We start from the raw sequence: 72089 nt of genomic DNA on the forward strand, positions 1-72089 counted from the left end.
AAAGCATTATTAAAGAAAAGCATTAAAAGATAATGTAAAAACAAATCAATTTACAGTATACCTGGCTACCAATGTTGATCAGACTGGACTGGAGTTGGTGTGGGTGGGGAGAGAGCACGCTTCTTTACCAACTGTATATTCCAGGTTACAGAAATAGTTAAATAACATCAATATTAAAAGAATTTTCTACATAATCTGGTCTTTCTGATGTCTTAAGTAAAGATCAGTTCTGTTTTCTGTGCCTTGCTGTCTCCCAGTGACAGAGAAAGAAAAAGTACTCAACTGCAAGTAACTACTGTTTCAGAATAACTTATTTACTTAATTTCCCCTCTTCCCACATCTTTCCCCCTTTTCTCTTCCCCTATCTTTGAACCTCTAGATCTGTTGAACTTGGCACCTCTCATTATTCTTCAATAAATACAGGTCATGCTGGCTGGGAATTGTTGGAGTTGTAGTCCTAACATATTTGGGAGGCTCAGGATTGAAGACATTGTAGGCAGAGGCATCTGCAGAAGGAATTAAAAAAATTAAACTAGTGACCATGATCACATCCTTGTGCTCAAGACACAGATGTGAAAAAAGAGACAAGACTTTGATCTCACATTTGTGCCTAACATCTTGAGTTTTTGAACTTCTTTGTGGACATCTTTACGTGCTACTTTTTAATGACTCAGATTCTTTGGCAGAATGACAATATAAAAACTTAGCTTATCCAGTACAATTTTTTATAATGATTATAGGTTCAAAATATTATTGCAAAATCCAAGAAATGTGATGAAGGAGTTATGTTATTTCTGCTGATAGTTTTAACTAGAGGTAGGTTAAATTCAATCTTTCTATGACATGCCCAATGAAATATGTGATTCTATGCCTCCATTTTTAATATGATTGTAGTCTTTTGACTGATATACATTTCTTTAACAACAGCAATTTTTCAGGATTAATAATTTTTAACATGCCCAATACAGCTATTTCAGACACTGATAGGGACAACTCAAAAGCTAATAAATGTATTCTCCAAAATCCCCCTTGTTCTTCCTTTCTCGCTCTCATCCACCTGATTGGAATGTCACATCAAAATGTCAGACTTTTGTATCTTGAAGTCTTTAGATGGGATCAGTTCTCTCACCCTCCATTAATCTTGGGTGTATGTATGCATGTTTGAAATATCAGAAAGGATGCCTAGAATGCAGTTGGAGAGCACATGTAATACCCGACACTAGGGATAAGGTGGTAAAACATTATTTATCCAGTTTTATCACCCTTAATCAAACGTGGGCATTTTTTGGGGTGACCACTCTCTATTGGACAGGGATGAGTCTTAGGACCATCTATCGGGCAGCTATGCGAAGTGCCTCAGGACTTGATGCAGTCATCTTTCCTGTTTAACATGTGCATGAGATTTTGGGGGGAAGTCATCTGCCAGTGTGTGGAGTCAGGTCTCATCAGTGTGTTGATGTTACTTGGTTGTACATCTTGACAACTGACTGGTCAAACAAAGCATTGGGGATCTTATCCTAGTGCCTGGAGGCTGATGAGGTCTGGATGGGGACAAATAAGGTCAGGTTCGTACAGCAAGATCAAGTGACTATCGGTATTTGGTTCTTCTGGTGTTGGAGATATTGCATGTTTGCCCTGTGGTTGCATATGTCACTTATGGGTACATAATCTGTATATTATGTAGTAGGAATTGGGTATACCTAGTGACCACAAAACCTAGTTTAATGAAAAGAAGGACTAAGGGGTTGTGTTAATGATAGCTGTGTTCCAATATCTAAGGGGCTGCCTCAAAGAGGGATCAGCTTATGATCCAAAGCATCTGAAGGCAGACCAAAAAGCAATGGATGGAAACTAATCAAGGAGAGAAGCAACCTAGAACTAAGGAGAAACTTCCTGACAGTTAGAACAATTAATCATTGGAATGACTTGCCTCCAGAAGTTGTGGATGCCCCAACACTGGTGGTTTCTAAGAAGAGATTGGACAACCGTTTGTCTGAAATGGTATAAGGTCTCCTGATTGAACAAATGTTTGGATTAGAAAAACTCTAAGGTGCCTTCCAACTCTGTTATTTTATTATTCTGTTGTTTAAATAGCAGGTGTCAGCTGTGGCCAGGAAGGTCTTTGCAAAGGTTCAATTGGTGTGCCATTCATGCTTGTTCCTGATTCAAGAGGTCATCCATACCATAACTCTGGTCTGTTCCGATCACTCCACAGTTGCTCATAGATGCTTTACTTGGGCTGTCCTTTTAAACCACTCAGAAATCACAGCTAATCTAGAATGCAGCAGCCTGAGAAGCAAAGGCTAAACTGATGATTCGCCTGGTGCACCAGTTGCGGCCCTACCTGAACCGGGAGGCTCTCACAACAGTCACTCGTGCCCTTGTGACCTCTAGGCTGGAATACTGCAATGTGCTCTACATGGGGCAGCCCTTGAAGAGTATTCGGCGACTTCAGCTGGTCCAGAATGCGGCTGTGCGAGCGATCGTGGGTGCACCCCATTTCACCCACGTAACACCTATCCTCCGCGAGCTGCACTGGCTGCCTGTTGATCTCCGAGTGCGCTTCAAGGTGCTACTTGTCACCTACAAAGCCCTGCATGGTATTGGATCTGGGTACTTAAGAGACCGCCTACTGCCAATTACCTCCACTAGGCCGATACGATCCCATACATTAGGCCTCCTCCGAATTCCATCAGCCGGCCAATGTCGGCTGGCAACTACCCGGAGGAGAGCCTTCTCAGTGGCTGCTCCGACCCTCTGGAACGAACTCCCCATGGAGATTCGTACCCTCACCACCCTCCAGACCTTCTGCGTAGCCCTTAAGTCCTGGCTGTCCCAACAGGCCTGGGGCTAAAGATTTCAACCCCACTCGAATTGTATGACTGTTGTGTTTTTAATGATGTATCGTTTTTATGTCTGTGACTTGTTTGTCTCCTTCCCCTTGAGTTGTGAGCCGCCCTGAGTCCCCCCAGGGAAAAGGGTGGCATACAAATAAAGCATCTCAATCTCAATCTCAATCTCAATGATGTAACACCCTTGCTACATGAACTTACCAGTTGGCATCTGGGTACAATTCAAGATGATGGTTATTACCTATAAATAGCATTGGGCTTGGCTAATTAAAGTACTACCTGTTTCATAGTTTCACACTCTGCTGACCTGCTTCTGATCCTGTCGATTAAGCAATACCATTTAGTATGACTGAAGAAGTGGGCCTTTTCTGTAACAACAACATGTTCCTCAACTCATTTGCCATTAGGTTACCTTTAAAAAGCTCTCCCATTATCCCAGGCCTTAAATTGGTATGTTGGGCTGTTCCCCTTTGAGATTATCTTGTCCTTTGGACATAGTTTGTGTTTTGTATAATGTTATTTATGTTAACTTTTGAAGCCATTCAGAGTCACTCTGGAGCTGGCTGACCTAGAAATTCAACAAATACATCCCAGAATTTGGGAGCTGATTCTTGTAACAATAGCTGGCATATTTTTATTTATTTATAAGAAAAGTAAATATTAATTATCTCACCTCTAAGTATTATAATACCAAACACATTTTTCACTCTCCTGATTTTGTTCATTAACACAGTTTGCCCACCTGAAAACAATTGTTATAAATGATGCTGAAGAAAATAAGATTATTGTATTTTCATAAGTCTTCTTTAGCTTGTAAGTATTGGTGCCTGAATATGGACAATTTCTTCACCATGATGAAGGTGGATTAATTTAAATATGTACCCTTCATGTTTCCTAAGGAATTCTGTACATTTATCGTGAACACCTTTCAGAAGAGTCCACTTGGGAAAGATTGACTCCAAGCAATGCATTAACAAATCTCACACCCACATATAAATATACCAACTGTTGATTTCTTGCATTATAATAGAGCAAGGTGACTTATTTTATTAATTGCAAATTCATGTACTGAGAACAGCCACCGAAGTTGCTATAAATGCCGTCTCTATTATAATAGCTTCTCCATTCCATTTAGCTCTCCATGTCTTTGTTCAGCAATTAGACTAATGCACCTAATATCTCTCATCTAATTTGTCTTGGGAGTTCCTTTGGTGTTTGTGTTGCTTTACAAATGGTAAGACCACACAGTCTGGGCTCTGCTAACACATTATGTTGTATTATGTATAATGTACGATTAGACAAATGTAAATTTTAACATTACATCACATACATGTGGCTGTTGTAATTACAACATGCCATCCAAAAATCTTTATTGGACAAAACAATTTTGCTTAAATAAAAAAATTGTTATTTATTTTTAAAGTTTCTCATAATTTATTCTCTTAAATTATATCTGATAAAAGCTTTAATACTTTATAAATACCTGTAAAGAAAATATAATGTTCATTTTCTTTGACATAAAACATTTTTGTCTTTCATTTTACATTTTCACAAACACATATTGGCACCAAGAAAAGACTTAACCAAAATAACTTAGCATTCTTAGGATTCAGTATAGGTTGGAAACATTCACATTAATAGAATTTGCACAAGATTAATTTAGATTTCATTTAAATTACAATATGGATACTGACTGTAAACAAAGAATAAAGTATAATTTGTGTCTATAAAGGAGCAGGACAACAATATACTACACTAACAACTGCTCTTATTGAATGACAATTTACACTATAATAATGCTACGGCTGTTCCCTCTGGACAGAAATTTGTAAAATTCACAGTTTAAGTTAGAAATGAGAATTCAAATCCTGACTGGGTCCAAACATTGCATTAAGCTATGGAGTATTTTAACAACTTTTAGAACCACATAGCATAAAACCAAAAGAAAAAAAGACATGTATGACTCCAGCCAAAGTGACATGTGCAATATATATTTCCTTTTTGACTATTTAATAAAGGAAGTACCCTATAATTTGTTGTGTGTTTCTCATAAAATCATAGGCTGGAAGGTATCAAGTCTTCTGGTCCAACCTCTGCTTACGGGAGGAAGTCTTATATTACACAAGACAAATGCATAAGCATAATGCACCAGGCATAAGCACACCAGCGTGCCTACTGTCCCTGTCCTATTGTCCCCATTTCCTGTGTTCACGTCCATGTTCATACTTATAACTGTTATCTCGTACATGTTTGACAAACTAAATAAAAATAAATAAAATGATTGTTTGACCTTGTTTGAAGACTTCCGGGATCAGAGGCAAGTTAACTATTCTCACAATCAGGATATTCCTCCTAATGTTAAGTTTAAATCTCTTTCTCTATAAAACTTCCATCCATTGCTTCTTGTCCTACCCTTTGTCATTGTGGAGAATAAAAGCACATCTTCTTCCTTCTGCTAGCCTTGTATGAGCACATCTTGAATTCTATTCCTGCTTTCTCTTTAGATGATTCTCTCTCTGAACTTTCTGCTACTCTTATTGCAAATACAGAATATTGGTGAAAAATACTAATGAAATTTATTCAGCGTAAAAACAATACCATGTTCACGTTAAGGGGGAAAAGGATAATTATGATTCTTATTATAATTCTGTTCCTTTAATAGAATTTATGAAATTCATAAAAAACCTCTTCCCAAAATATCAAAATGTTAAAAAAACCACCAAGATTGCCTTCCCTGCAAGAAATGGTCAGCAGCAGGTAAGAAGTGTGTCTGATTTAACCTGTTCTTGGCTGCTATCCTTTCCATGCTGATCATGCTGGACCATTTAGACCATGATCAGAATGGAAACTGATGTCTTTCCATGCAAGTGATGAAGAGATGATGTCCCCATTGCTCCATTTTTGTACTTGGAAGCTCATGACTAGTAAACTAAATGGAAAATAAGCTTTTCCCAAACGAGATGTTTTGCTCTGAGATCTTAAGCCACGTGTTGGCAAACTATGGACTGCATGAATCCTCCAGCCCATTTTTTGGAGCATCCAGAACCAATAAGACCAACTTGCTAAAATTCAAGAAGACTTGATTAATCTAAGGCATGGTGGCAACCTGTGTTCCGAGTCTAATGTTTGTGGGCCTAAATGTAATTCTGAGGCAAAACCAGAGCATTTTGGTAATATGATTGTTTTGATATTAGTAACTGACTACATGTACTAAAAACATGCACTTTGGGAAAAAGGTATGATTTATATGTTGTTTTGAATCTTACTGATTTTTTATCATACCTTTAGTTAAATGAGAAAGTAATTTTTCAGACATAGCTTTCAGCCCGTAATTTGCTTTCCACCCCTTTTTTTTCTTTCTCTATCTTGTAGCCTTTTTATGCCTATTTTTTCTTCATGATTTCTTTTCCATGTTTTTATCTATTTCAGTCTCTGACAGGCTTCACCCTAATCCTTATTCTCTATAAATGCTGCCACGTGTAATGTAACAGCCAAACCATTTTTTAAAAAAAAGAATATTTTATTACTTTAAAAGGCCTCTCTGGTCTTTAATTATTGACTTATCATATCAGTTTTGAACAGACATCAGTCTCTTAACTGGATGCTGGGAAAAGTGACATCAATGGGTGAAAAAAAATAGAATACCAATTATAATGCTAGTCAGTGTTTTGACATTTATATTTAGAATGTTCTTTCTTTTTAAAAAAAAAATCCTTTCTCTCTTCTGAGAATTCTCTCTTGAACTGTATGAACCTGACAGCCCAACAAAGGCTGATATTCATACAATTGAAGGAGAAAATCTGATGCTTTCCCATTAGGACTCAACTCTAGTTACCGCAGACTGCTTTTACTAGCAAACTCTTCTTGTGAGATAAACAAGAACAAACGTTCCTGTGAAATAAAGAAACTTTGATTTTTCCCAAATCTGTGCCTGGCTTGTCTAATGTAATAAGTTCTCCTGATGAAAAGAACAGAATGAAGAGGTGCCACGTTTGTTGAGATTTACCAAACAAAGGGAGCGGCAGGTATTTTTTTTAAAGGAAGCTATGAGGGAAAATAAAATAAAAACTGGATCTAAAGTAAATACATTTTAATGTTTGGGCTGAAAGAAATTGGCAGGGTATTATGAGGATACTGCCTTGTTTCTTTTGCAAGTCTTCCCCATGAATTCAATAGAGTTATAATCCTATGTATATTTTATCTGAGAGTAAGACCCATTGAAATCAATGGGATTTATTTAGTTGCAAGCATGATCAGAATAGTGTTCACTAAATCAGTAGGAAGACATATTTTGCCTTCCCCTTGAAATACTATTAATTGCACATTTAGCTTCGCCCCCTTTCAATCTCATCTGAGCTATATTTTAAATGTATTATATACCTAAAGCACTGATGTAGCCTTCTAGCACTATGCTTTTTTGTGCCCAGGGACCCTAATAGAAAAACAGACAAGTCTCCTAGTATCTCCAAACAACTTTACATTTTGAGATAAATAAAAATGGAAATAAAATCTAAAATATTTGCAGTTTGTACAGAGGGATAATAAACAAAATTGTTGCAGTGAATTTATGCTATTTCCTAGAGATGTTGGTTTTACTCATTCCTGAAGGAGGCAAGTTTGAAATTAGGAGTGCATTGCAAATGTGAATATTTCCAACCTAGTGTTTCTGTGAAGGACTTTTTTTTTTAATTTTCCTCATTTAGAATATCAATCAAAGCTTGAAGTAGTCTGTCATCCCTGTGTTTATACGATTTTGAATTGTAAAAAAGGTCAACATAGTCACTATATAGAGACTCTTCTGAGTCTCTCAGCTGCGGGCCTTGGTTTAGTTTCTCGAGAGCTTGATAGAAATGTTCATATGGAATATCTGTGTTTTCATTTAGCATCTTCTTCGGTAAATGATTCCCAACCAGCTGACTACGGAATGCATTTTGGAGTAAACGGAGCATTGCATCAGAGGGAACCACATCTTGGTTCTGCTGTTTGCTTCCTCTCACTTTGTATTTGTCACTCAGGTTTTCTTGGGTGGTATGGTCCTGAAAGATAGATATGAGGGTACCAAACATCAGGAGCCATTGATTATTGTCAAAAGTAGATCATAATTGTTCTGCAAATGTTGTTTAGAGCTGGATGTCCTAAGAACAAAATTACAGAATTCTATTTCTGTGGTGCTAGACATGTGTAGTTAGTTATTCATGTTTGAGGCTCAGCTCACTTAAAATGCTCTAGAGACCTGTAGAGAAATATTGCAATGGCTTGGGGAATTAGCATACTTAGGAGGCTTATGTATTAATTCTACATGAATTAGAACATGTAGAATTAATACATAAACACGCATTAATATAATGCAGAACATGCATTACTAACTAGTGACTAGACAAACAGCTAATAGGCAGGAGACTGAGGTAATAACAAATTTTCCAGTGTTGCTTCTCCAATTTTTTTCCAACTAGTGCTTATGCACAGTATATTGGCACCACGCAAGGGATTTCTTGAACTATGATGCCTAGCTATTGTTTTTATGCTGATCTTTCATGAATTTGTCTTTAAAATCCATCTAATCAAGTAGTCATCATCTCATCTAATGTTGGGAAATATCAAACTTCTAGTAAGGAAAAGCAATGTTGATTTAGATGGATTTTAAAGACAAATTCATGAAAGGCTAGTTTATATTAATTTAGAAAAAAAATATTCTCACTTATTTCACATCTTATAAAGAAATTATAGATAGGAAAAGGCTAGATGGGTACCTCCAAAGAATCTATCATCTTTTCTACCCCTCTTCTGTCATTTTGGACAGTGTTGTATGATGTATAGATGCGAGGTTGCTTCATATGTTCAGGTCGTGTAGAAGTGCCATGCAGAATCAATTTCCAGTTCACAATCCTGCCTTCATTTTGTATTCTTGTAGACTGAGGAAAAATGTAATTGTCAATCTTTTTGTAGTCCATAGGTTTAAGAGATAAAAATACAAGAGTATTACAGGTGCATATTTAATTTTAAACTATTTAAATTAGATGATGTCTATATACTTATATTGACTGCTCCTTTACATTCCTCTCTCCAAAATTAATAGAATATGTAAATGTTTCTTAAAATAGCTACAGATGTAGTTACTTCTACTGAATGTACAGAGATCAAACATAAATGTTTAATTTAAAAGAGTAACAACAATTTGTAATAAAGGATGACTGGCAAACTTATTCATTTTGTACTATCACATTCACTTTCTGAATATATATGTAAATCAGAACACATTAATGCCTCCAAACATGCTATATTACCTAATGTGCAATATAGCTTACAGTTCAAAAATGCATATATTGAAAAAACACCTACTATATATTCTACTGTAAAGTATGTACAAAATGGAGTATTTTCAAAGAACATATTAAAAATTGGATATAAAGTACATTTTGAGAACCATACAAATATTTATGAACAAATGAGCTAAATACGGGTTAGGTTTTTAAAAAATATGGAGCAAAATGAAATGAATAAATCATCTCATTGCTATATTGGAAACATCTCTATTCATTTCCATCTAAATTGAGTTATAGGTGATGAGCCATTGAGTAACATTCCTAAAGTATTTTAATTGTTATGCAACTCTCTATCTGAAGTTCACAATTCGCCCACTTGGCATTTCAGGAGACGAATGTGATTTAAAATAAAAATAAAAATCATAGCCATTGTATGTCTTAAATAGGCCCCAAAAGTACCAGTTCACCTAAAAACTGTGCTAAAAATTTAAGGATAAATTCTATTCATTATAAGCAGAGAGTCTTAGCAAAAATTCTATTGGTTGGCAGTGATTAGTTAAGGCTCATTGGAGCAGGAATTGCTTTTTAGAGCAGCAAGATGTATGCATTCACAAATGTCACTTTCTCTATTTGCCAGTTTGCATTGAAATGCTATCCCTTTTTGCCTTTTAAGTCATCAGGTATTCTGTTTTTAAATAAGTGAATAAATATTTTTTCCTAATGATAATTTATTTATTCCATTATTCTAGATAATCACTAATACAAATGCTCCCATCTACCGGTGATAAACTAATTAGGTATTTTTCATTGTTGAGTTTTTGTTATCAATACATTCATTGGGACTCTTTTAAAATAATCAGTTTCTAACCTATTAAACCAAATTAAACACATGCTCAATAAAATAATAAAGCTAACCTCATAAGGAAAACATTTTGACTTTGTGTTTAATTTCTCAACAAAATATTTAAACTTATCTAAAATCATTAGCTACAAGAAATATATTTGCTAATTGACAAAAACTGATCTTTTCAGTATAAATTACCATTCAAAGAAACTCACTCCCCCCTAGTATAAATGCCAGAATTGCTGAAAAATATAGTTGCAGTTTGCCTTATTCTAACTAATAGAATACTAATCCACAACTGCAGTTCTGTCCTCTTGAAGATCTCAGGCAGTATTAAAATAGTTGGGATTTTCAAAGCTCTAGTCCCTACCGTGGTATCAAGGAAAAGGTAAAAAAAGAATTATGTTTAATCAGAAGAGGGAGCTGTCACATAATTTCAGTGTCTATAGTTGTAAAACATATGATCATTTATTCATTATTTTATGCCTATTTCATCTTATTTTATGCCTATTCATCCACAGTTCTATATGTTGTTTTTTCCCCTTTTTGTGGGAAACTAGTCTTATAATTTAATGCCAAGAGAGTAGGAGAAATAGTTCCATTCTGAAGTCAGTAGAAACTTTTCACCTTGAAATAGAAGACTATATTTCAAAATAAAAGGAAGGATGTTTTTTCAACAAAAGCACCAATATTATTTGAGGGAAAAAAATACAAAAGTAGGAACATGATACATTTAACTTTCAGTAGTTGCACCCAGATGCACCTATCGACTGAAGCTGCAGAAAAAAAATAGTTTTCATTAACTTACTTCCTAACTATATTTAGTTGAGCAAATCATGATTAGTAGTATTGTTTTGCTATATCTTACTTTAAGTTTGCATCCATACATTCAATTTTTCATACTCACCGTATCAATTATTTTTAAAATCCATGTTCCTGTTGGATCCTCACCCCAGGTGTGAACTGACATAAAATCCCAGTCCTTAAAACCATAGGGTGATTTATCTCTTTGTCGTTCAGCCAGTAAGACTGTTTTTGTCCCTGTATAAAAGGAAAAAGTGACATTCCAGTATGGGATAATATAAAATTCAACTTCAGGCAAAAGATACACAACCAGAATTTCATCCTCTGTTCCTCAGAATCATCTTTGTGTCCTCACTGCTACCATCTTCATAATGCTCAGCACTCACCATGAACTAGACAGAAATATTTCTAGCTGACCAATAATACAACGCTGTCCAACAACAGCTACCTCTCTGTTCAGTTTAGGAAGCCTGAGAAAAAGGTGGCAAAGTATTGATTCTTGAGCTTAAGATGAGCCAGAAGTCAATCAACTCAGCTGCAGAAAAAGTACTAAAAACATAAGCACACAACAGCATGGGCTTGAACAGGGACTGAAAAGGGCCATAGATAAATCCCAGATAGATAATCTTGTGTACTTAATAATAAGGACATTTATATATCCCTTTATATTAAAGAAATTATGGGTGGGATCAGTTTCAAATTAATAGGAGTATCAAAACGTGAGTAGTGAGACTACTGTGTATAGGATTTTATGCATGTAGGTTTCCAAGGAAGTTGTATTATAAAATATATATTATATCTCTGAAAATCTATGAGCATAGAGGATTAAGATAAAGCTTCTTCTTCAGATATCTATGCTTAATAAATATATTTTGAAAAAGCAGAGAAGTTGGCTTGATAACATATCTCATTGCTTCTTTCAACATATGGAATAAAGTTCATAAAACATAAAATGAGCTAGTATTTGTAGGTGTGGGATATGACATATCAAGCTGCCAAGATGTTCACTGTATGCCCAGACCAGGGGTGGGTTACAGCAGGCACTACTGCCAGTCTGCTCATGGGCACGCTGCGCATGCGTGCACGTGCAGCACAATTAAAATTTTCTGCGCATGCGCAGAACTGAAAAACAAGATGGCGGCACCTTAAGTGCTGCCTGGAGAACCAGGTTGAGGGCGTGGCAGGCCTGGGCAGGCCAGTTCCAGCAATCCAAGCCGCCAAACTACTACCAGTTCGGCTGAACCAGTCCAAACCGGTAGGAACCCACCACTGGCCCAGACAGAGGGAAATAAGAAGAGATTGCCAGGGGCACAATATATGTGAATGTTGGATCTTAACATTTGAATCAACTTTTAAGAAGTTATTTAGAATATGTATCTGGGAAATAAGTAGTGCCATATTTAGAAAAGATGAATGTCAGGAATATACTGAACTGCCACAATTTTCAGGCAGGAGACAGTACCAACTTTCTCCTACTTGAAGACATCACAAACAGAAACTTCTTTTAGTGTGCAAAATATTAATTCCTCTCTAATCATCAGCCTTCGTAATTTTGCTTCCTCAACTTGTCTGCAACTAGCAACCTATTTTCTTCAAAGCACTTTTGTTCAAAATTGTAAGATGTTAACCTAAATGAATACAGAAGAAAGATGGCTTCACCAAAAATTAATCCTCTTTTTCTCCTGACACAAATAGAATTTCAGAAAGCTGTGAAGTTTGAGCAGAGGAGAAAAATTGCTCTGTTGATCATACGCCATTCTAACTTTAACAGAGAACAAAGCAAAAAAGCCATAATATATAGTTTGCAAAGTATGAAATTAAGAATGCTTAATTTCATTTTTATTCTAATAAGCTAAACAACAATGGCTGGCTATGTAAGTCTGCATTCAGAGTGCCTTCCATAAGAGAGATGCATAGGTTTGTTAGAACAACTTTACACTAACAGTATTGGCATTGGTATTTTAGGAGTGTACTGAATCGAACTGCATGGAGACCAATTTAATAGGATCAATAAAAATAAGTTAAATTATGGAATTTGCTGTCACCTAATAAAATAAGACCATCTGATTAGGCTTATAAAAAGATGAAACAAATTCCAGGGAAGAAGGATATCAATAGCCAATAATTTTCACTGTAGTACATTATTTCCAGAATAATAAAAAAAACCACAGTTCTAATGAACTACAGTGTATGAGAACTATCAGCCTCCTGTCTGATTTATTGAGTGCATTAGGCTGGGTGGATTCATTAATGCCGAATGGGTAATCTGAAACTTTAGAGAACCTGTAGAATTAGCTGAAGCTCTTTTCTGAAACGCTGCAGGGTTGCTTTAACTTTAAAACAGCAAAGATGCATGATTTGGCTAGATAATGCAAATGAAGTGCATGATTTAGATAGCATCGGTTGCTACTTAACTGTTTCATGGTATCCAAAATGTTCTCATGTGTGTGTGTGTGTATGCATATATAAAAATTTTCAGGATATTAATTCTTTATTTGCATTCTAATTTATTGGCAAGCATTCCATTTCTCAATGTATTCTTTATTTTTGTACCTGTTGAAATATTAAAAAAAAAATGCCACAATTACTACCTAGCACAGAAAGAGATAATCTTATAATCTTACCTGATGGGGAAGTCAGGGTAACATGAAGGTCACCCCTGCGGGAATATTCAATTGTTGCTTCAAACTGTACATGTTCCAAGGATTTAATGGCATTTTCTTGGCCTTCACAAGCTGTGGTAGGAATTTCAATGGTAACTTCACCACTAGATTTTAATAACCTGGCAACACGATTAGAAACTTAATTTACTTCATGAAGTTCTGATGCATTTTTAAAAATCCACAAAGGTTATTTATTGATTTATTTCTTCAAATATAAGAACTGTTTATCTCCCTCACTGAGGGACTCTGGGTGGTGCACAATGACACATTAAAGCATAAAAAACAGTAAAATTTTGGTTTTGTACAGTTTTGCTTTTAATTTTTTTTTTACAAAATTGTATTTTATTAGGAAATAAGTCCTTCAAAGCAATTCCCACATAGCTCTGGATTCAGGTTTATTGAGGAAACACTGCTCAAAACAAATATAGAGGCTAATTGGGCTGTCATATTTTATATGCTGCTGTTGTTTCAGTAGATTGAATCTGGTTCAGAGTTGGTATTCAGCAGGTTCTGATCAGTTCTGGAGAACCGGTAGTGGAAATTTTGAGTAGTTTGGAGAACTGGTAAATACTACCTCTGACTGGCCCCACCCCCATCTATTCTCTGCCTCCCGAGTCCCAGCTGATGGGGAGGAAATGGGGATTTTGCAGTAATCTTCCCTTGGAGTGGGTAAGGAATGGAGGTTTTACAGTATTCTTGCCCTGCCATGCCCATCAAGCCATGTCCACCAAGCCACGCCACGCCTATCAAGCCACACCCACAGAATCAGTAGTAAAAAATGTTGAATCCCACCACTGATCTGGATCCTTTTGTATACAAAATGCCATTATCCCCATTCATTCCCTTTCCCACTCATCTTGTTTTTTTCCATGCAACTGTTGCTGTATCAGTATGGTTTAATAAAGATCTATAGGGCTTTTTACTGCACAACTATATCGTAGAAGCACTGCCAGATGGAAGCAGTCGACTGGGGACAGTTGAAAAAAATATTATATGGGAAGGTCACAGGGAAGTCTCTATATGTTTCTGGATCAGAATTCATCTAAAAACGAAGCCAAAAATATCAAAGTGTCAGCTCTTACCTCGGCTGAAAGTCACTGTCCTTAACTATGCATTCTTTCTTTTCTGGCACTCCTTTCCAGCTTTTGGGATCAGCCAAATCTACCAGTGCTTTAGCATTGAGTAATCCAAATCCAAATCGGCTGTTCACCATCAGCCCAGCTCCGTTCTTCTTCCATCCTGGATTGTTGGCCAGTGGATCGAATTCAGATGTCCAGACTACCAAATGTTGCACATCCCTCCAGGTTAGATTAGGACTGTTACAAACAAAATTCTAGTCAATTTTGATCTTAAGGGATTGGAGTCTTGGCCCATAATCCAGTATTTTAATAGGCACGGAATACTTTTCAAACACACCAGTGAGTCAGTTAGAGCATAAGTGCTCAGTTAAGAAGCCCCAGGAATCAGCATCTCTATTGAATTTCCAACAGTATTTTGTTTTAATGTCATGAAAGATTCATACTAAAATGCAGAAAACTACTTAGAGATAAAGGAACTCTGTTCTTTGCTGGGAAAATAGATCAACTAATTGGGTTACCTTATTATACAATATTTATTATTCTATTTTATTTGAGTGGACCTTGGTGATGTCTGAGCTTGGTTGTTTTCATGCAGACATTTCATTATCTAAAATAGATAACAACTGATGAAATGCTACTGGCTCGGACTGGTTCGTCTGAACTGGTAGTAAAAAAATGCTACCAGTTCGGCCGAACCAGTAGCTCTGATTATCAGCTATGCGACAATCAGCACCAATTTGGGTAATGAAATGTCTGCAAGAAAACAAACAAGCTCAGAGAATAGTAAGGACACCTAATTTCAAACCGGAGTTACAAATATTCTCATTTATTGGTTTTATTGTATTTATCATTGTTATATTTGTTCTCTATTATCTATTCTTAGTGGTTTTTCTGATTCTTGTCTTCAAGCCCTCTTTGAAGGGAATTTTTGAAAAGTTTCAAAGAATGAAACTGCAGTACCATATTTTTGAAGTATAAGACGCACCTTTCCCCCCCACTAAAAGAGTGTCAAAATTTGGGTGCATCTTATACACTGAATGTAACCCCACCCTCCTACCGTCCCCTACCCTTTGGCCTCTGTCTCTCAGCAATTTACCTCCTTGCAGAAAATGGGGAAAATGGGGCTTGCAAAGGTGGCAAAAGACTATGGCAATCCCTGCAGCCTGAAACAGCTGATCATTGGGAGACCGTGCTGAAATACATAAACAGTGTATATCTTCTGTACTATTTGCTGTTGGCTGCAAGGAGGCAAATTGCTAGGAGACAGAGGCAGATTTCCTCCCCTTGTTTTCCTCTCCAAAAGCTAGGTGTATCTTATACTTTGGAGTGCCTTTTAGTCGGAAAAATATGGTAGTTCCATAAGGACATTAAGAAAAATCAGAATACTCACAATATAGGATTAGACTAATCATTCTCTTTACAATTCATATCAATTTTATCTGTGGTCCTTGTGGTCCACATATCCAAGAAGAAAATTTTACTTTTAATTTCAAGGTCTGTTTGAAAATATTTTGTTATACAGCTGTAGATGTTTATGCTAGTAATATGGAACAGGACAGTTGCTTGAAATGTGAATTAAATCAAAGTTTCAAGCATTCCCAAGTAGGAAGATGTTTAAGAAGACTTACTTTGCTTCTAGGGCTAGAGCAAAAATCCCTGCAGCTAAAGGAGCAGATGCAGAAGTCCCCGTGTGAGTGGCTGTGCATTCATTGTGTAGATCTGCACTTATCTGAAGGATATAAACATCATGTAAAGGTTAATTGTAGCCATGCACAAAAGCATACTTCTCCATGATTGCCTTGGAACAAGTTGTTATCTTCCAGATGTTGAAAACCCTCCCCATCTATTTCGCCTACAATTTTTTTAATTGAAATAGCTCATTTTGGATGAACATAATGCTACATGAAAGGCACTCATCTTATTGTGAAATCCTAGTAAGATAAAAATAAGTGTTTCAGAATTACTGTTGAATCATACAATGGATCACTGTAAAATGATTGCCAGATTAAAAAAAATCACACAGGAGTTAATGGCAGATACTTTTCTTTTCTTTCTTCTCAGTCTAACAATGCACAGCACTTGTAATTTGGAAAATAAAACAGATGGTTTATTAGAAAATAAAGTGCTCTGCTTGGAAAAAGTGCCTCACATTACTGCCTGCAAAATTCCAATATTTTGGAAGTACAGTATTGAAATGTGTGCATGTGAAGGTACAGTAGTAGGATCTATAGACCTTAGATGAAACATTTTGGAATTTTTGATCAATTATTATCCTTTCTTCTCTTCTTTTTTCTCTTCTCTTCTTCTCTTTCTCAATAAAACACTGGAATTTACTTTCATTTTCCACAGATCTTGATTCAGTGACAACCCAACAGATCAGATGGAAGGGAGACAACCAAGAGATCAATAGTATGGTTACTTCCGATATATCATTATCTCCCCTGACCTTTCATGAATCCAGGCAATTGTTTTGCATTTCCCAAAGGTACCTCCCAAACTTCCTAATTTTCATTCTTGGCACTGAAAGCAAATTCAACCCAAGTTTTCTCCAAAGAGAGACAATCCTTTGCATATTAACTTTGCCTTTATATAGAAGTTGCCTTATTTTTGGAGGCAAGAAATAGGGAGTCCCATTTGAACAAAAGGTGATTATGTATTATTTCAGCAATATGTTTATGGTGTGCTTTTGATGACAAATCTTTATACACTCAATTTATTTTTTAAAATTCCTGCAGTTCTCCTCCCAAAATACCTCCCAATATCACCAGTCATGAGCCACATTTTTTCAGCAGCTTACTTAAAAAATAAAGTTTAATCCTGAATAAAAATGCCCACTATACCTGAATTATGATTGCTAGAGCATTAAGACTAGTTCCCATGATTTTACCATCCCTGCTCTACAAATTGCTTTGTGGCTGCCCGCCCCCCCCCCCTGCAATGTTGGTTAAATCTGGTAAAAACAACTTACAATTTTCTGGTCAGAATAGTCCCCACTGCTGTATGCTGTGGCCAGTGTTGAGGAACACTTCTCTGCATACCAAGGAGAATGGCCTTGTTGAGAAGCACTGCTGATGGAGATTGTGTAGATGCTGTCTGTGTAACCATCACAGTCACAATTATCTCCTTGGCGGCCACCGTTCCCTGAGGCCCAGACAAAAAGAGAACCTTTCCCTTTTCTTCCCTAAGGGAAATGAAAGAAAAGAGGTGACTATTGTGAGTAAAAATATGTGCACTTTCCCCCAGATGTAATTTTCATGCCCATTTTGTGAGTAAGCCTAAACATGAGAATCAGAGAAAGGATGCCCCCTTATTTTGTTGGAACAAGAATGCAGTTAATATGTTATTTTGACAGATCCATATATTTAATTGGTTTAAAGGTAAGCAGTAGATCTACATATCATATAATTTTTTTTGAATGATCTGAAGGGAATGGTCAGCCATAGAACAAAGTAAGCAAGGACATTTTCCCTGCACGAATAAAAGCTTAATTTATCTTAAGAGATAAAGATAAGATCTAATAATAAAAATAAGATAATGGACTGGAATGTTTGAAGGGCTAACATCTCAGTCAGAAAGTTGAGGTTACAAAGCGAATGAGGACGCTATAAGGAGCTCACACGGAGTATGGCATGAAAACTATAATCAGTGGACAGAAAACAACAAAATGAGTCTTTCTCAGGTCTTTGGCTGTTCTCATGGTTCAGTCTCAGAGAGTTGTTGCTGGATAGACAATACATTTTAATAGGCAAAGCAGGACCATTATAATCTAATGGTGCAAAAGTCCACAAGAGATAGATAGAATTTCTCACTTCAGTAAAATGTTGGCCAGTCTCTAAGCTGGTAAAGATAAAAATAGACATTGCACACTCCAAAATGTAGAAGGAACTATTTTCAGGAACTTCTTGTGGGGTTCTGGCTAATTCATCTCCCCCCCCCCAAATTAAGAATGGTCTACTTCAGATGTCCAAATACTTTTTTCTAAGTGAAGATTCAGGGTTCACTGCTTGGGGTAAAACTCACTGCATTGATAAAAGTTTGTTTTTGTTTGAGATTCTCCCTTTCTAATAGTTGACAGCAAATATTATTATGGGGAGAATAATTTATGATCCATGAAGGCATACATTGTTTGCAATAAGCCAATCATTTTTCACTCTTTAAAATGCAATACTTTAGAAGTTAAAGTGCTGTTATTTTCCTAGCAACATGCTGATATCTAGACAATCTTTGAAACATATTCCCTAAGGAATTGGAGGAATTACAGAATTAATAAACAATAGCTGCACATTTGCTGCATTACAAATTAATATTCTGGGAAATACTAATATATATTTCATATGATGCATCTATTCTATCACAATACAATTATTTAATAAAGCACTGAATAATTAAATGGTGTTCACTATTTGATGATAATTTCTTTTAAAAGGATTATTCCTAGTCTTAATGTATAGACCTCAGATATTCACAACTCTGCCCAAGTCCAGCTCAAGCTTTGACTACAGTACTTATTTAATTTATGGCCATTTGCTGCATTGAATATAAAATATATTAACCAATGATCTGCCAACCCAAAAAATGAAAAGAAAAGAAACCAATATTGCTCAGAGAGAAGACAAATGATTCTAGCACATCTTTGTATTGCAACAGAAATGGTGATAATGCATTATCTAGGTCAGGATCCTCACTCCCCAAGCCGCAGCCCACTATTTGGCTGTGGTCTATTCACAACTGGCCACATGACCTGCCGGCCGGTGCAGACATGCGCATATGCAGCTTGATTTGTGAAACAGCAGGCCAACAGGTGTACACATGCATGCACAGTTAAACTTGCACAAGTTCTCCCCCCCTCCATATGTTCTGTCAAACCACAAAGGTTGGGGACTGATGATCTATGTGACTAGCAAGAGTCAATACATGTGCACCAGCATTTTAAAGCTTCAGTGCATGTCCATTTCATAGACTGAAGTAGTAAAGCCTTTAGCTCTGTATTTTCCTGTTGTTTCATAATTCTTGATTCCCCAGTATCTACTTCCCTGCATCTACATGGAGGCAAGTACACAATGGGGTACCCCAGGCTCTGTCTTAGGCCCAGTACTCTTCAATATCTTCATCAATGATTTAGATGAGGGGTGGAAGGGGAACTCATCAAATTTTAAGATGACAACAACCTGGCAGGAATACCCAACACTCTAGAAGATAGGCTCAAGATACAGAAGGATCTTGACAGACTTGAACACTGGGCCCTATCTAATAAAATGAAATTCAATGGTGAAATGGTTAGGCGGTCCCTGGCTCAATAGTATTAGCTGTGAGACGGATCTTGGAGTCCTAGTGGACAATCCACTTAAATACGAGCCAGAAGTGTGCTACAGCTGCTAAAAAAAGCCAGTGCAGTCCTAGGCTACATTAACAGAGGGATAGAATAAAGATCATGTAAAGTGTTAGTACCACTTTATAATGCCTTGGTAAGACCACACGTAGAATATTGCATCCAGTTTTGGTCGTTACAGAATAAAAGATACTCCAGAAAAATGATTAGGGAACTGAAGGCTAAAACATGAAGAACAATTACAGGAATGGGTATTCCTAGTCTAATGAAAAGACGAACTCAAAGTAAAATTATAGTAATGTTCCAATATCTAAGAGGCTACCCCAAAGAAGAGGAGGTCAACCTATTCTCCAAAGCACCTGAAGACAAGAAGCAATAGATGGAAACTAATGAAGAAGAGAACCAACCTAGAACAAATGAGAAATTTCCTGACATTTAGACCAATTAATCAGTAGGACAACTTGCCTTCAGAAATTGTGGGTGCTGCAACACTGAAGATTTTAAAGAAGAGATTGGACAACCATTTGTCTAAAATGATATAAGGTTTCCTGCATGAACAGAGGGTTGGACTAGAAGACCTCCAAGGCCCCTTCCAACTCTGTTATTCTGTTAACATCAGAAATTAATTGTTCCTGCTCATCACTAGCTGCCTTTCTGAATGATGAGCTATAAACAAAATCACACGCGCGCGCGCACACGCACACACACACACACACACACACAAACCATGCAAGAATATGCAAAAAGAAAAAGCCATCTAAAAATAAAAAAATATTGTGAAGCTGGAACTGGGAGACTAGTAACATTTCAGAGAAATTTCTCTAAAAATCTTTAAAAAAAAGATTAATGAAAGTATATTCACTTTAAGAGTGTCTCATTTATTAAAATACTTGTGTGAATTTTTAAAGAGACTATAACAAGGATAGCAGTGGTAATAAAAGAACCCTTTTCTTAAATTGTTCATGTAGAAAATGTTAATACCTCTCATTAGGAAAATATGACTCCTTATTTGCCTTACTTTGGACAATGTATAATCTCTATCAAATGTAGCTATGCTGGGAGAAAAGCAAGTATGAAGAATTGTGCTCTGTATAGTCTGTGTATCGTCTACACTGACCTTCAGACTTCCTCTCAAACCCCTCTCTTGACTTCATAGGGAAAATTCAAAATCCAGAAATGAACCAGGACAGCTGTGTCTGCAGTGATGGAGCAAGAGGCTCAAAATGATGAAAAACCCATTGTATTGTCACAGTGCAAGACTTTCCATTTCATATGTGTATCATGATGTTACCAGGGAGTATAAAAAGGGTAGAGTTTATGGCATGCTGGTGCATCATTTTGATGTCCCATAGTATTCCTCATCTGTATGAAGGATTTTTTTTTTTAAAAAAAAGCTTCTGTGTACTGAATGCATCTTCAAAAATTATGGATGAACAGGTTGAGAAAAAGAGAAAGTAGGAGAATTATTTTCTCCAAAGACTAAAAAGGAAATAAAAAAGAGAGAAGGGGAAACCAGTGAAGGAAAGAAAGAAGAGAATGACAGCAAAGGAGAAATAAGAGGCAGTAGAAAGAAAAAAGGCTAAGTTAAACCCAAAGTCCAAGTAAAATATACAATTGCTGGATTTTAACATGCTATAAGTAAAGGTAAAGTTTCCCCCTGTCCAATCGTGTCCAACTTTAGATGGCGTATCCATCTCCGTTTCTTAGCCAAGGTAGCCATCATTATCCAAAGACTTTAATGATTATGTGCAGTGGTGGGATTCAGCCAGTTTACATCTATTCATGAGAACCGGTTGTTAACTTTCTAAGTAGTTCAGAGAACCGGTTGTTGGAAGAAATCTCATTTTTGTTTTTTCCCACTTTACAGGGCTAATCCTGTAAGGGTGGCAGGAAGGAAACATTCTGGTGTTGTTTCTAGCCTAATCTTTATTGCCCTGCTTAGAGAAACTGCCTCTCCAGTTAACCCTTATTACATTGTAACAGCTAAGGCAAAGCGAGTGTAAGAGCTAAGGCGAAGCAACATCGACGTGATATTGAATTGGCCATGCCCACCCATTCATATGACCACTGAGCCATGCCTACCCTGCTGGTCATTAGGGCAGAGAACCGGTTGTTAAATTATTTGAATCCCACCACTGATTATGTGGCCAGCATGACTATACTCCGAAGCTTATGGAATGCTTTTACCTTCCCACCAAAACAGTATCTATTTATCTACTCGCATTTGCATCTTTTCAAACAACTAAGTGGTCAGGAGCTGGGGCAAGTAATGGGAGCTCACCCTATAGTAGAGTATTTGGGTCTTGAATCCAGACTGTCAGCTTTCCAGCTGACACGCTCAGCATTTTTAACCGCTAAGCCACCGCTCCCTCATTTTAATGCTATGCTTAAACAAATTAAAAACATAGGGTTAATTTGATGGTCATGATAGTTTTGTTCATGCAGCTTGTTAAACAATATCAGGATTCCCTGTAATAGCAGAATTGAACCACAACCACAATACATTATAATAGCCTTGGAAAGCAGATTTTCTGAACCCAATGGCGTTCATCCATTAATTCTGTGCTGCAAAAATGCAGTTAGACAGTCATCAGTTTGGACTGGATACTTCCCCTCTTGAAAAGCATTGATTTTAAAGTAAAGTCCACAATCTACCTCAAACAACTCTATATCTTGCCTGTCGCATTTCTCAAGCCAAAAAACCAAATAAATAAAATACTATTTTGGAGAAGCAGCAAGTGACCAGTGACTTCTTCAGGAAGCATTATTATGGTGGCAGCTGGCAAGTGCTATTTGTTCTTTGCACTAAAATTATTTTTTAAACTTAATTTAATTTCTTAAAAAATGGGATTGTATTGCAAGGGATTGCCAAAAGCAAAAAACGGATGCCTTTCTCAGTATTGACCTTAAAATAAAATCCCAAATTAGTGATGCAATTGTTAGAATTCAATTTTTCTCCAATTTGGTTTTCTTCCATTGTGTTGTACCAACAACTCTCAAGGATGAGAAGGTTAGAAATAATACGTTCAAGTTGTATAAGTTGTTCTAATAACTAGATAATTAATAAAAGCAATTAACTTGATTGTTTTATATCTTCACTTTAAGTAAAATTGAGAAATAGGAACTTGAGCTGAGTCAAGTATTGGATGCATCTGTCAGCAAGTCCACTTCCTATCAGAGTATCAGACCCAAACATTGGTCTGTCTAATTGGTGAAAGAACAGTTAATGAAAGAATATCTTGAAAAATGGAGTAAGCCAAATTACAGGAAAAAACAAGGCAGATCTCTCTATTGATACAAGAGGCTTAGTAAGTGGGTTTAAATGTTATCTTAGTTTTTAGAATTAAAAAGCATAAAAAATTGCTTCATAAACTTCACCTACGTACATCCTTAACTGGACCTAAATTACCAACAAGAAGACTATTTTTCTCAAGTATTCACATCATTTTAATTATAACTAATTGAGCAATGCACTCTGTTATAAAACAATGTATAAAATTTTGATGCCATACTAGATAATAATGCAATATTCAGGAAGTAGGCAATTTCTATTAATATTTTATAGGCCCTCTTTGTATAAAATCTCATTAATATTCAAAGGAAAACAAGTAGAAAAAAGTCAGCAAAGAAAAAATAAAAACAAGAAGGTGTGAGAGAGTGATGATAGGAAACAACCCATTTTCTGGCATGTACTAACTGCTTTTTCGCTTTGTGTTAAGACTGTCTTACCTTTTTAATTCCATATTCAAAAGCCTTTTGGGCCAGTCTGCCAGGTCCCTCCACAGTTTTCCCATCATCATTTGGACCCCAACTGGCACTGTAAATATCCACATGATCAGGATTGAACCCAATTGAGCTAGCTTCAATGGCATCTGTGACTATGCCATCCAGCATTCTGATCCCTTTTATGAGAGAGAGGGGGGAGGGGAGAGAGAGGGGGGTTGGAGAGAGAATCTCAGTTACCCATTATTTTTGTTCTCTTTCAATGGCCAGTACAAAACAGTGCTTGTGACCATGTCAAAATGGAAACATTTTGCCCACTTTTCTAAACTGCAAGAACCTAAGAACAGAGGACTGGATTGGATATAGGTGATTCAATATATACAGTGAATATAAAAAGCCAGGTTTTTGAGTGGTAAAAAAAATCAGACCAAGATAACTCACATCCGATCCCCCCCCCCCCTGAATAAAACATACAAGGTGTACAATTCACTTGAAAAACAAACTCAAATCTTTTAGGGAAAAAAATAGCAAGAATAATGTGGCTGCATAAGTATGAAAACCCTCTTATAAGTAGGGATGTGGCTGTGTTCAGAATTAATCGCATTCAGACTGATGTTAACTAGTAGTCAGTGCACACCTGCCATCAATTAAAGCGACTCTGATCAAGCCCATATAAAGTTCAGCTGTTTTAGTAGTACGTTTCAGACATTTACTCAGTTGTCTCTTACAACAAAAGCCATGGTCTAGAAAGAGCCCAGTGTTGGGATTCTACCAGTTGGGACCGGTTCAGATGAACCTGTAGCTCTGAAGATCAGTAAGTGGGCAGGCCCATCCACCAGGCCCTGCGCTTTACCTACCATTATCTTCTCAGCAGAGTAGATTGCCACACCTCAGTGTTTTCCTTCCCAAGTAGCAATCCAAAATGTAAGTATTCTGTAAATTGGGCACACACGCAAAGCGCGCACTCAGCGAACCAGTTGTTAAACCGGTAGGAATCCACCCCTAAAAGAGCCTATAGAGCAGGTGGGTCAATCTCACGGTCCACGGGGCAGATGCATCACTTGCTGGCCACATCCATGCCCCGATTAGCAAAAGGGAAAAAAGTCACGATACATCACGTGACATAAGTTTGAACACCCCTGCTATAAAGGATCAAAAGGATCTATTGTCAAAATCAGTCAGGAGAAAATCCCCCACCCAAGCATTGACTATAGCATGGAACACAGTAAAGACAATCACTAGAGAAAATATAGCATGGCAGTGACATTACTAAGAACTGGATGTCTCTCCAAAGTTTACAAAAAAACTACTTTGCAAAGAGGCCTACAGCAACATTAAAGGAGCTGCAAGTATTTCTAGGAAGTACTGATTGTGTGCTGCATATGACAACAATTTTCTATGTTCGTCAAATGTCTGGGTTACAGGATACAGAGGCAAGATGAAAGCTTTTTCTTACAAAGAAAAATATTCGAGCCCTGCTACGTTCACAAAAACCTACATGAAATCTGACAAAAACATGTGGGAAAAATGTGATACACTCTGATGAGCCCAAGGTTGAAGGTTTTGGCCGTAATTCCACAAAATGTTTGGTGCAAAAACAGCACTGCATCACCAAAAGTACACCAAAGCCACAGTGAAACACAATGGTTACAGCATTATGCTTTGTGGTTCTTTTCTTCAGCTGGAACAGAGGCTTTAGTCAAGGTGAAGGAAATTATGAACAGTTCCAAATATCAGTTAATTTTGGCACAAGACCTTCAGACCTCTGCTAAAATGTTGAAGAGAAATTTCACATTTCAATGCAACAACAACTCATAGCACCTCCAATTTTTTTTAAAAAATGGCTTCACCAGAAGAAGATCAAAGTTTTGGACCTGAACCCAATTGAGAATCTCTGGGGTGACCCGAAGAGGGCTAGGCACAAGAGATGCCCTCTCAATCTGACAGATTTGGAGTCCTTTTGCAAGGAAGAATGGGCCATGATGATAGGCTCCTCCCTAAAAGACTGAATGCTGTCATGAAATCAAAAGGTGCTTCAACAAGGTATTAGTTTAAAAGTGGGCATCTTTATGCAATCACGTTATTGTAAGTTTTTATTTTTATTTTTCTTCTTAAAAGATTTCAGACTGTTCTTTAATTGATTTGTGAAGTTTATGTTATATAAATTCTGTAGTGATTTATCTTGGTCTGATTTTTCTACATCTCAGAAATCTGGCATTTAAAAAAAGTTGTATAGACTTTTTACATCCACTCTAGCAGATTCTTTTTGACTCTGGTTGGAGGTTCAGTTGTTTAAAAAAAAGGTGAATTAGGAAAACAAAATCAGATTTGAAAATAAGATATTTGATCACTTTATACCAGCAAAGAGACCAGAAGGATGGTAGTAGGTAGTGGAGGAAAAGTCAGTGTGGCACCCAGCATATTTTTCTATAATATCCTATGGTTGGTTTCCATTTTCTGGTCATTTTTACAAAGATCAGGTGCCTCCCTGCATCTCCACCACACAGTGCTAAACTTCATCCCTGCTTCTGTTAATCACCAAAAGATCTGTGTACATCTTTAATATGAAATATATTAATATGAAAGAGCTTATCTTTGCCAAAAGACTATTTAATGATGGAACTTCTGTAAATTTGACTGATGAGAAAATGGTCTTCACTTTAAAGCAGTGGATCTTGGCAAAGTTAAGATATGTGGACTTCAACTTCCAGCATACTAGCTGAGAAGTTCTGCATATTGGTCCATACTTAATATTTTTAAGATTGAAAAACACAGTTTTAGAGGTTTTATTTTGTGTGTGTGATGAAGTATATATCATTTATTTATTTGAAAAACAAAATAAAAACAGTACAATGAGGGGATTACATATAGAGCTTTTAAAAATCCATACTATCATAAATTAACTAATGGATACATGCATACAAGCATACATAAATACTTTTGTTGAGTTGGTTGTTTTGCTGACTTTCCTCTATTTCTTAAGAAACCCTCTTCCTCTCCAAATTAATAGTATATTAGTAACTCACATTTAGAATTTAGAAAACTAGAAGCTTTTCTTGCATAGTTGAGGCCATGGCATGCTTGGTCAACATGCATTGATAAAAATAATAAATAATTGAATTTCAGTCCACATTTGTAGGCCACATGAATATGTATATAGTAGCAATCTAATCAGCCACTGATGCTTAGGGATTATGGTACTTAATGAAACTATTATTTTCAGGGTTTTGTTGAAATTCTTTAGATGGCAGCAATGAATAACCCTTTCAGTCTTTTGTATGCATAATAGAAACAGAAAGCTTCTGTCCCTGCTATTCAGTTTAATATTCCTTTGTTCAGTACCTCTCCACTAGCTTTTCGAACATCTCTGGGTACTTCAGCAAAGAAACAGACTGCTAAAATAGAATTATGGTTAATATTTCTTACCTCCAACTTTGGAATTGTATGCCACTCCAACTCCACATTTTAGATTGTTTGCTTGCATGGCAATCTCTCCTGCACACCGTGTCCCATGTCTGCAACAAAAGCAGCTTTAGAAGGGTCATCTTCAAATATTATTATGCAATTATTATTCATTTGAGTATATGAAATTTATATGGAGCTAAAAGAAACTAAATTACATAGCCCTGTTTGCACAACATGATCAACAAAATCATAGGAGAAGATTAGAGGGTTATATGAATACCACAAGGTAGTTTATTAAGTTAATGTGCCCATCTCTACTTAATTAACCTTCCCGACAAATATGTATCCTTAGGTGTGGGAGGGAATAATTTTATCACAAAATAGATTTTAGTTTGTTTGAGGCTAAACTAGGCATTGTTTCCCCCAATCAACCTTGTAATTCCTATTGAAGAATTAACCAGTTTTGAAACAGACAATCATCATAATGATTTCATAATGATTTCATTATAATTTCCATCATAATGAGATTTCTCTAGGAAAATGTTCTCTGTTTTCTTTTTACTCATCTGCTGCAACTCATTGCTGGTGGTTAAAAAAGGGGGCAAACAAGGTTGGTGAGATGAGGCTACACTGATTCTCTCTGTACCACTGTGAATTATTCTTTGATTCCCACCCACCCCACCCCTTAAACACTATCACTGATACCAATGATACCCTTCTGGTCTCTGACTCAGTGGTTGCACTGACTAAAAAATCAGCATGTGTCAGAGTTCATTTTGTTGCATTGACTGAAAAAATGGTTAATGCACAACCAATCCAGTCATCTTGGATCTACTCTCTACTGTTCTACTGTCCCACAAAGTTGGCAAGTTGGGGGATAAGCCAGTAAGCTACCCTAATTATGAAATAATCATGAATAATTATAGAACACAGAACAACTTTAGTCAAATTAATGTCATTCTGATGTGCTGGATCTATAAGAACTCTTCAGTGAGCACACTGCTTCCCCCACACATTTTGATGATTTTGTAAATTAATTCAAATAATAAATGCAATGTTTAAGAGACCAAGGAAAATTTATAGCTTTAATGAATATCAGATATCAAGTTATCTATTAAGGAGATGATTAGATTTAAGTTTGTCCTTTTTATTTCCCGAGAGTAAACAGCATAATATTTCCTATTCCACCATTCAGAAAATCTTCACTTTCATATAATCCACTGTGAAAAGCTGCTTTATTTAATAGCACACTTGCTGTACACTGAAGCTGTTGAATGCTGCCAGTTTGAATTTCATTTATATATCAAAAGTAGTTGTTATGGAGAAATGGTAGATTTGAGATAATTTAAATCAGTGGATAATGGTCAGTTATTGCCAATAACTGCTCCAGCTGAGTGATACATTTTACCAAACCAGGAAATATTCATCTTTTGAAAATCTTTCACTGTCACAATATTTTTTTTCTGTTACAATAGAATCCACATAAGGAACAATATTTGCCTTAAACAGATATTGGTGAACTTTAATGCATTATAACAAAAATGGCATCTTATCCTAATTGTCTTGGGAAGTATTGCATGTTTATGATCCCACACTTGAAGTGAACTGGGTGGCCTGATCCTCTGCTTCTCAAACCAACACAGACCATATTGATGCAGTCATCCACTAAAAACTAAATCCTCATTTTATTTAGGTTGCTTACTCCCAACTAAATGTTCATTTGTCTTACACATTGTATTTCAGGAGTGTCCATGATGGAGGTGATCAAAAAAGACAGTAAGACAACCTGATAACACAATTGAAACCCATCCATTTTTAACATATGCAATTACCTTCGTGATTTGTTGGGATTGTGGTATCAGTTGGAAATGTGTGTGTGTGTGTGTGTGTGTGTGTGTATGTGTTCGTGTGTGTACAGTTGGTTTATCATATTTTTTCATCTAAACCATAACCAATCCAATATCTGAAAAAAAAACCTGGCTGGTTCAAATTAATTATTTATATCATGAAGTGCCATACACTTTAATAATAGAATCTCAAAATTTAGGCTTGTGTGTTGATTACATAAATGACACTTGAAAATTAATTTGCCATTCTCTGAAAGTACCTACTCAGCACCAAGACTACTAGGCAACAAGTAATAGATATTTTCACAAATCACATCTATATCAGGACAAAACTAGACAAAACAAAAGATCTTGTCCCACTGTGGTGAGAGTATGGAAAACCAATATGGATATTTATCACTCTTGGTCAAGCAAATAGAAATATGTTAGAGTGCAATCCTGAGCAAGGGGAAATCATAAAAAGAAAGAATCCCTGTCCCATCAGTGTATAAATGTGATATTGTCTGGGTTCTGAGCAAAGGATGACAATAACAACTTTGTGGTATTGAATTAGCTTGATTTGTTACTGCTCCTAAAGTTTAGTCTAAATAGATAATATAAAGTGACAGTGAATATCATTAAAATAATGATATTCAATCCAATAATTCCAGAAACAACTGCAATATATATCAGAGTGTATTAAAGTAGGTAGTTACTCACTTATTTTCATTAGTAGGATCATATCTGGGAAATGGATCATGATCATTGTCATTGAAATCATAACTTGCATCAGGATCCTAAACGTTAATCAAGAAAATAGCTGTAATTACTCTAAATCAATTGGTGAAGCAAGAGAGATAGCAATATAAGAAGAATCATAGCAAACCAAAATGGAAACTTATCTAGTCCCTCTTTCTGTTTCGTTAGTGGGCAATACAATGTCTGGCTGGGATGCCAACAATTGCACATAATTGCAGTGTGACACCCTTGTTTCCCCATTAATAGCAGCATTCTCTCTTTTTAAAAAAAATCAATAATAGCTCTTGTTTTATTGAGTTGTCGTATTTGAATTTCTTCACCCAATTGTCATGCAGCGTGTGATTTTAACTCTTTTGAATTCTCCCCAAAATCTACAGATTAAGCTGATAAGGTATTCACTTGAAGGCACCCAATCATGTTTATTATTGAAAAGGAATATTTTTAAACTCCAAGAAACTAATCATAAAATTGGAAATGAAAAAATAATGATTGCTACTGATATGTTAAACTCACATAGTTAAAGTAAATGTCTGTGTGATTCCATTCCAAGCCATCATCGAGCACTGTTATGACAACTCCTTTGCCTGTGATACCCTTTTGCCACACTGGAAGGACATGGAGATCCAATTTGCGCAAAGATCGGTTGATTCTTGTATCTTGCTAGGAGAAACAAAAGACAATTTATTTATGCATTGTGCAAATGTTACTAACTTGTTTTACCTATAACGCATTGTATAAAATTAATTAATTTTATTACATATGTTGCAATCAAGTCTCTTTGTATGAATGAATGAATGAATGAATGAATAAATGCAATCTTGCTCCTGCGTAGTTTTTATTTATTTATTTAATTACATCAAGAAAAGCTACTTTTAAATATTGCTTACAGAGATACACTATTTTATTTTTTATTTATTTATTAACTGACAATATTTATTTAGTTAGTATTGCTGAAACAACAGCCTCTCCTTTACTGAAATTTTCTGTCAGCTCACATGAATTGCATGACACATTGAAAAAAATATGATTTATAAAATGCATTATATTTGATTTGGTTTTGATCATGATGCACATAGTAGTACTGTACACACTAACTTTACCCAACTTCTTTTGTCTGGTATGGAAGATTATAAGAAATCTTAAATAAGAGAGAGCACAAGATGGGGGAGAATGGCTCTATTTTATTGCCAATTTCAATCTCTTAGAATCATCTTCTCTTAAAATTATTATTTGTTAGTAAAAAGGGGCTGCGTCATATTATGACTGACCTGTTAAAAATGACATCACTTCATCATTTCCTTCCTTTCTTTTCATTTGAGGTTATCACTTATCTCCCCCACTGAATTTTATAAAGCTTGTGCTCTTTTTCACAAGTGCTACTTATCTCAAACTTTAATAGATTACATTTGGGCAAATTCAGTAAGATAATTTTTCCACTAGAGAATAGTTTTGTGACTGTACAGTTTTCATTTCAAAATCATGCTGCAGATGATTGACATAGTTTAAAACATGCTGCCGATGATTGTATATATGTCATAGTTTAAACCTAAAAGCCAACTTCTATTATCATACTTTGAATGATCTCTCAAATGGTTTAGTACACTAATGAAGCAATACTAAAAGATTCTTCAGACATATATGTTCTACATGTAGATTCAAATTCTTACCAGGTACCATTGCTGGCTCCACATTGGGTCATTGAATAGATTTTCTGCTGAGTCTCCTAATTCAAAACGCTTAGTTCGCTTTTTTTCATACTGTTGTTCTGCCCAAGTCACCTAAAATAGCATGATAGATAAATAGATAGCTAGATAAGAAAATACTGGAGGTCCTTGTGTCTATAAATGCACACTAAAGTCTTGTTTATTCCATGTTTAACCCACAGGTTTTATAAGGAACTCAGTGCACCAGTTCTAGAATAACGGTCTTTCCTTAAAACAGCAAATGCTAATTTTATTATTGCACAGCTAAAAATAGCTTAAGATTGTCTCCTGTCTTGGCTATTTCATAACTAAAATAGAATAAGTACGAAAGTGAGAAAGATACGACAGTCCGAAAGTGGAGCATGTCAATATATTCTTTATAGACAGATTTTTAAAATTATACTGCTAATTTATTATCGGTCTTACTTTATTATTTTGGGAAATCAATTTCCATTTTTATAATCCAACCCTTGATCTTTAATTTTAAAAGGATAATAAAAGCCTGACAAGAAGGCAGTATCTTTGATCCAGCAGTGATGATCCATAATCCAAGAATCAAAATGAATGATACTGAATTATTATTTTTAATATGCCTTGTTTTTATTATAAAATAAATGTATGTATGTATGTATGTATGTATGTATGTATGTATGTATGTATGTATGTATGTATGTACAATCTATGGGTTTCCCCATTGTCAAGAATTTTGTCATGGGAAGTAAAGACCTCACTATTTTTTGTAATAACATCGTTTGGAATACAACATGGATCCGAAATCTAATCTGGACTCTCTGCCTCTCTCCCATGGCTTTTGCTACCCAAGGTGAAGGATAAGATAATACTACTTCAATCCATGTGCAGAAAATGATCATATTGTTCATCAGATCATATTTCCTAAAGGCAGCAAGCTGGCTTTGGGATACAGTGTAGCTTTGACTATCCAATAATATCCTCTAAATCCTAGCAATTACTTTTTCCTCAATTGCCCTGCAGCTACTAACATGCAGAGGAACTGCTACCTCACTCTGCCTCTTTCTAGGATCAGTCTTAACACTTCTACCTAGCAAAGATGTTCACATCCAGGTCTTTGGCTTTAGGAGTCAAAATCCACTCATTCTTCTGCCTGAAATGTTGCTAAGGCAGCATTTCAAGTTTTAGCAAGGCCAAATAAGATATATTTCCCAGTACAACTGTTGTCTGAAATTTGAATCCCCAGTTTTAAATCCCAGAGCAGGATAAATATAGATGAAGCTTATATATATGTATGTATACATACTGTATATATATATAAAACTGAGATGAAGTAGAAAAGCAGTCATATCTCTAACTGCATTAAAGAACAAGAATAATTGCATTAACTAAGCTATTTTCATGAGGATATAACATGGCTTCAAAAGGGCTTCGCTTAGGCTGATCATTTTTCTAGAGTAGGACTATCATTCACATGATGTTTCCAATTAAGAATTAAAGGCAGCAGAATCATCAAGAAATCTCAAAGACAGTGAGGAATTTAAACACCAATGATGATCCAAGACATTTCGTGCAGTACAAAAATGCTTCACATGATTGAAAATGTGTTTTCTACAAAATAAATGATACAACTTATTAGGAACCCAGTGGTTAGAGAAATAGCAGCGGAAATTTGGGGGAAAGAATAAGACATAATGTATTTTAATGATTTCACTGGCATACCTACCTATAGTACATATCAATAGTAGGTTGACATTTTTGATTGGCACCCATTTTGCATAGTTTTTCAACCCAGTCAAAGCATAAATTACTGTGGCAAATTCTCAAATTCTAAAGCAATTATTTCCATAGGAGCAGGGCTTTTAGGAGTCAAGAGTCAAGCTTGACTTAAAGAAGGCTTTACACTTAGAAAAAAATAGTCCTTGTTTGCCAGCTCTTTGCTTTTGAATTTAGCACTATGAAACAAATTTGCTAAATTTTAGACACCTTTTAAATGAATACAGATGCCAATATCCCATAGAGCAAGAAATCACAGTGGGCATTCAATAACATTGCCTTCTGACTCACTGTAATTCAAATACCCCATCCCTACTCCAGATATGTGAAAAACCTGTAAACCAGGTTTTACGGCTTCTTTTTTGAAAGTATTCATTCTGAAACATGTATTTTCAATTGGCGTTTTTTCCAGTTAATGACTGAATATCATGTTATTACACATACTGGTAGAAACAAATTTATTGTTAGATGAATAGGAATGCAGCAATTAGGGTGTGTCAGATGTGTCAACTTTCAATTTCCAAACATTAAGGGTGCTCAAAAGTTGTGACATGCCTTGGGGACTGTACAAATATTTTAGTTACTGTAATATAATTTAAATGTGCTTGGTAAGTAACTACATAAATATCATAACTTTTAAACATTTTGCTTGTTTCATTTGCAGCACGAAGCTTCGCATAATCCCTGACCTCCGGTCCTTCAGACGTGTCCTAAAAAGTTGGCTTTTCCAGCAAGCCTGCCTGGCCTGAACAGAATAAAATAAATGATTAATTTAATTGTTAATTTTAATCTAATTTTTAAATTTGTATTGTTAATATTAATTGGGTTTGTTTTTGGATACTTTATTTAATTTCCTTTTTAACTTTTGTAATATGTGTTCTTTTTTTATGTTGTACACCACCCTGGGTCCTTTGGGAGAAGGGTGGCATATAAATCCAATAAACGAAAACAACAACAAAATAAACAAGCTATTAAGGGGACTCTTTTTAAAACTCCTCCTTAATCTTTAGTTGAGCCCTTTTGAAATTTTCTGGACCTATATCAATAGCAACCTTGAAAATAGGGCTTGTTCATATGTGAAGCATTTGTGAAATGTTTGCAAACTTCCTAATTCCTAAATCACAAGGATTTTGAATAGTAAACACAAGATATGCTTTTGAGATAACAAGAGATCCAGAAATAAATATGAGCAAATTCATAAATGAAGAAATGCCCTCTTTCTACTTAATTGTGCCTATTGGAATTTCATGTGGTTGCACAGTTTTTAAAACCAACAGCTACAATTTCTTTGTTTTAAGGTGTTGCTTTTCAAATATAATGTTCCAATGTTATCTAGACTAAGATTGGATCAATCTCAGGGTCAAAACAGGAAACCATATACACATACTTTAAGATCTTTGGATAAAAAATATGAAATTTAAATATTATAATAATTATCAGAAATCCAATTATTGAAGGATTATATCACATCACTTCCACAGAATTGGTGATTTAATAGTAAACTGGCAGGCAATTTCACATATAGTTATTTGGAGACCAAAGTTTCTATATTGAGAAAGATTTATTCACTTAGAATTGGGTTTAGAATTATCATCTAAGAGAGACTATAAAACCTATGGCATGCATGCTGGAAGTGGCACACAGAGCCATCTTCCTGGGCATGCCAGCTATTGCCCGTTGCTCTTCCAGCTTCCGCCGTGCACTTGCACACCGGGAGCTAGTCTTCTCGTGCGCAAGAGCACCATAAACTGGAAGAGGAGGTCCCTGGTGTGCATGTGCATGCCAGGAAACCGAGTTTCCGGTTTCTGGCATGCCAGCTGGTCTTTAGAAGACCAGGTGATCAGTGGGAATCCCGGAAACCGGAAGCTCAGCTTCCCGGCGCACGCATGCATGCCAGAGGCCTGCTCTTCTAGTTTCTGTTGTTCCCACACATGCACGCTGGGGATCTGTTCTTCCAGTTTTGAGGGGAGGGGCGTGCACACTCCTGTTTTGGCACTTGGTGGAAAGGTTTGCCAACTGTTATAAAGCATACATATATTACTTACACGATCATCATCTGTGAGTTGTCTAGTGATATGAGAAGCACTTCGTCGAGATCTTCTAGGGTGGTTCTTATGTCTAAGTAGATAATGATTTTCCAGTAACCCAATCTGTAAAATACAAAACAATTTTAAGATATTTTCCCCATCGTGCACAACAACAGCAAGAAACAGCAAGAAACAATCAAAACTTCCCAGAAATCCTTTTACTGTAAGAGCTGAAACAATGCACCAATACATAATTGCCTAATAAAATGTCTTTTAAAAACAAAGGGTCAGGAAGCAGAATTATGTTCTACTAGTACTTTTACATCTTGCACATATTTGCATAAAAATGAAAGCGCATTGCTTTTATTTAATGGCAACATGGACCAAAGTGGAACATATGATTAAATTTATTTTAAGAAAAAATAGAAACGAATAGGACATGTTCATCTACAGAAGCTAGCTGCTGTCATTAGAATGACAAAAGTAGCAGAAGGGTATTTCTTGTAAGCTCCTTCCCCTTTTCATTAATTGCTCCCTCCACTTCCCCCCACTTCTCCATTGCCACCAAAATAGTTTCTAGCTACATTATGTATGGAGCTAGTAATCTCTGTGGTTTACAGCACAGCATTCCTCTGACTTTCTCTTCCCTTTGAAAAAGTTTGAGTATATGTTACTAGGTACATTTTCTCAGTCCAAATTTCATAGAACAATCTGAATTATGTTCACTCAGTAATAAATCCCATAGACTTCAATAGAACTGATTTAGCTCCATTTCCCTCATGATATGTCTACATACACACATTACAAAAGTGGAGTGAAATTGTTGCTACTAGCTATTAATGTTAGTATTTTCTTAAAATTTCAATTATTACTATTTGTAGGCTTCTATCGGATTTTTTTAAAAATTAAATGGTTTCATATCATACATTTTTTCCACTAGGGGAAATATTTTATTCTTAGATATTTTTATTGTTGTCAAATATAGAATATAGAATTACAAAGATGTGCTCTTCATAATTCATACATGCTCTTAAGTCCAATTTGCTGATAAGAACAGGAAATCAAATTATAACAATCCCAACAGATGGTTTTCTGGTCTTTGCTTGAACATGTCCAACAAAGGAAAGCTAAACATCTCTCTTTATTAGTAAGAATTGGATTGGGCTTTTACGTGTAATATGCTTTCTGGAAATTTAGGTCCTTTATTCTGGATCTTGTACCCAGAGACAATAGAAAACAAGTCCCTCTTCTATGTGATATTTGTTTAGATATTTTAGAATTCAATTATATTCCACTGTCTTAGCCTATTCTTAGCATTAAATGTATTCATTTCTCTTAGTTTAACTTCATAGGACTTACTTTTCTAGTTCCGTTATTATTCTCACTACACTTTTCTAATCTTGCTCCAGTTTCTCTAAATCTTTCTTAAGGATTGCACTAAAGATGGCAAAATTATTTCCCATGAGTTGGAAACCATGTTTTTATTAAGACGGTTTAAAACTATATGCCTTTTTTTCTTTTGCAGTCATATAATACTGTCAATTTGAATTCAGTATTCACTTTTTAATTTACTGTACAACATAGTGGAAATTCAGAGTTGGTGTTTAGAATCTGGCAGTGTCTGAATGGCATGAAACAAGCTCACCCCAAGGAAGATAGAATAATTTAATTTAGAAGTCTGGTAATTTAGGGATAGTATCAAATTTAGCTGTGAAAGGGGTTGTCCCCTTGTAGATTTTTGGCCATGGCCAAGAAGGCCTTTGCCCAACCCAACAGAAGGCCCTGAAGAGAGTTATTCATGTGCTTGATGAATTTGGATCAATCTAATATACTTTGCTTGGAACTGCCCATAAAAAACACACATAAACTTACTGCATTTTCTACTGTTTTAATTCAAATTTTGATTATCACCTATACAGCTAAGCACCTTGATATCCATGAAACTGAGATAAATTCCATATGACTGCTGAACGTCTCCATCAATCAGAGGTGAAAAAGCATTTTCTGAGTGGATTCTGTTCTTCTGAAAAGTTTTCCTTTTCCCACTTCTTGCCTTATGTGAGCATCCACTTCCATTATTATGGCTTTCCCAAAGCTTGCTAAAACATGTCTATTTTAGAGACTGGTCAACTATGGCTCTTTGTGAAAGATGAAGGATATGTTTTTTTAGAATGATGGGTTTTTGTACTGTAATTGAAGGTATTCTTGTATTGGTATTATATTATTGTTCCTCTTTATGTTCTATCATCTATCTTTCTCTATTTATATATGTGCTAACATTTATCTATATTATCTGTCAGTCTATCCATCATCTATCTATCTATCTATCTATCTATCTATCTATCTATCTATCTATCTATCCATCCATCCATCCATCCATCCATCCATCCATCCATCCATCCATCTATCTATATCCAAACTTTGGGTTGGTCTTAATGGCTGGTATCCACATGGGTAAGTTCATTATGTTTTTTGGACATTTTCAAGAAGTGCTTTGCCATTGTTGCCTTTCCCCTGGGGTTGAGACAGTAACTGCCAAAAGTCAACATATCATATTTATGACAGGACTAGAACTCACAGTTTTCTGGCTTTTAGCTCAGTACCTTTAACCTGTGTATCAAACTTGATGTGAAAGGAACATTGAATAACAGAGAGTTGGAAGACACTTTGGAGGTCTTCTAGTCCTATTCCCTGCTCAAGCAGGAAACTCTATACCATTTGAAACAAATGGTTGTCCAACTCTAATACTGAAATATATAAATATCAAAACAAGATTCTATTCAAACTTTTCTTCAAATCTACTATTACCAAGTTACAGCCTCTCTCTGTGCTTTTGATTTTGTTTCCTAAATAACTAGTGTAATTTTGCACTAAATTATGTTAAAGTTCATTCTGCCATTTTCATTCAATTTCTCTAAGCCTCCATTTCCCAATGTGTTAAGAGAGGGTCCTTCATCTTCTACTTCTCCTCTGCACCTGTGACCTATCAACTGATTTACTTTGGAGCACAGGTTTAGTGCTGCTTCAAAAGAGTGCTAGACTCATATTTAAAATTTCCTGGCTGGCAAATTAAAGGTTCTGAGCAGTTCTGCACCCCACCCCACCAAACTTTAAGGAGAGCAATTAGTAGCAAGTTTTTCTACCAGAGAATAATGCTCAGTGGGATGAGAAACAAAACCAGGGAAATCCATCAATCTTACCTTTCTTAACCTTACTCGTCAAAATTGCAAGAACACCACCACTCACTGTTCTAATTTCTGGGAGAATGCAATGTACACTGGCATATTTTCCCACCATCTCCAGGACTTGAGAAGAACACATTTCTGTAATCTATGCCCTTAGTTCTTGGTTATGCATTTCCTGTAATTATCTCTTCTCCTCCTCTTCCCAAATTGCTTCATTGGAATTTCAATTGGGATAGGAAATGTGAGCTTCTGGAGATGCAGAAGTTGGTTGATTCAGATATTAGAAAAGCAGAATGGCTGCTATTAAGAAAAAAAAGCTTCTGTTTTGGTGGGAATTGTGGGTATATATCTATGTATGCGCTCCATGATCTAGCTATAAGTCAACTGCATAAATCTGATGAGAATTAGTAGTAAATATCATGCTATAGCATTTGCACTGATAGCTCAGAGAAATATTCATAATTATTGGTTTTATTTACCAATTAGGTTTTTCTCAATTTAGCGTTGTATTTAGGTATGATTTAGCTCCATAATGATGTGTGCCCTTCCTCTTCAAATTCCATAAAACCTAATTTAATTTTATTAAAAATTAAACAAAAATATTGAACAATAAAAACAAATCATAAAAAGACTATTAAAGAAATAAACATATTGGTTATGATCATAATGGGATCATGGATATACATGCAAGACTATAGGAAAAAGTAGCTTGACATAAGCTCAGTGATAAATTAGATTTATGTTATATAACATATCAGATATTTGCATGGGAGAGGAATTAGATAATAGGTTATTTGATATGACTAAAATTGTATCAGAAATTTTCTCAATAGAAAATAAGCAGATATCGTAGACTATATTTTATATTTTTAAATCATATTCTCTTCCACTTTTTCCTAATCTGTTTATGCTGGAATAAATGTACAAGTACTTGCAGATTTGTGACATTACATACATTAAAATGCACATTTAGAGAAAAGTGTACAGAATGAGCAATGCATATTTTATCCTCCTGTTTTCAAGGGAGAGAGGGAGAGAGGTGGGGGGGAATGTATGTTTGATTGCATAACATGTATTATAATATATACAATGAACTAAGTTTCAGAAGTGAGGTCAAAATTCTAAAATTTAAATGAAATTTTATTGTGACAAGTGCTGATCACAGGTTCAAATTCAGTATTCTTTTTTTAAATAAGAGTATTGTTGAGCTTATGGATGAGATAATTTGCTAAAGAAGAAAACTGATGGTAGAAGTATGCATAGTTACAATGATTTATCAATAGATTCTTATGGGAGATTGCATAGTGGAATTAATTGCAATTGACTAATTGCAATCTTTTTGTAGCAATTTATTATGCTGCGTTATTTGAAAGATTAACTTTAATATGGGTGATTCCTTAATGGTATAGGCTGACATATATTGGGGGATGGAATATACCTGGTCCTCCATGTATTGCTGAATTATAGTTTCCAGCACTGGGCATGCTGGCTTGATCACCCAGCAGTTGTAGAAACTAAGGTTCTCCATCTCTCCTATATAGATTAATATAGTCAGTAAATCTATAACATCTTTCATCTGAGTTTTTTGTCCTTGTCTTTTCTTCTGTTTGTCTGATTTGTTGCCAATGCATTTTGACAGCATCCTGTGCTATATAACACAGTGAGCTGGTTCATCTCAGGCAGTAGTGAATCAGATCTCGCATACTTTTATTTGCCAAATAGCCATTTATAAACTGGTGAGGAGTCATTTACCATATATTTAACATTCTCTCTCTCCCCCTCTCCCTCTCTCTCCCTCCCTCTCTTCTCTCTTACACACACACACACCTGGTGTGTGTGTGTGTGTGTGTACATAACACACATGTTATGCATGTTATGTACCCACACCATAAGGCTTGGCTAAACAAGCTAATCAAGATGATAAAAGAGAAAACAGATGTCAGAGTGGTTACAAGGGAACAAAAAAATTAATATAGAGTATAGAGACTAGGAGTTACTAAATGTAGTCGTGCTTTTAGCCTCCTACATCTTGATCATTGTGCTTTCTTCAAGTAAAGGGAGAAAATATTGTAATTTATTTTTGCCCAGACCTTCTGACTGGTGACTTCTTTACACAATCTCAAATGTCTCTTGTTTGGGAACTGTACGGGTAGATCCCAAACCGAGAAATAGTCTCTTCTTTTGCTGTTAAAGCTAACCCCCACCCCCATCTGCAGGAGCTCAGGAACCTCAGCATTCAGAACTTCAGCGATGGCATTGGGCAGCTGACAGGGTTAAAGCCAAGCCAAGTGGAGTTCCCAGAGGGCTTTCACTTAATTCCCCGCTTTGCAATTTCCAGCATCTGCTGCTGATTTTGCTCCATTCAGCACATGGGCTTCTGCGCAGGAGAACAGATCATATGCAACCCTGCTCCGCCTTGGTCCCCAAATCATCCCTTGCCCCCATTGTCATGATTGGGGTGGGCTGTTTTACCTTAGGGGTTACTCCGTGGGTTATTGGTCACAGCTGTTGTTTTAATCTGTGTAGGCTGCTTGGAGTTACGTGGTAACTGGCCAATTTTTTTTTTAAAAAAAAACATCTGTTCAAGGGAACAGACAACCAGGGGTGACGATTTAAAAGAAGGAAGATAGGGCTGGAGAGAAGTGGAAAGAACTCAAAAAGTTTCTCATCAGGAGCAAACAGCAACTACTTGTTCCTTGTTCGTTAGGACAACACCACCAACGAGGAAGAAGTCCCCTTTAAAAGCAGAGCATCTCTGGAAAAGATGTGCAGGGAAAGGTGTGGAGCGCTCTTCCCAAACCACAATAGGCAACAATTGCATCTCCCTTACCAATGGCATTTCCCTGCCAGTCACAGGACCCATTATCCGCCGTTTCTCATTCTCTTTGCTTCGGGAAAGAGGAAAGTTGCCCGACTTTAAAAGAAAGAAAAGGAAAGGAAAGAAAAGGGAGGGGCGAGGTCTTACCTGTCCCAGAAGTTCGTAGTCCAGTTCGTCTGCTATGAGCCGCGCTGCTTCCAGACCTCCCGGGATCTCGGCTGCCCATTCATTGACAAACTGCCGCTCTGCCTTGGCCAACAGGACCACCGTCCAGGCGCAGAGGAGAGCCCCCATCACTCCCTGCCCTGCCCGGCATCTCTTTTCCATGGCCCTGGCAGAGCCAAAGGGGTTGCTCTCCGGGAGGGGGAGAAGGAAACGGGTGCTGAGAGAAGAGGAGGCAGCCGGAGAACTCGGGAGTCGTCGCTGGAGAAGGCGAGGAAAGTCCCTCCGGCTCTGGTTGCTACGGGAGAGGAAGGAGCGGGCAGTTGCTAAGAAAGTGCCTCGCCGCCGTCGCCTCCTTCGCTCTCTGCTCGTCTCATGCTTGGAGCCGGGCTCGGAGCCGCCACGGCCGGAATGGGGAATGAGCGCTTCCACGTCAAAAGGACGAAAGCGCTCCCTGACGTCAAATCTCTCGGCCTGGATTCTTGCTGGATGTTCCCGGGGGAGAGGAGGAGCCGGAGCCTTCGCCAACGCAGGCAGGGGGCTACGGGGCTGGGATCAAAATAATCCAAATAATACGTACAGCGCAGCCAAAGGGGAGGGGGGTGGAGGGAGGGCGAGGAGCTGTCCGCGGTCCCGGCGCTTTCCACTCCATCCTTGCCCTTCGCTTTTTCTCCCCCATCCAAGCCGTCTTCCCAAACCGCTCGCCGACCGCCCAGCCAAGCTCGCTTCCCTCTGGGAAACGGCTGGGGAGGGAATCCGTGCTAACCCTGGCTTCCCCAACCGGTGCCATTCTATTGCTCGGGCTGTGCAAAGCATCCCCATAAAGATCTTTACGAGTTGGAAGCCACTCCGGTTTTTGGGGGGGTGGGTGGGGCGGAGGGCAGGGGAAACAGTCCCCAGATGGGGCGGCGACAATTGGGAGCGGAGCACATTTCCAGTAGGCAACAAAAAGGGATGGGTGCGTGTGAGTAACACCTCTTGCTTAATTAAGAATACAGGTGGGCTACCCAAGAGAGTTCTTTATCCCCACTCCTGAGGTTTGTGTGTGTGTGTGTGAGAGAGAGAGAGGGGGGGAGTGTGTGTGTGTGTGTGCACGCGCGCGCAAGAGCTATCCCCCCCCCTTTCCAGTTTTAGAAAGATGCAGTCATCGATCAATAAAGGTTGCTCCCGCTCTTACTGCTTAGGTAGGGAGCCCATTTCTGCACAGGGCAAAATCATGGAGATGTAGCCAAGCAAAATGTATGGCTGCTATCATTCCGTTTAATAGAATGAAGTGGTGGGAAGGTGAAGAACCAGAGATACACCTTTGCACCATACAGCATATTGGTTGGTGGGTCATACAAGATTCCTTATCTTGTTATTGATTCCGTTCGGTTTCTTGGGCTGGCTTTACATAGTGGAGTTAAATATTTTCAAGTGGATTTTACTCCGAATTAGTGGTATCTGTGGAGTGGGGGAAAGGGGGGGCAAAATGATGAGTCAGTGATTATATGGATAAATGCTCATTGTTTTGACCTTTATTTAGTGATTACTGTTCTATCTCCCAAGGAAATTCTAATAGCAATAGCAATAACAGTTAGACTTATATACCGCTTCATAGGGCTTTCAGCCCTCTATAAGCGGTTTACAGAGTCGGTATATTGCCCCCACAGTCTGGGTCCTCATTTCACCCACCTCGGAAGGATGGAAGGCTGAGTCAACCTTGATCCGGTGAGATTTGAACCGCTGAACTGCAGATAGCAGTCAGCTTAAGTGGCCTGCAGTACTGCACCCTAACCACTGTGCCACCTTGGCTCATAATACAGTTTTGTTCTTTTAGATCTATCGTATACATCTATCATTGTCTTTCTTTTCTTTTACTTCCATCACCAATGACAATCAAAGTCACTTTTTCTGGTCCATAATCCACTTGCATAAAAACTTTCTGCTTACTGATCATAACTCCAACTTTATTTGGATCAAGTCTGATTAGGTCTTCTAAGTCCATAACTCGATAGCACATATCTTCTTTTTCTCACTCTTTCTCAGGGTCCAATTTTATAGAATAGATTAGCACTGATAACCCTTAAATATAATTATCTACTCTTTGTTGCTGTTGAAGTGACATGCTAGTTGGCATAAACTTTGCCTTTCTAGTATTTAATTTCAATTTGGATTTTTCACTTCTGCTTTCAGTTTCACAACAAAGGTGTCTTTTTTAAAAAGTTTGTTCAGCTGAGTGGTATTATCTGCATATCATAAATTGTTGATGTTTTAATCTTCTGGTTTTTCAAGCTGTCATATTTTCCAGTCCTACCAAAATATATTTGTTGTATATGTTAAATAGATAGGAGGACAATGTATATTCTTAGTCCTTTTCTAGTCTGAATCACTGTTTCTCCAGATTCAGTTCTTCCTGTATCTACTTGTTCACTGCTCCTCAGAAGAATCAACTGTTCTGTATTAATATTTCCCACAATCAAGCATGATTTACAAGTCAAAGGCATCAATCATCATATTAAGGTGAAAACACATAATCAAAGCTAGCTAGATTAGATGTGCAAATAAAGCTGTCCTGGTTGTTGTATGAACAAAGGATTTAAATTGGGATAAAAAGCCATCCTTGTTGGATTGGTGAGCATTAAGAGTTGGATTTACATCTATGGCTATTTCAGCATTACCATCATTCCACTTTTCTTATCCAGCTAAATTAATCATCTTGACCAAATGTATTAATGTATGGGTGCTGTTAGGCATGTAAACCTTCTTTGTGTGCTATATGGGTCATACATAACTTTTATCATTCAACACCTCTATTTTTGACATTTTGACATTTTAATTGTCCCAAATGATTGCAGAAAAAGCTTTCTTCATTACGGTTATATATAAAAAAATATTTAGAAAAAGAATCAGGCCCCAGACTATTTCCTTTCAATGCAATCTGGCACTTGATTTTTCAGAGGTAGGTTTCACTGGACTGATATGTGAAGAATTGTCTGTGTTTGCTTAAAGCAAATCTCTGCAATTTTCTTTGGGTTTTGAGTTGCTCCAGCTTCATATAGTAATTTTAAAACTGGTTGTGGCGGAGAAAAATTAAATCAAATTAAATATTATATTTTTCCCTGATGTTAATTGTTCAGTAGTCACACTGAATCATTAATAGTAATCTCCATTTCCTTCTATTTCTAGTGATTTTAAAATTGAATGTAAATTAAGGATCTCAGGGAAAAGACAACTGCATCTGACTCACTCAATCTCATATGCAGAAGTAGGTTGAGGAAAATGACATTGAAAGTGTGTGGTGGTGGGCATGAACAAGTACTTCTTGATAGGTAACATATAGTTCCAGGCCACCAAGATTCATTCTAAGCTTGAAGGCAGGTAATATTGTCATGCCATTTGTCCATTCTTTGTGTTGTTGATTAACAAGCTTTCAAGCTTGTCACAACAACCATGACTTGGATGACTGAGAATCTCCATAGATAACTTTCAAGCTTCTTTGTGAAATTGTAGTGCTTAAATAGTTTACTGAAGATCTATTATTAACCGAGGTAAAAGGAAGAGATGCTGACAATGTTAGCATATAATAAGAATTGTGATCAAAGATCATTTGTGTCACAAGTAGTTGCTTTCTTATTGGATGTTGAAATTACAGCTTAATTGTCATAGATTTCATTTAATATGTGTACTCAGAAATATATAACTCCTTTTTAATTACTTCCTGCTAAATTGAGGTGTGTTAGAGGATGTCTGATGACACCTTTTCAAGAGAAGCATATGGCTGCTGCTATTTTTATGCATAGTTTTATCTCAACTTCATACTCCGAGTAACATGGAAAAAGGATTTTCCACACTCCAGGGTAAGATTTCTTTATTGTTTTTATTTGTCAAATTTTGAGAAGATTGTTGACAAGGCAATCAACCTGCAGTTTTGAAGATGCAAGGAAAGTAAATAGTCTTACTATTGGGTTTTAGGCTGGAACATATGCTGAAACTGCATTGATAGTGTTTTTCAATAATCCTCTGATGAATTTAGGATGGAGAAGTGCATCACTTCTAGTTCTCTTTGAACTCTTGGCCACCTTAAATACCATTAAACATAGGGGCTAGGAGACATGGTGTTGCCTCCTTTCTCTATTGCTTCTTCCAGTTGATATCAAGGTGTGTGTATGTAAGATCTAGCCCTAAGGCCCCTGTTTTATGTGGGATATGCTTTAGGATTCACTATTTCCTCACTTACGTTTAACATCTACATGAAGCACTGTTAGGGTTATCTCTTGCCAGAGAATCAAGTATCATTTGTTTACATCTCTGTATACATCTCTGCCTTTCTCTGACAAGTGAGCCAACTTGGTTCTGTCCCAATGTGTAGACATTCTGGAGGTCTGCATGGGGGTGGGATGGGGGAAACAGACTCTCTTGCTACTAGCAAGATGGAGTGCTCTAGGTTCTCCTACGATCCACTTCTGGAGGTTTTCATCTTTAATTCTGGGTAGGACTGGACTCTCCTCTCAGAACTGGTTTGTAATTTGGGCATCCTCTAGACCAGTGGTCCCCAACCCCCGGTCCGCGGACTGGTGCCGGGCCGTGGAGTACCTGGCACCGGGCCGCGCAGCGACCGGGGGCCATGATCACTGTTCCCTCTAAGGTGCGCGCCTGCGCGGCCACGCACATCGCAAAAAAAACCCGCGCAGCAGATTCTATCTGCCGCGCAGAGTTTTCTGTAAAGCAAACGTGGGGAAGTCCTTTGCAGGCGGCTAGAACTGGCCGCCTACAAAGGACCTCCCCAGACTTGTTTTGATGAGCCTCCAGTCCTCTTGCTTCTTCTCCTTCACCGGCAAAGCTCCCGCTGGCGCCCTGCCCATGGCAGTGGCAGTGCCTCTCCCTCCAAGCGGAGCACCTGAGCTGGCTCCCGCGTTATCCCTCCCCCTTCCTCCTCTGCCGTGCTTTTGAGGCCACGGGAGCTAGTAGGAAAGTGGCGGAGGTGGAGGCAGGGATAACCCAGAGCCCAGCTGAGGTGCTCCGAGCGGAGGGGGAGGCACCACCGCTGCTGCCATGGGCGGAGCCGCCAGTGGAAGCTTTGCCGGTGAAGGAGAAGAAGCAAGAGGACTGGCGGCTTTGAAATGCAACCCCCTGGTCCCGCCGGCCGCGGATTTGATTCGGCATAAGTGGGGGCCGAACGCATGCTGAGCCGACTTTGCGCAGTGAGGCGGAGTAATTCAACCCCCCCAAAGAACGTGTGTGTGTGTGTGTGTGTGTGTGTGAGAGAGAGAGAGAGAGAGAGAATTGGATCAAAATTGGTGGCCAAAGGAATGGAGGGAGGGAAGGAAGGAAGGGAGGGAGGGAGGCAGGAAGGAAGCCCTGCCCCCTGTGAAAAAAACTGAAGATGGAGCAGTGAATGAATAAACCATAAAAGCAACAAACAGTTAATGCGTAAGTAAGCTGAGGAGCAAGTTCTCAACTAAGGAAGCAATATAAGAAAGAAATATAAAAAGCTCAATATGCCAAAACACTTATTTTAGTCTTCATTTAATTACTTGTATTGTAGTCTGATGTACCATCTTTTTAAAGTTAACGTTAGTTAGAAAAGATAGTCGCGAACAACGCCCTCCACCCCTGCGCGCGCTCAGCGGGCCACGGTAAAATTATCAAAGGCTGACTGGTCCGCGGCGATAAAAAGGTTGGGGACCACTGCTCTAGACTCCTGGCTCCTATTTGAAGACCAGTGTGGCCTTTCTGCAAGTTTATACTGTGCATCTTTTTCTAGATCAGGAAATTATGTTGTGATTGCTGATACCTTAGTCACTAACCTGTTGGATTTCTGAAATGTTCTCTACATAGGACTACATTTGAAGACCAATTGAAAATTTCAGCTGGTCCAAAATATAGCAGGAGAGATAACAATGGGTATGCCTCACCATACCTGTGACACATCACTTTTTGTGAGTTGCAATAGGTTTCTATGTATAATTCAGCAGGTTGATTACTTATGAGGTCCAATTTGACATTGGGTTACTTGGGAGATTACGTCTCCCTGGAATCTTTGCCTGTGTCATAAGGTAGACATGCTCCAGGTTCCCTCTCTGAAACAATATCATTCAGAGAGTCTGTTTATGGAACAGCCATCTCTGCTCTTTGGAATGAACTCTAGCCTTCTATATTTGAATTGTTCCAACCTGATTCGTACAAAGACTTGGCTTTTAAATGAACCAATTCTGTGATCTGTATGTTTTCATTGACAGTCTTAATTATGTATTGACTCTATTTTATTTTGTTGGGAATATTTTTGGGTTTTGAATTTTGCTCTTTTTATTTTTATATGCTGCTCACAGTTACAAAGTGTGAGAGAAGCAGCCTTATAAATTTTATAAATAAATAAGAACAAAAGTTTGCATTTTGATTTAGGTACAAATTATTGGGAAGTACTGCACAACTAGAGCACACTAAAGAATAGCAAATAAAACATACTTGATTTTCATTTCAGCTATCAACAAGTAAGTGATGACATCTGTTTGACTCTTGTGTCGATCAAGAATCTAAAGAGGTTGGGACTAGTAAGCACTTAGATAGGTGGCTCCAGAGAACACAAGTACTGTAGGGTAGGGTAAGGTAGGGTAGGGTAGAGTAGGATAGGGTAGGGGCAAGGCAGGGAAGAGAAGGGAAGGGAAGGGTGCTAAACTACTACAAGAGAATTTATAACAATGTGAATCCAATGTAATATCCATATTCCATAAACATATGTGTAGGAATTAGATGGCTGGATAGAATAAGAAATTTCTGTGCTATGTATTAATAATAGTTCTGATAGACAGAATTTCTGATTTTAGAAGTTATAAAAGGCAGTTCAGTATGCTAATTAGAGCACGGTGCCTAAGTGGGCCCATTATCTGTAACGTTATGTAAAATGTTTGTTTTTTCAGACAAACCCATAGAGCTTTATTATTGAACACGATTTCTGAAGAAAATCAATGGGTACATTTAAGCTTGGTATTTAGAAAACTGGTTAAGACTATAAGTTTCACATACTGTAGTAGATAGGAGAAAATATGTGTCCAGATATTTGGTATTGTATTGGAACATGACATAAGGTTTTTTTAAATTGTACTTTTAATGATTTGTACAGCTTTTTCTACATTATTTTGAATGTTCACTTCTTTGTTGCATATAATACCTTATAGGGTTCAGAGTAAGAAAAAAGGGTAATAGGATTTGGTACACAGATTTTCTTTCTGTTTGTTCTTTAAAAAATCTCCACATGTTCCTGGTTAATTTTTATTTTTATTTTTATAGGTACAAGCCAATATTTATGTCCACTCCTATTTATTTAACAATCTGGAGCTCTGCAAGGAGAAAACATCAGTGCTTTAAAAAAAAATAAAAGGTATAAAATAATTTATTAAATGAATTCTTTAAGGTACTTAGTTTGAATATGCTCAACTGATATCAGCCATTGTCTAATTATTTTTATGATAATATTAGATTGATAACTAATAATTATAATTCTATAACTAATTATATAATATTGGCAGTGAACTCTTGAGAGTTGCTATGCCAACACATCAGCAACCAGCTCAGGTACTGTTTAAGATTTTGCTTTTGTCTGCTTGATTGATCAAGTTGGAGACATTGTAGGTTTTTGTTTGTAAAATACCCTTGTTCTATTCTTGTTAAAAATCTAACTATGATCTATAAGCAGTGGAAAATCACACTGTTGTTAACATAAAAATAAACCTTTCGTCATACTAGTACTGGGTATCTAATGTAGAGGTTGGTAGTATTTTATCCCACAAACAATATAATCATAATCCACAGTGGCTAAAAGCAAGCAAGATGATTTTTTAAAAAATCTCATAAATGGTATCTTCATCCTTTTGGATCTTAAACGACAGATCAATTTATGCTGTGCCAATTGCTGAGATGGTGTTGCATAGTAGAACATATTTCATTGCAGCATAACATAGGCTGTTCTGGTCAGTATCAAATGTTTATTAAAAGCCATGAAAATTCTGCAAGGTTACTTATTCTCCATCAATTATACAATGGTATAAATTGCTCGGCTCTCAATTTGTATTTGAGGAAGCATTTTATAGCCTGGGGTCCATTTGGAAATGTACTTGGAAATATGGATGGCAATCATATTTGTGTGCAATTGTTCCTTTTTTCTCTATCCTTAAGTGAAATGGCTAGTTGTAATGTTATAATTTACATTAAATACTGTATGGAGGCCTAATTTTTGTATAGCACAAAAGCCCTCAGGTTCAATCAACTTCAGATAGGTTTCATGCCGTATGTAAGAGCTACAGTTAAAAAGCAGGCAGGCTAGAGTCAGCTTTGGGAGATTGTTTTGAGAGTTTTAAAGGGGGCCTTCAGCATGTTGTCTTTCTAAGCAACCCGCCCCCCCCCCCTAATTCTGCTGGATGGTTTCATAAACATGATCTCTTTAGCCAGCTTTCTAGCTTGATTCCCACCCCCCACCCTCTGATTATATAAAAAGCACCATGCACCAAGCTTTTAAATTGCCTTGCTTCTCATCCTCTGGATTAAACACAGCCCTTACTCTCCTCCCCTCATGCCTACCCATAATGCAGCTTCCCCTCAGAAGCTGCACAGTGTAACAGACCATCCTAACTGCCGCGGAAAATGACATGGTCATGCCAACATTGTTGTTTTTGGTGGGAATTTATGTGCACGCTGATAACTTTCCTCTCATACTAACAATTCATATTCTTGACCTTCGTTTGTGTGCAGATCAGCAGACATTCAGTATTCAGTACATGCTGAAAGCAGTAAAGTGGGGGAAAGCATTTCCCTCTTCTTTTGCGTGCAGTGGGGTGTCCATGTGAAGGAATTTCTCCAAGAGCTGCCGCCATCACCAGAGCACTCCTATTGGTCAGCTGAAGGGAGCCTTGATTGGCTCCTACCGGTAGTATCTCAGCTTCTCTCAAATGCTGTATTGAGCAGGAGTGAGATAATACACAAGTCTAACTTCAAACAGCAATCAGCCAAATGGTTTTTGCATTTCCAGAGCATTCTATAAAACCTGTGTACTGCTTCTTATTCCCTGAACTAGCTTGTTTTTGGAACGGTGCTACATCTTTTTCAGTTTGGCCAGATTTGTTCTTGACCCTTATCTGCTACCTACACACTTCCACTTTTGGATAAAAATTGTTCAAGGGTATTTCCAGAACTTTTATTATATGAATATACTGATTAACTGACAAATGATCAATTATTCCAATTATTTATATTTATGATGTGTTACCTTTCATGATCTACAATAAGGCAATCAACTGTCCTTCAGAAGTCTTAGGCATATTGACCAAGACTGAAGAAAGCTGACGTTCAGCTTCTCTGGACCAATACCAATTTTCTTCTCCTTAGTCTTGTTTGTACACGACATGATATAACTGCATGCTATATCTGCACAGTAAACAGAAGAGTATTCCATCTTCTGATGGAGATCATTCAGATGGCATTCAGGAAGATAGAGGGAGTCAAACTAGTCCCTGAAGCACCTGAGGTTAGAACAAGAAGCAATGGGTGGAAACTAATCAAGGAAAGAAGCAACTTAGAACTAAGGAGAAATTTCCTGACAGTTAGAACAATTAATCAGTGGAACAACTGGCCTCCAGAAGTTGTGAATGCTCCAACACTGGAAGTTTTCAAGAAGATGTTGGATAGCCATTTGTCTGAAATGGTATAGGGTTTCCTCTCTAGGGAGGGGGTTGGACTAGAAGATCTCCAAGGTCCCTTCCAACTCTGTTATTCTATTCTATGTTACAAGTTTTACAGCTATTTTGGAGAGCCTTCAATTAAGTTTGCACTATCACTTATTCTTTTAAGTTTCTTTTTTTCTTTTATTATTATTTTGTGCACTGGTTTTGTGATTTTATGACCTAGTTCAGGGGTGTCAAACTCAAGGTCCATGGGCTGGATCTGGCCCATGGGGTGCTTAGATCTGGCCCCTGGGCCCACCCTGGAAACAGTGAAGCACCACTCATGGTGCCTCTGCTAGAGAAAACAGAGCTTGGGAGGCCACACGCAGTCCTCCCAGCAGGGGTGGGTTCCTGCCAGTTCTAACCTATTCTATAGAAGAGGTTCCACAAATCTACCATGCTGTTTAGAACCGGTTCCACGCTTACCCCGCCTGCCGCTTACTGATTGGCTGGCTCACCAGTTGCCCCACTCCTTCTAAGAGTCCTATCTAAACCTTAAAGTCTCAAAGCTGTCAAGTTTGAACATCCCTGGGTTTTTTTCTAAAGGGTTAGGGGTGCAAGGGTCTTGTAACTTGACAGCTTTAAGACTTGCACACTTCAATGCCAGAGTTCCTGAACCAACATGACTGGAGGAGAAATTCTGGGAGTTGAAGTCCTCAAGTCTTAAAGCTATCAAGTTCGAACATCCCTGGGTTTTTTTTCTAAAGGGTTAGGGGTGCAAGGGTCTTGTAACTTGATAGCTTTAAGACTTGCGTGCTTCAAATGCCAGAGTTTCTGAGCCAACATTTTGGTTGCTAAGCAAGAGTGGATATTGTCTTTGGGGTTTCTTAAGATGTTGGCTATTTTTTGGTCAGTGTTGAAGGCTGTCTTGATATTGTGTTTGTGGAGAATTTTGCTGATTTTATCTGTGGTGTCTTTGATGTAAGGGAGGAGGGTGATGCCGTTTTCCTGTTCTGTGTCTTGGTTTTTGGGCGGAGTCTCCCTTTGGATTAGATTGGTAATGGTTTTTCTTTGGAATCCGTTGGAGATTAATATGTTTGTGAGAGTGTGTAATTCAGTTTTCAGGTGGTCTTTGTTGGCTAGGCGTTTGGTTCTGGAGATGAGGGTCTTGGCTACAGAGTTGATCTGTGCAGGGTACTGATGGGATAGCCAACATCTTAAGAAACTCCAAAAACAAAATCCAGCTAGAAAACCAAGACGTCTATGAAATACCATGCAAAATCTGCCCTGCAACATACATAGGACAAACGAACAGGAGAATAAATGCACACATCGCAGAACACAAGAACGCAGTAAGAAAAAAGGAAAAAAGGAAAAAACTTCCTCCCTTTTCCAGCACCTTAAAGCTACAGGACATGAAATTAATTTTGAAGGAATCAGGTTAATCTCCAAAACAGAACACTTCAACAAGAGAATAATTATGGAAGCTATCGAAATAGAGAAACACCCCCACATCATGAATAAACGTGATGATACCTCTCGCCTACCAGACATCTGGAAACCAGCCCTAGTCAACAAACGAGCCCCACCCACCACACAGGCCATTACAACATGAAACAACAAGACACACAGCCAGCACCAATCAGCACCCATCTACCAATCATGATACAACCACAACCAATCATTCCACTTACTGAAACAAAGTCAGCACTCCACAGGCCCCCACCAAGATTTATAGAAAGACAGCAGGTCTGATCACACTTTAAGCCCAAAACCTAGCCTGAAGATGGTGAGTGAGACCTTGCTGAAACATTGCCAAAACAATCTCAATCTTACACAGGAAAAGACCCGAATACAACAAGACCAGCATACCTACACCCATGAAAATCTACGAAAACAAATATCTTACCTCTATAGGGAGGAAACCTTCCTGCTCACCAGATCCTATGAGAAACTTGAAGTCTGAAGAGCCACCATCTCATGTGACCTCACATTCCTACGCAATCAAGACAAAAGTTTGATCATGCTTCCAGCTAAAATTCCATTCTAAAACCTCAGCCATTGAAAGGATCCTGAAAAGAACTGTATTAGCCCTAATCAGAAACAATTACACAGGAAAAGACCAAACCAATTGGGACCTACTCACTTTTCACCTCAAACTCAGCAACAAAATCCACCTAGCACTCTGGGACAAATCCAAACAACTAGCCCTCTGGAGAGCCCAAACAGAAACCTCCTACAAGACAAACAAACACACCAACAAACTCCACAGACTAGAAAAACAACAGAAGCCCAACCCCCCTCTCCACAGCATGAAACAAACAGTACACAACATATCAGACAGAACAGTCACCACAGCTGAAATCAATGTCCTTTCCAGAGAATTCAACTTTGCAGTTGCCCCCAAATGCATCCCCACTGAAGACATCATATGCAGAGTTGAAGCTACACTCACCAAAATCAACCCAGATGAAGCCAATAAAACCAGACTTGCAGTCAGCAATGTCCTTTGCTTTAGTAATCCACCCAGAAGCAACTTACAGCAACAAGGAAATAGCACTCACCAACCTGAGGAAAGGCAACAACATAATCATTCTCCCAGCAGACAAAGGTAACACCACAGTGGTGATGATCACGTCTGACTACCAAGCCAAACTATCCAACCTACTCCAAGACCCTATGTACAAACCTCTAAACACAGACTCCACCACCTACCTGGAAAAAACCACCAATCCAAAATAAAAGCCTCTCCCATCAGTGAAGAGATCCAGCAAAGAATCCTCCCCAGAGAGAAATCTTCCAGATGCTCCAAACTCTATGGCCTCCCCAAAATACACAAAGAAGGAACACCACTCAGACTCATAGTCAGCTCCATAGGCTCACTTCTACAGAATCTTGCCAAATTCCTCACCAAACAACTCCAGCCCTACGTACAAAACTCACCCCACTTCATAGAAAGAAACAAAACCTACAACCAGTGACCTACTCGTGAGTTTCGATGTCATATCCTTCTCCACCCAAGTGCCTATAAAAGAAGCCTTGACAGCTATCCAGAACAAACACAACCCCCCTAAGCACATCCTGCACCTGACCAACCACTGCCTAATATACTTCATCCATAATGGACAAAGATACAAACAGATAGAAGGAGCACCCACGGGATCACCCCTCTCACCTGTCATCGTAAACTTATACATGGAACATTTTGAAACTAACGCCTTAGATAAATCTGAACACAACCCCAAACTCTGGCTTAGATATGTTGATGACACATTCGTGATTTGGCCACATGGGAAAGAAAAACTGGACAACTTCCTCACACATCTCAATAGCCTACACCCCAAAATACAATTCACTATGGAAATAGAAGCCAACTTCCCTTTCTGTCCTAATCAAGTCCTAATCTACAAAAAAACCAATGGCTCCCTAGGACATGCCATCTACCGGAAAAAAAACACACACTAACTGCTACTTAAACGCACAATCCCCTCACCATCCTGCACAAACCAACTCTGTAGCCAAGACCCTCATCTCCAGAACCAAATGCCTAGCCAACAAAGACCACCAACTGAATTACACACTCTCATAAACGTATTAATCTCCAACGGATTCAACCCCCTGCCTAGGCAGGATATATACACCAGTTCAGACTAATGGTTATCCAGCCTCTTCTTAAAAACTTCCAGTGTTGGAGCATTCACAACTTCTGGAGGCAAGTTGTTCTACTGATTATTTGTTCTGTCAAGAAATTTCTTCTTATTTCTAGATTAATTATATATGTATATGAAGATTTATGTGTGTGTGTGTGTCTGTGTGTGTCTGTGTGTGTACAACGTACATACATACATCCTTTCTGATGACTAAACAGTTGACTGAAGTGGTAATATATGTAAATTATTTCTGGCTATATTTAGTCTGATTGGGTCCCTGAATAACTCTTTCCAAAGCTGGGTGACTTTGATCAGGGGCTTCTCCTAAACCTTTACATTCTGAAGTAATTGGAGGCTAAAACAAGGAAACTGAGATGTGTAAGCAATCACAAAAATTATAGGAAACACCTGTTTTTACTTCAATGACTACCTGCAAGCTAATTGCATGTGTTTATTTGGGAAGACAATAATTGCTCAGATAATAATGCATAACACATTTACACTCTTACTGCAGACAAACATTAAGAATGGCTAAGCGCACCTAAATTGATGAAACACAAACATCTCCTCCCATCTGTCCAGGCAATTGAGTAGATATCTAATGACACCATACATTACTGCCTTTGTGTATTGCGAGCTGACAGGAAGCAGCTGGAGAGTCACCTCAAACTTTCCATTTTTAGCAATCTACAGTTGTTTATCCCAGATTAATTCAACTACAAGTCAGAGAGGGAGGCTAATATGGAAAACAGAGGAAATACGTATTCCTCTGGGAAGGGACAACATTCATTCAAGAATATTGGTTGTGTGATGTGTTATATTATATTTCTTCTTTCTGACTTTAAATGCTGTCCAGGTACTGACTAAAAACGCTGTCTTAAAACAGCAAGATTGCAAACATCTTTTTAGAGCTGAGACATTCTGAATGCTCTCTGTTTTAGTTAGCAGTATAGTGAATATAAAATTTTCTACTTCTGTGTTGGCTGATTGATGGGCATAAGCTTCAGAATTGCAAAGGAGAGTTATAAAAAGATTGGTTTAATTAGTTTTAAGTAAGGGAGGCTATTTGTATTACAGTAGACATGAATGTGATTGTTTTGGCAGGAGATTTGAGATCAGAGCAGTGAATGGAAAGGCATATTTCATGAATATTTCTGAGTATAGTGGAAGACACATGCTTCTTTTTAAGAAGTATCTCTCTTCTTAATTTTGGATGTCATTTGTCCTCACTCCCACTCCCATCCAAGGGATTTGGACATGTGCGTTTTTCATAACATCTTAAGCAAGCAAAATTAAATCTTTAATATATCTTGAGAATGACATTTGTGACATTACATTTAGCTCAGTTCTCATTTTTATTCTAAAACAAATGCCACCACTATTGAATGAGCATGCAAGGAACTATTTTTATTAGATTCCTCTGTAATTCATTTTTATTTATTCAGAATGAAAGGAAGAAGTTCCTCAAGTAGCAAATTACATTCTATGATTGCCATTTTAAGTTTTCCAAGATGGTCGTCCTTTTACTGGGAAATTTAAGGTTTTGGTTCTAAAGAAAACATTGTTCCAATATATTGAGTAATGTACGTTTTTAAATTTGATTTTGACTATTAATTTATAACTTTTATCTTGTTTTTAAATCTGTTTTTAATCTGTGTTTTTATTGAGGTGTTTATATTGTATTATTATGTTGTAAACCACGCAGAATCACCTAGGTTAGATTGGCAGCGAAGAATATAAATAAATAAATAAATAAATAATAAATAGAATAGAATATTGAGGCTTTATATATTTAGGAGAGATTTCACTGGTTTCTCTTCAATTAACAATTTTCATAAATGGTTGATATATTCCACATTTGAACAATTATTAATTATTCTTTTATTCTACTTCGATTTCATTCATATCTAAACATAGATATTAACAGAAGAAATAAAATGGGTAGATTCATATAGGGTGTGTGATGCACCATTTGTCCATAGGGTGGGCTCAACAAGGACAAAAAGAATGTAAAAATATATCAATCCTGCCCTTTGGATGGGTGTGAGCCACTGAGGTTCATAGAAAATGGGCAGGATTTGAATAGCAATACTGTTCCCAGTTTGTCCAGTTTGAACCCACTGGGGGAGCCCCTGAATTCCCTTTTCTTATTTTACACTTCTTTGTTATTTTGTGTCCTAACTGGTGGTCACAAAGAACATGGACAATTGTATTATGAAATCAGTGTGGAAGGAGGTGAACTTTTTTTTAAAAATGGAAGGGGGAACCTCACAAATGTTTAAAACAGTGATTTTGTCTGTTAATCGATCAAATCTGAAAAATTCATCTGATCATATAAAGTCTTTGTAAAATTTTATTTTACCTTTAAACCCCTTCTCAAAATACCAACAACTACTGATATAAATTACATGTGTGTGTGATATTTATATATAATTTATTATATATAATCTCTGCTGCACAGAGGTCTCTGTTCATATTCAGAAGTGTGAGGAGGAGAAAGATGAAGGTACAGCTATTGAGAAAAAACTTCATGTTTGGTGTTATTTCTGATTTAAAATACCGAAGAAAGTTTGACTCACACAGAATTCAGTAGGATTTACTTCACTCAGAGGATTATGCTGTCACTTGGTCATATAATTCCTAAAAAGATAAAGGTAAAGGTTCCCCTCGCACATATGTCCTAGTTGTTCCTGATTCTAGGGGGCAGTGCTCATCTCCGTTTCAAAGTCAAAGAGCCAGCACTGTCCAAAGACGTCTCCATGGTCATGTGGCTGGCATGGCTAAATACTGAAAGCACACGGAATGCTGTTATCTTCTCACCAAAGATGGTTCCTAGTTTTCTACTTGCATTTTACATGCTTATTTTTTTTATAAAATACATTTACGAAGATATAAATTGATAAAATAAATGCACAAACCTGTAGAACTGGTAGTTCTTGAAAACCACAAGAAAACAGCTGCACTTTAAAATTCACAATCTACACTTCTAACCAACAGTAGGAACCAATTAATATAAAACAAATTACTATAAAATAAACATATGGGAGTTCTTTATAATTGATACTCTAGGGTCATAATCCTTTTATTTCATTTGCCTTTTGTCTTTTAAGTGCTCCTTTCTTCTTTTAAAATAACTTTGTCAGCCAGTGAGGTTTTTTAGGCTGGTTGCCACCAATTAATTACTTGGTCTTTTGTTCAAAATGTTTGCTACCTGGCCTTTTGCAAAGAACTCTATTTAATGTACTCTTCTGTTCAGTTCCGTTACAGATGAGCCTTGATTCCTGCTCCAGGAAACAATCCTGTTCTAATGTTTACTGTTCAAATACCCTGATTATAGACCATGAAGATGACTCAAATTATGACATTCATTTAACTTTAGTTGAGGGGAAAAAAATCAGACTAAGCCTACTTTATTTTAGAAAGCCAATGTGCCTTCAGGTATTCAGGTATTAGATATTATTTTATCTTCTTAAATAGAAAAAGAACCATAAATTCAAAATATCTTAAATTGCATCACATATAATTTCTAAAGTTTTCTTGTTTCTACCTTTGGTTTCAGAAGTAAACATGACCATCCTTTTAATATGAACACAAAATTAGCCTGTCGTAATTTTTTTTCCTTACAGTAATAATCAGATTAATTCTTTTTCTCTGAAACTTATTTATATTAATTTACACTGTTTGTTTTTAGAACAATTTTAAAAGAATGCTATTCCTTCAGGAAACTGCTGGCATATATAATGTGAAAGCCTACACTGACAAGATAAAAATAACTGATGTCACTGCCCCACCCCAAATGCTAACTTTCTACATGGAGGAGTTTTACTTAGCATGTATTTTACTACATACGTTCCCCAATGAAGCAGACTTGAATGATAGTATCATTCCTAGTGTTTACAATAGTTCTTTCTTCATGATTAGGGCAGCCAAATATTTTAGTTATTTAATAGAGCTGGAAAGGACTGAAATGGCCATTTGCAGGAAGGCATTGTCCTCAGGAACATTAAGCTAAATAAAATTCTTCCTAATCCCAATTGTCATTTTCTCATAGATTCTTGTTTGGAGGGGAAACTGGGGAGAAAAGGTAAGGGTAAATCAAAACTTAATTATTATGCCAGTTTATCCTAGTCATTTTGATTGATGTTTGATTGATTATGTATTGTCAAGTTGTTGTCAATTCTTAGTGGCAGTGATCAATAGATTGATTTTCTCTGTGAAGATCTTTCAAGTCTTCCAATGGTGCACTCATTGCTGCTATAATTGAGTCTATCCATCTTGCTGCTGGTTGTCCTCTTCTTCTCTTTCCTTCTACTTTTCACAGATTTAGAGTCACCTTTACTGAGTTGTAATCTTTGTATAAAATTGGATAGTTTGAATCTCTGTCATTTGTGCCTTGCATGAGAACTCTGAGTTGATTTGTTTGATAATCCATATGTTTGCTTTCTTGGCTATCCATGATATTCCAAGAAGTTTCAAAAGCAGAAATACTATTTCTATTGAGCTTCTTCAAAATCCTTGTGGTACACCATTGCCCAAATCCTTGTGGTCAATAGTGTACCAAGTGCCTTTCACACCTGGAACAGAGACTGTTTTAAACAGCCTCCTCCTCTGTCCTTGCTGCACCACATTGATGACTGCCAATTGATTGCCATGTGGGAAACAGAAACCCAATTCCACTGATCTTCAATGACTTCCACATGGCTGTTTCATCATTCCCAAGACATTGCACTCTCTTATTGCCTGCACCTAAGGTGGACTACCATTACCACTTCTCCCTTGGTACACAACTGCCCAAACAGGAACAATCTGAGAGCAATCCAAGAACAACTGTTTAAATAATTCCAACTTTTTCATATAAACACAAAAACACTCATGCAGGAATCACAAAATCTCCAGAACCATAAAGCCTACAAACTTAAACTTTGGCATGTATGTTCCTCTTGGCTTCTAGGTGCTCGGTAACAAAGGACTTTTCGAAATGACCATCGGAGCATTAGTATTTCATATATTATTATTAACACACTCTGATGCTAAGAAGTTAGATGTTCTATTCCCCCTCCCAACCTGAAAACTTGGATATGGGCGTGGGCAGTGTGTGACTCATCTGGCCTGCTGGCTGGGAGTTTGGAGAGGGGTCTGAGAGAGAGAAGGTGATAAGATAGGTGGGGCTTCTGTGGGGAAAACCTGAGGTAGACAAGTTGATAAGATAGGAGAGGTTTCTGTGGGACAAGGCTGAGGGAGAAAAGGCAATAGGATAGGGAAGGATACTGTGAGGCAAGAATGAAGAGAGAAGGGGATAAGATAGGGGAGCTTTCGGTTGGGCCAGGCTGAGAGAGGAAGGGGATAGGATAGGGGAAGATTTTGTGGGGCAAGCCTGAGGGAGAGAAGGGGAGAGGAGAGGTCGATGGAAACTAGTCATTAATTTTCAAGCTGTAAGTGTCGATTTATCAAGCCCGCTCATGTAGTTTTGTAGCGGAGCACAGGTATTCAGCTGGTGAAAAATATATTACTGAAGAGTTGGTTTTACTGAATTAACTACTACAGCTGGACAATGCTTTAGATTTGATTCTTAAAAAGTGCTTTGAGCACATAGGGCATGGGCATAATATTTTATATAAACTGTTTAAAGTAGCTATGTCTTCTCCTAGACATAGCTACTTTAAAGAAGGGTGGTGCTACCCTTTGCAGCTGGCCTGTAATTCTGGGAAAAGACATAGTTACTTTAAAGAGTTACAGACATGTGCCACATTTTTAAGCATTAAAAATTAGAGCCCAAAGCTGTATCCCATTTTTTATGGAGCTGAATAAAATTGCCTAGCCCTACTGGCTACTATTTTCCTACTTCATGAAGAAAGGTGTCATTTACAGGAAAGTGTTATTGCACAGCAAAGCAAGCCAGCAACCACTCACAACTTGCTAGAGCCCCACTCTCTTATTTGGAAGGTTTCAAGCAAACTCACTTTCAAGAAACAAAAAGGTTGCATTTGGTAAGCATCATGAGTCATTTATTTCTGAATTCTTGAAAATGCATTTGAAAAGGAGAAAATCAATTTGCTACTTCGTTATGGTTAATTTCTACAGTACATTTCAGCACTCAAGCATTTTCACAGTTCTCATCCTATTAGTCTTCACTGCAACATGAGATACAAAAAAAATAAAGGGACATTGCCAAGGTTGTTCCCTCAGCTTCATCACTTTTCTTTAGCTTTTCACTATAAGCTTAATAGTGTGTGTGTGTGTGTATGTTGTATTTGTGCTGATAAATAAATAAAGGGAGACTAGTATAGATCTATTTCAAGCTATTTAGCTCTCATCAGCTAGCCATACCCTTACTGGGATTCGAACCTGGGCTGTATTACATATTAGGCAGATGTGTTAACCACTAGGCCACAAGTTTCTCCTCCTTTATCAGCTGAGCCAGGGAAATAGGTATGTATTTAGTGTCACAACCCCTGGTATGCCCAAATATGGGAGGAAGTCTACTGCTTCCATTCCCTGTCTATCGGCTCATCACAAAAGATCATCCAGACAGAAATCCAATATTTTTACTGTTGCCTTTGTCACATTTGTGTTGTATTTGTGCTGATAAATAAATAAAGGGAGACTAGTATAGATCTATTTCAAGCTATTTAGCTGATAAAGGAGGAGAACCTTGTGGCTTAGTGGTTAACACATCTGCCTAATATATAATACAGCCCAGGTTCAAATCCCAGTAAGGGTATGGCTAGCTGATGAGAGCTAAATAGCTAAATACACACACACACACACACACACACAGAGAGAGAGAGAGAGAGAGAGAGAGAGAGAGAGAGAGAGAGAGAGAGAGAGAGAGAGAGAGAGATACATAGGCATACATTTCACTTGATAAATTGTATAATAATATGAATATTAATCAACACCAAAACCATGGCAATATAAATGTCTCTTCCTATGTGTACCCTCCAGCTTTCTCTCATAACCCTAGCAAATGAAAATCTGAGAGATTGCTTGGTTCTACTTCAGCATAGCCAGTCCTATCGTTTTATTTCAGACTCTAAAGGGTAAGAATTTTCTTTAATTTCTAAAGTCAGAAATATATACATGGTACTTATATAGCATTACACACAGCTCAAATTATAAGTAATAATGTTTAAAAACAATTACCTATTCTTACAGCATGCAGAAAGTGTTGTCCTTGGACAGGTAATTTCATTGTATTTATCAGCATATCCGCTGTGGTCTGATTTGAAGAGATGTTTGTGAACAATCTTTAGAACATTTCTGGAATATAAATGTAGCTTCAATCTCAAGTACTGTATATTTTGAATAGGAACTCAGCAACTAAGTTCTGATGTCCTTGACCTTTTCTAATGCAGGTTGCATCAGGGTTTGTGTTTTATATTGTGTAGGTAGAATCTCCCAGAAAACTTGAATAGGGTTGTCAGTAGGATAGATGGTCCAATTTATGCCAGATGGCATAACTGATAAAAATCCAAATGTTGATTAGTTTTATAAGACATACCATTATGAATTAGTCTTAAAATCCATCTAATTTAGCATTCTTTTTTCTATCATGTCTAGACAGATTCCTATGGAAATTTCACCAACAGATTATGATTGTTGGAGCTGAGACCCAGCATATGTTATGTATAGTCCTCGACATATGATCCTAATTGAGCCCAGAATTATGACAGTAAGTCATGATGGTTGTTCATCCAGTCATTTTGTGATCACACCTGATTTTACAACCTTTTTGGTGGCCATTAAGTAAGTGCAATGAACATAAAATTTCATGTCATTAAGTGAACATTGTGGTCATTAAGCAAACCCATTGTTCACTATGGTTGCTAATGCAATATGTCATTACTAAATGTCAACAGCCAACAGATGCCCAGCTTCAAAAATTGAAGTGAAAACCACAACGATATGAAGGAGTGGGAGAAAATATGTTGGAATTAAATTATATTGGGCATAAAAAGAAAATTGCACTTTCATGTTCAACTGTTTCATGGTTTTACTAGTGGGCATAAATATTTTTATTTTGTTTGTACATATTATGCATCCGAGAGCCTAAAACCAAGTACAGGTAGTGCTTGACTTATGACCATAGAGAAGTCTGGCCAGTTGAAAGTCAGAATAGTCATTAAGCAATATAATGACATGATTGCCTCACTTAGTGACCCCTACCCTTGCTCTTCTTGATCATTAAACAACCACACAGAATGTTAAATGAACCACAGGATGCCTCATGGGTAGGAGGGGCCCTGGAAGGCCTACTGCAAACTAGGCCCATCTCTTTCAGACCTCCCAAAGTCTCCCCCACCCCTCAGGCATACCATACTGTATTTTCTGTCTCTCAGAGTCCCCACAAGCCTTGGGCCTACTTTCACACCTCAACAAGTCCCAGTCTAGGATGTCCACTTTATCCTGTGGTTATGAAATGCATTCTTGGTACAGCTGATATTATGTGGATGTTATTGTATCAGAGGTGGTATTCAGCAGGTTCTGGAGAACTGGTAGTGGAAATTTTGAGTAGTTTGGAGAACCGGTAAATACCACCTCTGGCCCCGCCCCATCTACTCTCTGCCTCCTGAGTCCCAGCCGATCTGGAGAAAATGGGGATTTTGTAGTAACCTTTCCCTGGAGTGGAGTGGGAATGGAGATTTTACAGTACCCTTCTCTAGCTACACCCACCAAACCACACCCACTAAACCATGCCACGCCCACCAAGCCATGCCCACAGAACCGGTAGTAAAAAAAATTGAATCCCACCACTGTATTGCATGCCTTGCTGGTATTCTTTCCCATGTGCTATTTAGTACAGATAGCATTTTGGAAAATTACCACTGTTAAGATGTTGCTTCATACTTGAAAAATATTCCATGTAATTTATGGGAATGGGAAACCCTAAAGAAGCAAAATAAAGCCAGAAGAAAATCATCAAGATACTCTTTAGCTGAAATACCATATGGCCATGATGGCAAACCTATGGCACGTGTGACACAGGTGGCACACGGAGCCATTTATCAGGGTACGCGGGAGGGTGAAAAAAAGCATGCCAAAAATGGGAGGGAGCGCTGGTCATGCGTGCATGCATGCTGGGGTCATGTGCATAGCATTATGGATGTGGCACACCGGTTCACGACCCCCACTGCGTTCCCTCCACTTTTGGCACGCGAGCCAAAAAAGGTTCACCATACTGCCATATGGTCTAATATGATAATAACGACCACAATGATAAATTTAACATAATTCTTTCTGAAATCTGATTTTGGTTTCACCAGAAACAAATTCTAAAGTTTTAAGCAAAAAGCACTTCATAAAAATTAATTATGGTCAGAAGAGATTTGGTGGACAATGTTGTGCAAATTAATGAACTGAATTCCAGTCTGTTGAATGACTCAGTGTGTGGGGGAAAGTGTGCTTTAATGTTTGCTACTTATTGAAGCTTTATATAAAAGCTGTTCTTCCTGGTTGCTACCATGGTCTAATCTCTTTCTGAAGCAATATAATTAGAACTGTAGAAGGAATGACCTTTCTCAAAATCTTTTTTTAAAAAAAATATTCATGCAAACTTTGATACCCAAAGCACATTGAAGTACTGAAACAAAAAAAAACCCACCAGAGGACTGTTGTTAAGAAAGAAATCTAGGATAGATATATTGATTGTTGTTACAGGGAATTCAAGGCAGCACTTATGTCATCATTTAATGGAGGATGCTATAAAATCTATGTATTATTCGCTTACGTTTTTATTAAGTTTCTTGAGCCTTTCAGAAGCTTATTGACTTCCCTCTTGCATTGGGTAACGTAGATAGGATAGAAATCAATCAAAGTCTGTGTGATTTATCACTCACACTGAAACATCTCACTGAAACTCTGTCTAAGATGTTCTTTTATACAGTTTCATATACTTTCCTTCTATAGTGGTAAACTGGGTTTCTCCAGACAGAAATGGAAAGATTCAGAAACCTGACAGATCAACTCTGCATTTTATTAGAATCACATACAATCTCTGGTATAAAGAACAGCACGCACAAACACACATGGAGAGAGACATAAAACAAATACAGAACACTCTTCATTGTCCTGTACCAATTTTTTTTATTTTTTTTATTTTTTATTTATTTATTTTATTTTTATTGTTATGTATTAAGAAAATGTATTTGGCTGTCCCATACATTCACGGTAACTCCAGGGTGCTTACAAAAATAATCCGCAATACAAAACCCAAAAAAATCCTCAGTCCTCTGGTGATAGTAATCAGACCAATCACTTGACCAGGGGGGCATTTGCCCAGGTTCGCCTGGTGCACCAGTTGCGTCCCTACCTGAACCGGGAGGCCCTCACAACAGTCACTCATGCCCTTGTGACCTCTAGACTGGACTACTGCAACGTGCTCTACATGGGGCAGCCCTTGAAGAGCATTCGGAGACTTCAGCTTGTCCAGAATGCAGCCGCGCGAGCGATTGTGGGTGCACCTCGGTTCACCCACGTAACACCTATCCTCCGCGAGCTGCACTGGCTGCCTATTGGTCTTCGGATACGCTTCAAGGCGTTAGTCATCACTTATAAAGCCCTTCATGGTATTGGACCTGGGTACTTGAGAGACCGCCTGCTGCCAATTACCTCCAATAGACTGATCAGATCCCACAGATTAGGCCTCCTCCGAATTCCATCCGCCGGCCAATGCCGACTGGCAACTACCCGGAGGAGAGCCTTCTCTGTGGCTGCTCCGACCCTCTGGAACGAGCTCCCCGTGGAGATTCGAACCCTCACCACCCTCCAGGCCTTCCGCAAAGCCCTTAAAACCTGGCTGTTCCGACAGGCCTGGGGCTAAAGAGTTTTTGCCCCCCTTCTCGAATGGTATGGTTGTTGTGTGTTTTTAAATTTTGTATTGTTATATCTTGTCTTTTTATCCCCCTGTCTGTACCTCCTTCCCTGATTGAATTGTGAGCCACCCTGAGTCCCCTTCGGGGAAAAGGGCGGCCTATAAATGTAATCAATCAATCAATCAATCAATCACTTAATAGACTCCATATTACCCTGGGTTCTCCAGGCCCATTAGGAGAACCCTACTTTCAGAGCTCTTTAAAAGAGTATCAAAGTGGGGTCCAACCTTATGTCTGTAGGAAAATGTTCCATAGGGAGGAAGCCACCACAGTGGAGACCAGTCTTCTTGCTCCCACTAGGATTTCACTTGCAGAAATGAAAAAAAAACAAGTGTATCTTACAATTGTCCACCAAGTGGAATTAGAAAAAGATGCTCAACTCCCACTGTCTCAGTCATATTGATAAGTGTGCGTTCCCCCCCCTAAATTAATGAATTGAATATTTTACATATTTTGGACAGAAGGGAAAATGCTACAGTGTAACATGACTAGATGGAGGAAGACCATTTCACACCAAGGCTCATACTACAAATATTAATATCTTCTATAATTCAGTAGTCTTAAAATATTTTTATTACTGTTAAAACATAAATAAAACATATTTTTTTCAACCGCAACATAGTTGGTTGGGAAATGGTGTCAAATTATATGATGTATTTCTGCCATCATAAAAGCTGAAATTGTACTTGTGGCAGATCCACACAACTACATGAAAACAGGCAACAGAGTCAGAGAAACAACCAGTGTCTTAATCTGCATCTGCTTTCAAACTTGTTCAGTGTCCGGAATTATTCCAACTCTATTCCTAAATCCATATACACAAATATCTAGACTTACTAGAGGAAAACATTGAAAAGAGTTGTTAGTCATAGATAAGGCTTTGTACAAATGCAGTTGATAACTCAGATTCATGGAAATATGAAAATATTTATGTAAAAAGCAGTGACCTTGAATACTGGTAACATTAAGAATTTGCAATGCATGAACACTCATAGAATAGTTCAATATAATCTATTATTATCTTAGTGTACAATGTAAGCCAGGTATGTGAATAATAAAGCATAATTCAATGATGGTAGGCACAGCCTGCACAATCATTCAGCAATGGCAATGCAGAGTTGGAAATTATGATCAGTGACCTTGAACAAGAGAAGATACCTTTGTCTTGCCCTGAGCAGAAGGAACTTCAAAACAAGAATTATGAGAACACAGTTGTGTCTATTGATTTTAAACACTGATGGAAATCCATATTTTTGACAGAGGAAACATGGTCAGTTCTACATTGCAGAGAAACAGCATCTTCCCTCTGGGTGTAAATTCCATAAACTGCTTCAACCAAGCATCATCTGTAAGTTCAATTTATGCCTCAGGTATACCCAGATATGGCCAATACAAAATTCAAAAAGGGATGTAAATATGGACCACCTCATGCTCCCATCCCCAACATATTGCATAGGCACATTAAGATAAAAATGTATACATTTCAGCTTGATAGAAAGCTTCAAAGCAATAAATTTAATACTAAATTTATATATATTATGCATTTTCAATTTATCTTTGCAGTTATTAAAGATTCCAAAGAAAACACAAGGCTACTATTATTCTCAGAGTGCATGGAGGACATTTGTAATAAAACATTGCTTCCTTCTTATCAAGTATTGCCAAAATGATTGAAGGAGACTAGAGATAGCGGTTCACCTCAGAGACACAGAAGCTCTGCATCTTCAGAAAAATCTAACTTCCCTTTATTTAAGTGAACGTTTCATGTGGAGTCTTTTCTAACTGAATGGATGGGCACCAATTATTATAAAGATATTGGCAAAGTTGATGAATGTTAATTATTAAACTTTGATCCATGTGGTATCTACATAGTAATGATTTACTTGCATATACACGTTCCCTTTGCAAGAATGTGAAAGTAGTTTAAATGGCTTCGTTTACTGTTACTTTCAAATTTATCTTTTTCTGTTCTCCTCAACAGTATTTCTGAGACTGATTAGGATGTAGTTACATGGATCTTTCTTTTTTATGATAGGAAATACCAGTCATCTCGCCATTATCCAGAATTTCACAAAGATAATACCAGTCTAAACAATCACTCAGGTACTTCCTTAAATCTTATAGAGTACAGTACATCCAGTATTATGTGTGTTCTTTTTGTTTTCGGAGCTTCACAAAACATCTTTGTGTAACGCTAACCCATTCATAAATATATGAACCATGATGGCACAGTGGTTAGAGTGCAGTACTACGGACTACTTTTGCTGCCTGCCAGCTGCCTGCAACATGGCAGTTCAAATTTCACCACGCTCAAGGTTGATTCAGCCTTCATCCTTTCGAGGTAAAGTGAGGACCCAAATTGTTGGGGGGCAATAGGCTGACTCTGTAAAGCACTGTAAAGTAGTATATAAGTCTAAGTACTATTGCTATTCATGTCCAATTGTTTTCATATATAACGATTTACATAATATCAATTCTGAACAAAAAATCACTTAGAAAACATGTAGGGTTTTCCAAGGTAGGGTTTTTAAAAGTGACTATATTATACTTACTGAAGTGATAGCACCATGTAGGCGTAGCAAATGTGCAACCTCTTTAATCATGATTAACTACAGGGATAGGGTTTATTGTGAACAACCCAGCACCAATTCACAAAAGATTGCAATTTGGAATGAAAGCCATGTAGCCATGTAAATTCTTTGCAAAAGCCATTTAACCTCCTTTTTCCCCTTCCAATTCCCAATACCATTCCAGCTATAATTTCTCTTCCATTTCCTCTACCAAATTCATATTCCACCATTCAAAACCTCCTCTCCTTTCCCCATTCTCTTTAAACAAGATTCATACGTACAGTACATTACAGTACAGTTCATACAGTAATTACATAAACACAATCAAAACCTTTGATTTTAATTGGAAAATATGTTCCCTTTATTGTTAAACTGGGTTTAAAAAAGCCAGAACTTACACATTAGCTAAATTTCAGAGCCTTGCCAAAAAAAAAGTTTTTTTAAAAAAATGGAGCTGTACCCTAATGTATCCAAAGATTTTGATCCCATTTTAAAATAACAATCTTGTCTTTTACTGACAATATGTTTTAATGGAAATAAACACAGAGTTGCTGCTATTTGTTGCACATAGGCACTTTTGCTCATGACTTTATTTGCAATACAAAGAAATCATATCTCTCTACATGTATTATTGTATTATAGCTATTAATGCACATTATAGTCTAATTGGCCAACTATATTGGCACACATTGGTTTCTCTCACATTGTGCAATGTTATAAAAACGCTCTGCACAGTTTATAAGACTGTAACTATGATTCCATTTGTACTTCTATGACATCCAATAAGATTGCCAAATATTTTTATTTTCCAGGCAGAAGTATTCATGCTTTACACAATTGTGCAGCATTAATTCTCCACTAATTTGTATCCCCGATTTATGATGTGCTGTTTAAATGTCTTCCAATAGATATCTTGGTGGTTAAGAGTAAGAAGCAATACTTAGAATGTGAATCAGAGCGATGCAGTAGTCTCTGACAGTCTTCTCTTTATATGGGAGTAGAGAGGAATTAAAGCCAGCAAAGCCTAAAACTTTATTGATACTAGAGAATTATTTTGTTTTGTTTTTTTACAAATTGAGCAAGTGCTGATGATATCTTATAATGCAGTGGTCTCCAACCTTGGCAACTTTAAGACCTGTCTCCAACCTTGGCAACTTTAAGACTTCAACTCCCAGCTTTGCTGGCTGAGGAACTCTGGGAGTTGAAGTCCACAAGTCTTAAAGTTGCCAAGGTTGGAGGCCACTGTTCTAATGGATATCTTCATGTACTTTCTTGGCCCCACTACAAAACTGGTTCACGATTGCTTTCTCCTAGAATACTTTTCCAAACTTCTGTCCAGCTTCTGTCTTGAGATTTCCTAATGGTTTTATTCCAATGTTAACCAAATCAATCAAAACAAAATTGTTGTCATCTTCATCATCTTCATCATCATGGATAACGCTATACACTAAAATGCTAATTAATTATGCCAATTTAAATTTGGATTTTGAAGAAGCACAATAGAAACAGTATTATCATTTTTGTAATTGGATGTGGGAGAAAACTCCTGAGAATACCATGGATGGCCATGAAAACAAACAAATGGATCTTCAAACAAATCAAAGGAGAATTCTCATTCAGGAAACAAATTATCAGGCTTAAATTATCCTACTTTAGACACATGATACAACATGGACACATGGATAGTTAAGTATAGTTATTTGTAATCTGCCTAGAGTTACTTAGATAGTGAGGTTAGAAATGTCTCTGTGTGTATTACACACACACACACACACACACACACACACACACACAATGTCTAACATCATGACTGTCACTGCTTCTGCTCCTAATAGCTCTGGAATTAGTCTGTAATTTTAGAATTAAAAGTGCAATGAAGCAACTATCACTCCAAAAGGATAATACAGAGTTGAAAATATATCTTGACATCCTTAAAGTAAACTTTCTATCACACTGATGCTCCATTTCTCTGTTGACTGCCTGGCAATCCTGTATAGAACTTATTTGCCCCATGTTTTCCCTCTGTAATTCTAGTCTAGAATTTGAGTTATAGAAATCAAGCACTGTATTTGGCACTAAATGTTATAGGAACCTATTCCATTAGGTTTTATATGCATCAAATTATATTCTGTGGATTCTTCACTCACAAAGTATTTGTAGGCCTGGTAATATTGGAGTAGCATGATCCTAATGTGGCATTTGAGATCATGCTGTTATTATTAACACTACAAAGATAAATATGATGGTCTAGCTATTTTGATAATGAGAAAGAACTGAGTAATTGAATTAAATTATGTAAAAAGACTGACACATGGAGTACTCCAGTTATGTCACATTGGTTTCTATCTTTGGTGATGATTAGTACATTGATGTGACCTGAAATTGGACATTATGAATTAAGGAAGAAGCCAATAAGACAAATGGTAAACATGATTTAATTGTAACAAAGGACAAGTATCAAGATTTAACAATGTTGGTAGACGTTTTAACCAATGTTGATAGAAGGTATATGCGTTTTATGCACTCACACAAACACAGACATCTGATTGAATGTTTAGGCATTTATATCTATGTTTTGATAGACTCCAAAACCAGAGTTTGCTGTTAATTTTGGAATGAATAAAGTTGAGTTAGAAGTTATAAAACTTTACATGTTGGTTGATCTTTGTCCAGCTTTTGGTTTATAATATCATTGAAATTGACTTTTCAATTAAGGCCAGATAACAGCTAGCTTGGACTGCTTTGGATTACTTTCCCTTGGGATTTTTTTTTTTTTTGCCTCAAGAATTAATATTGGAGTCTTTTCAGTCTTTTTCTAAAGTCAATAGCTGTTATTGGCTAACATGGATTCTAATTATAATGGTATCTCAACAATATATTTGTAATGCTTCCCCTTGGAATAGCATAGTGATACTATATTAGCTACAAAAACCCCATTCCCTATTAAGATTTAAGATTTAGTTTATTTGTATGCCACCCTTCTGCATTACAAAGTAATGCAGTTTCAAGGTTGAAATTAGAATATTTATTCAAAGATTTTAAAATAAAGCCAGAGGAAAAGGTAAATATATCTTACTAACTCTGCCAAGACAGAATGTTCCTTGAGAACATTATTACAGTAGATCAAGTTATAATATAACCCCCAAGGCCAAAAATAATGACTACTCTTCCTGGTGCAGATGAATATTTTTTAAATAATCACCCAATTTATTCCCAATGTTATTGTTTGCTATTGAAGTTGAACTCCCTTGAAAGCAAAGCATTTTCTAGAACTTCTTTTTACAGTTATTTTGCTAATCAAAATTGTTTGCCTGCCTAGGTTGTAAAATAATGCAAGTAGTCTTTGACTCATAACTACAACTGGGACCATAATTCATAGTTGACATAGTGATAAAGTCGTGGTGGTTAGAATGCAGTACTGCAGGCTACGTCTCGGCTGCCAGCAGTTTGGCAGATTGAATCTCGCCAGGCTCAAGGTTGACTCAGCCTTCCATTCTTCCAAGGTGGGTAAAATGAGGGACCAGATTGTTGGGGGCAATATGCTGACTTTGTATAATGCTTAGAGAGGACTGTGAAGTGGTATATAAGTGTAAGTGCTATAGTGCCATACTGCTACATATGGTTGTAAAGTGAGTTATTAAATGACTGAATTTGACTTCATGACAATGTTTATCATAGACATCAAGTGAATCACATGTTCATTAAGTGAATCATGTGGTCATTAAGCAAATCTGGCTTTCCAATTGACTTCTCTTGCCAAAAGCCAGTGGGAAGATCAGAAAATGTGATCATGTGACCACCAAGGCACTTCAACTGTTGTAAATGGGAACCAGTTCCAAGCACCTGAATTGCAGTCCTGTGCTTGTGGGACTGATGTGAGGTCATAACTTTGAAGAAAAGTTGTAAGTCATTTTTTCCTACAGCTGCCATAATTTCAAACTGTCATTAAATAAATGGACGCGAGGACTTTTTATATTAAAATTTCATCCAACCATCATGAGAAGTATTGGAGGCATAAAATGTGTCAATTTAAATTTTTAATTAGATAAATAAATATAATACATATAAATAAAAGCAATTCAGGGATCGCCCATAATTTTTTGTTTTAAGACCCCTTCCCACTTAAAAAAATTAAAGAAGCAGTAATCTAGAATTTCCTGATGTGAAACCTAGTT

General features: G+C 37.3%; 1 protein-coding gene and 1 long non-coding RNA gene across 2 annotated transcripts in view; one reads left to right on the top strand and one right to left on the bottom strand.

Annotated features, from left to right (window-relative positions):
• Positions 1-6362: 6362 nt before the first annotated feature.
• Positions 6363-41705, bottom strand: PCSK1 (proprotein convertase subtilisin/kexin type 1). The gene is made up of 14 exons (XM_014057760.2): positions 41174-41705; positions 35042-35146; positions 31215-31325; positions 30061-30207; positions 29509-29585; positions 26984-27072; positions 23564-23736; positions 17474-17686; positions 16134-16234; positions 14509-14742; positions 13388-13545; positions 10867-11000; positions 8603-8764; positions 6363-7888 (listed from the first exon to the last, which is right to left on the bottom strand). The coding sequence occupies exons 1-14, from the start codon at positions 41351-41353 to the stop codon at positions 7538-7540; spliced, it is 2235 nt and encodes a 744-aa protein (XP_013913235.1). The 5' UTR covers positions 41354-41705; the 3' UTR covers positions 6363-7537.
• A 5162-nt stretch (positions 41706-46867) lies between these two features.
• LOC106542118 (uncharacterized) overlaps positions 46868-72089 on the top strand; it is a 47075-nt gene continuing 21853 nt past the window's right edge. Inside the window, exons 1-3 of the long non-coding RNA XR_015696683.1 lie at positions 46868-48548; positions 58525-58557; positions 62034-62145. This is a non-coding gene — a long non-coding RNA (uncharacterized LOC106542118). The remainder of the gene's footprint in view (positions 48549-58524; positions 58558-62033; positions 62146-72089) is intronic.

The sequence above is a fragment of the Thamnophis sirtalis genome, unplaced genomic scaffold (genome assembly GCF_051295495.1).
Source record: "Thamnophis sirtalis isolate CommonGarterSnake01/CBP01778 unplaced genomic scaffold, rThaSir2_p1.2 scaffold_5, whole genome shotgun sequence".
In the NCBI taxonomy this organism is placed as follows: domain Eukaryota; kingdom Metazoa; phylum Chordata; class Lepidosauria; order Squamata; family Natricidae; genus Thamnophis; species Thamnophis sirtalis.

Excerpts from the sequence above, each read along its gene's own strand:
- PCSK1 (XM_014057760.2), bottom strand. The coding sequence starts at position 41,353 with ATGGAAAAGAGATGCCGGGCAGGGCAGGGAGTGATGGGGGCTCTCCTC. Across the intron at positions 27,073-29,508 it reads GATCCTACTAATGAAAATAA|ACATGGGACACGGTGTGCAG; the intron begins GTGAGTAACTAC and ends CTTTTGTTGCAG. Across the intron at positions 8,765-10,866 it reads TTTTAAAAATAATTGATACG|TCTACAAGAATACAAAATGA; the intron begins GTGAGTATGAAA and ends ATTTTTCCTCAG.